Source organism: Ricinus communis, chromosome 2 (assembly GCF_019578655.1).
Source record: "Ricinus communis isolate WT05 ecotype wild-type chromosome 2, ASM1957865v1, whole genome shotgun sequence".
NCBI lineage: Eukaryota > Viridiplantae > Streptophyta > Magnoliopsida > Malpighiales > Euphorbiaceae > Ricinus > Ricinus communis.
Window position 1 is genome coordinate 24,042,023 of NC_063257.1, and position 72,089 is coordinate 24,114,111.

Sequence of the window (72,089 nt, forward strand, 5' to 3'; positions counted from 1 at the left end):
AGACGGTTGCACTGATATGTCACATGCCCGAAAGCTTAGTGATACTCACAATATTGGCTATTATGAGAGTTAGGATAGCTTTTCGGTGATTGGGGCTTGAGTTTCCTACTCCATTTTAGATGTCAAAACACCATGAATAGTGATGCCCCCAACTCGGTGAAGGTTCTTTGTAGGATTTTTAGCTCTAGCTCTAGCTTTGGCTCGGGTTGGGATATGTCTTGAAAAGAGTTCTTAACCTCCTCTTCACTAAAATCAAGAGTGATCATGGACTCTTGGTTTGGGGTGGTGTGTTGTTGTAGTTTGGTAGAGGATTTCTTCTAGTATTGGGCTAGTATGGGTCGGTTAGTTTTCTAGCATCAATGAGGTATTGGTTTTTGTGTTTCGGCCAGATGTAGTTGTTTGTGCGGTGGCCAGGTGCTTGATGGAACTTGTAGTAAGTGTTGAATTTGTAACCGAGTGCATTAGGATTAGGTAGGGTTTTAAGGGTAGTCAGTTGGAGCATATGCCATTTTGTACGAACCTTTCAAAGATCATTGAGAGAGGTTGCTTGAAGTTGGAGAACTTCCTCGATTGCTGGACAACATTCACATATAAAGTGTTGCTCCCTCCAACCTGATAATTCGGTCTTCTACTGGTTCGCAGAGTCTTCCTTTTGACATTTTCGACTTCTTCGACCTAAAGCCCGTCATCATATAGGTTCATGAAAGTCTTCAGATTCATCATTTTAAGCCTTTCAACCCATCCTGGAGGAACATTTCGGACCATCATACGAACTTAATCCTTTTCAGAGGGCTTATTTTTCATCAATCTAGCCTTATTCCTCCATCTTTTCAAGAAATCAGAGAATGATTCATTTGGCTTTTTTGGTGGACTCAAGGTCTCTAATTAACACTTCCAACTGGGTATTATAGTCGTATTACTTAACAAAAGAGTTATATAAATTGCATCATTCAGCTTTGGTGGATTTTTCTAGACTATGATACCAGTTTACAATAGGTCCTTCTAGAGACAATACAAACAGCTTGACAATTTGAATCCTACTTAGCTAAGTAGTTCTCATGATAATTACATATTGCTTTAGATGAACTTTGGATTACCAGTCCCATTAAAATTGTCCATCTCGAGCATCCTAAACTTCGCAGACAGCTTGTCTTTGCCTGTCAGCACCAGTTCTTTAAAATCATAAGTCGAGTCCTAACCCTTTGATTTTCAGCATGTCTTGCATCTTCTCAAGCCTAGTGCTCAAGCCACTTATAACTTCATTAGTAGTAAGGGCGGTCTCCCACTTGGCTTGGTCCAACACAAACTCATCATAATCATGGAGATTCTGGGGCACTCTTCTCCTAATAGAGTCTTCAGCATTGGCATTGGTAGCAGCTGCAGTAGTAATAACAGTTTCATCGGCAGTTGCAGCCGGATCAACTACATGAGCAACTGGGGTAATCAGGACAATAGGTGGGGCTTGATTTGCAGCCATCCCAGCTAGAAGTTGTTGGAGCTCTTTCTGGATCAAACCCCTTAGATCGTCAATGACAATATTTTTTAGGATCTCAACATCTTGCTCATTAGCCCTTTCGTTGGCCATTTCAAATGTAGCTTCATCCTCACTAGTGGAAGCTTGATGTCTTGGCTTTCGACGAGCTTTAGTACAATCCGGATTCTCGGTGAGATAAGTATTCTCTTCAGCCTTCCGTTGTCTTGCCTCTTCCAACCCAAATGAATGTCTATATGGCTAAGAAGCAAAAGGTTAGTATGGTGCATGCAATGCATGAGATGCATAATGCACGTGATATGTACAAAGACAAAGAGAAATGTTAGCATACACAAAGTTATTAATACAAAACATCATTCCAACCTTATTTCTCCCACACACGGTTCATGGTGAGTCTTTCTTTCCTAGGATTTTGGGTCTGGGCTTTCTATCAACAAGGGATAGTAGGCCTAACTCGCATGCTATAAGCTCTCAAAGTAGATTTAAAACAAACAAGACAATGTTTCTCAGTATAAATATAAAGTTTGCATATCTTGGGCCTAGGGCCTAATTCCACATATTCTTAAGCCAAGGCTTTTCGATATGTGGGCTTAAGTACTTATAAAGAGAAATGTCTCAAATAGTAAGCAATAGAATTCCTAAGGAAGATTGCTACTGTCATTACCATGAGTTGAATCTTAGGTAAGGATAAAAGGCTCCCACAAGTAAAAAGTGTTCTTCCTTGGCTATCTCCTACTCAAGGGTCCATGCGACAAAGGAAATTCAGTCATTACATGTGAGTGATGCTTGTCTAGTGTCGCAATTCTCAAGTTCAAGTGGAGTCAAAGAACAACTAATTTACGCCATCTGGGCTATTGGGACTAAGAACATAACCATGCAACTGATGTAAGAATCAATAGTTAAATAATAAAATTAAAGACAGACATATAGGAGAATCAGCTTCTTTTATCCCCAATGGAGTTGCCCTTTTGGACGGCGGTTTTGAGTGCACACCTAAGTGTCTCTAACGATTATGACACTGTAAGGCTTTTCAACCTAATTAGGAACTCGCTAACTAGTCATAGAAACTAATGCAGAGATGGAGTCGCTAACCCAGTAATTCTCCGGAACACTTTTACTAATTTAAGTGGCATATTAGATTCCATAAGGAAGCTTCACCACATCTAGATATGGATCCGGAAGCCAACTTCTTTATTTATGTATCTTAGTCTTTAGTTTTATTATTTAACAAGCTATTCCTTATAAATATAACAGTTTATATTTATAAGCATTCATTACAACATGTGAGGTTCTCTTAAGTCTAGCCCATTTTATTAAGCCCAATCTATGTTTGATTTATTATTCTATTTTACTAATTAAGTATGTACAAGGTTTTACCTATTCTAGCCCACTTACAAGTTATGCTTTTATTCTAGCCTTTAAGCTTAGAGGGACTACTTTTTATGTAGAGGTCCAATTATGTGATCTTAAATCTAATATGACCTAGTTAATTCATTTAAAACATGGCAAAGCCTACTAGGTCTATATTAAATTTAGATTTAGCCCAATTACCATCTGATTAACGTAATTGACTATAATTTTCATGTTGGTCTAATTTTTAGCGCCTAGAGTCTGTTTTAATTAGGCAATCATATCACAACCATTTGGCATATCAAGCATAAAAAGAAAGTGCAGAAAAAATAAAACTAGCTATTACAACCCTTTCTACAACTAGAATACGAAAGAAGAATACCTAAAAACTAAGTGCAATACATAAAATCACTAAAAGTACATCAAAAACTTGAAAATCATGCCAAAATTGTGCACAGCTAATCGGCTCTAAGGGCTTCGGATGGTCAGTCTGCAATTTTCCTTCGGCTTTTCACGTCCAAAAGCTGATTTTACATGCAGAGAGGATAAAAAATAATTAAAATATGTAAAATATAATAAGAAATAAGAAAGACATATCTAACAAAGGAAACCTAAACAAACCTGTAAACCCTAAAAATGAAATTGACATTATACAAAATTTTTTAAGACATATTCACTAAACTAATCAGATTCAAAATCCAATAAAATCAACATGTTAAATAGGGAAAAATCATAATCTAATCATGTAAATCATGTTATACTTTCAAAAAGTAAGTCTAATCATGTTTCTAGATTCATAAATCAACATAAAGAAAATAGTAGTGAAAAGGATGTTGATGATGTGGATGTAGGGGAAGCCTTAGGTTGTCACTATAAGAAGCTGAATCAAAGATCGGCTAAGAACCTAGTTCTGCTTGAGATCTAAGAAGAGGGTTTCCTAATCTTGGGTTATTTCTTAGTGACTTGCCAAAATAACTCTCTATGTTTGAACCTAGGGTTTTTTCTCAGAAGTCTTTATCTATTGAAAAAGTGTTACTAATGCCTAATGATTGTAGCTCTCAATTAATGAATGTTGCTAACCCTAGGCATAGGACATAATGATGCTTATATAGAGCTAGGGTTTAGAAACCCTAGAGAACAAAATAATAAACTTCAGTTTTTAATCTTTAAAGAAAAAGATTTTCGTTTATCAATCAATATTATCCAATAAAAATCTTTTAAGAATCTTAATAATTATCATAAAAAACTTTATAGAAACCTATTTTCTTATTTTTGGGCATTTTAGAGTCAAAATACGCGTAAAACGGTATCGAATCATGAAAAATAGCCAATCGGCATTGTGAAGAGTCGACCAGCTCTACATAGAGTCAATTCGGCTCTATGCTCAGTTGATTCGACTATACATAAATCCGATGGGCTTTGTGGGTAAAAGGTTTGGGAAATTGTGACAATTTGGTCCCTAAACACTGAAACGACACTTTCAACCCTCAAAGTTAATTTTTCTGACAATTAAATCCAAATTGATATTAAAAAATGTGATTTTTATTTAATCATTCTCAACCATAACTTAGATCCATAACTTAGATTTGCCCATCCTCAGTATTCTAAAACTTGAGAAAGGCAGTAACTTTCATCATAGGATTTTCCGTAATTCGCTCGATATTTAGATCTGGAAAATAAGTACTGACACGTAACTAAAAGAATTAGATGACTTAATCAACTGATTAGATGACTAAGCATCTGGAAGGCTACTGAGGAATATAAAGAAAACATCAGAAGCCTACATTCTTAGAGCTCAACGTAATCATAAGACTGAAAAGTTAAATGTCCTAGGATAGTCCAAAGAGTGCGTCAATTAGTCATATTGTCAAATAGATCAGCTTTGACCTCTTGCATCAAATTATTTCTCATATGCAAAATCTGTAAAAACACATCCATTAATATTTCATGTGCAATCTTGATTTTAATGCATACCATAATATATCTTAACTTTAAAATCATCTTCATGCACACCGCAATATCTTAATTTTAACTTTAGTGCACAACATAAAATATTATATTTTGTATTTCTCAAAAGTGGATTTTATGCACAAAAGTTTATTCTTTACAACTCCTTGTATTTTGAGAAATTTGTCTTTCATCAGACTTCTACTCGATACCTGTTAGTCATCTAATCATTTTATGCCATGTCACACCCTTTTCTCATGCACTTACATATTTTCACATGGGTATAATAGCTAGTTCTTTTAAGAAAAAAAAAGTAACTCCGCACAGTCATCTTAAGACATTATATTATTATTTCAAATTGAGTAGAGATCTAGCAATATAGCTGTTGGAAAATTTCAAATTGATACTTTTTATTATTCTTTCTAAGAACTAGTTTTTCTATCTTATGAATACTTTTTCATCATGTCTATAACTAAGGAGAGTGGTGCTTTAACTCTAAATCTATCATGAAATTTATATATTATTTATCAAAAGAGTTCATTTATCAAAATTTATATATTATTTTTACTCCATTGATTTTTCAAAGAGTCTTTCCTAAATTAGATTTTAAGGAAAGAAGAGCTTACAACTCTAGATCTTCCAAGAAATTCAAAGAGGTTATTCATTAAGTATTTATTCTTCATCTTTAATACTTTTGAATTTTCCTTGAGTCTTTCCAAAAATTTATTTTAAATTAAAAGAAAGAATTGCTCTATCGCTCATACTTTTCAAGAGAGTTTCTGTTCCAAAATTTGATTTTTTATTTAAACCTTCTTGAGATAACATTTCATTCTTTCCGATCAAATTCCTTTTGTGTTCACTGTTGATCTATGTAGGAATTTTTATTTTATCTTTGCTTATTAAAATGAAAATCTTATAAAGGTTTCAAGTACTTAGACGAAAAGCTTGTGGTTGATTTAGGTGTCGCAACCGCCTAGTTAGAAGTGTGTGAAAGGTCGTCAGACACCTACTGATGTCTATTAGGGGTGTCACAGGCACCCAGTTAAAAGTCTGTGAGAGGTCGTCAGATACCTACTAAATTTTGATATTAGGGGTGACACAACCACCCAATTGGAAGTCTGTGAGAGGTTCACTTGCACCTATTGAAGCTTGTGAAACGTAGTCAAAAGCCTGTAATTTCTGAGGATCAACAAAAGAGTGGGATATCTCATATGTGTTAGGTGTCTATTTCCAGATGCTTTATAAGGCTTAATTCTATCCATTTAAAGAGAGTCATATAGTGGAAATAAGCTTAAGATGTGATCCTTAAGGACTGGATGTAGGTCTCTGTATCGATCCAGTATAAGTCCCTTATGCACTTCCTTTACTTGTCTTGCACTTCATTCTCATCTGAAAATATGATTTCTATTTCACAGTCATCTATTTTTCTATTGAATTTACAAAGTGATTTCAATATAATCAAAGCGTCAAAAAGTCTTTAAATTTTGATTTCAAACAACTCCTCTTAACAAATCTTAGTGAATCTTCTTCAACAGTTGTGTTTTTAGTTTGATATAGATTCATAAATAAAGAGACATCTAATTGATCAGCTCGCTTACTGCTTTAGATATCTACAGAGTACTTTCATGTGCAGTTAGATGTATCTGCAGTTTACTTCAGGCATCTAAGAACTCTTGTAAAATCTAATATCTGACATTCTTACAATAGTGGTATAGTTGATTCACAGTTGAAGAGAAATATAATTGATTAACTGGCTTACTACTCTAGATATATGTCAAGTGCATTTGTGCATGATGTGTGCTACTCGTGTTAGCTACAATCTAAGGCAGTGTACCTATCGATGCAGTCTAGCACTAATGGCGAGTATCAAGGTCGTATTCCTCGGGAAAGCGAAAGCCCAGAGTTACTTCTTTGTTCTTTGTTATATTAACCTAAAATGGATGATGAATAAATTCTAAACTAACTATTAACTACGAGCTAAGTTCTAAGGGAGATGCAGGAGTAATTGATAAGTGAAATAATCAAGACAAGAAGACAAACCCAAAGGGAATCTAAACTAGTTGGCATCCGAACAAAAGATAAAGGATCAGTGAGTCTAATTATGCTACCCGTGGACGAATTCTTAGAATTCGGTTTCTCTCTCGAGATAACCGAATTCCTAAACCTAATAACCTAAAGTTGGAATCTCTTCCTAACAATTGATTCTTAAATTAGCATTAAGCTTTAATCCGCCTCTATTAAGCTTTGTTAATTCTTAATCCGGCTAGTTAATTATCCTTATCTCTAAGCGATTATTAACCAGTTCTTGTTATTCAAAGTTCCAATTGCCAAACGGATTTCTCAATCTCATAAAGCAATCTAAACATCACAATTCACAACGTCTCATGAATAATGCATAATCTTATTCATCACCGAAAACAAGAAGAATACAAAACCAACTCAAACAATCTAACAATATAATATCAAGCCAACATAGTAAAGAAATCCCAAATGGATTAAATCAGTCTAGCTAAACATGTTCATGTTTAAAACAATCTAGGAAATCAATTACAATGAAAGAATAATGAAAATAAAACATGTACACCCTTTTCTCTCGAATTGGATGAGCGAGCTCCAAATCCGGATCTACACTTTGATTAATCTCCCAAACGCCTCTTGAATTGCTCCACTCTGTTTTGCACTCGGAATCTTACGATTCGGGATTCTTACTCACCTATGACTCTCTCGCACTCGATTGTGCGAAACCGAACCAGCCACTAGGGCTCAATGTCACTCTTTCTCTTTCCCCCTTTCTCTTAAGAAAAACTCATTTTTTCTTATTTATTTAACTCAGCACGACCGTGTTCAAGGCTATGGATCTCACCAAGTAGGGTTTCACCACGGTCGTGTTTCTCCCCGTGTTGGCTACCACGGGCCGTGTTGCTCCCCGTGTTATCCACCACAGGCCGTGTTGCTCCCCGTGTTATCCACCACGGGCCGTGCTGAAGGCCGTGGTGGCTACAGAAACCGTGCCCAAACTATTGATTTGAAGATCAAGTTTTGATGGTTGGTCACGGCCAGTCTAGTGATGGTCGACGGCCTTGACTCAGCCGTGCTCAATGTGCAACGGTGCTCTTGTCCGATCTTGATGAATTCTCGTCCGTTTCCGCACGTATTGATCTATAATTGCTTAAACACCGATGATAGTCCTATAAATGTTCCTGAAATGCAAAAGAACATAAAACATGGGTGATCTGGGAATAAAAGCATAATAATTGCTAAGAACATACGCAAAAATATGCAAGCAAATATGTGTAAAACTATGCTCATCAGTGCACAACTAGATATACATGCAGTTTGCTTCAAGCATTTAAGATCTCCTATGATATCTAACTTTGTGTGTTTCATTCTTAAGTTGAGCTTATGAATCCAATACTCTTTGTACTCTTTCTTAATTCATCATACCATTTCTTGCTTACATTCAAGAGTTGAGCATAACAGAAAAATACATACTTCATATTCTAAATAGCAATAGAAATCTGCTAGAATATTTAAAAGTTTAACTCTCAGAGTGCATATGACATCGTTCTACCTTTATAACCATTAAGGAACTTTCCTCGTGTTAATGGACCAAATACTCGCGTGGGCTCAACCTTACTTCTTCAAACAAAGGTTAGACAATCCCTCCAAAATAGGATGGACTCTTTTAGACTAAGTCATTTTTATTTAATTTGTATTAAGGCCCTTAAGGTCATTGTTTGTTAAGCCCCCCTCTGGTTTTTCCCCTGGTTCTCCTTAATCCTTTTCTGGTTTCTGTTCTCTCTACTTTCTTCTATGCATGTTTATTTTATGTTTTAGGAACTCACATCATATGTAATAAAGGATAAAATTGAACTTAATATTTATTGTGATAATCCCGTATGTTAAGATAATAGGATGAACTAAGCTTACTAAAGTAACTCTCGCACCTCACTATAGGTCACCTTAAATGTTAATAATAAAATGAATCTATCATTTATAATAGGGTTAATAGAAATTGCAAATGTTATGAACACCAAAGTATGCAAAGATAAAACTTAAGGAACCAAAGTGACTCCCGATTAGGACTAGTAAAGGTGCCGATGTGTTTCCCTTTTAGGAATAGTCAAGGTACTTGAATACCTCCACCTTAGGCTAGTCTCTTATTTTCTCACTTCACACGCTAAGCAAAATAAAAAAAGTGTTGATGATTAAAAAAAAAGTAAGGCACAACCGATTAAGATAATATTATTAGGATAGGCAAAGGCTTATAATCGAGTGGAGGCTATGCGTCATTGCTTAGGCGGATATAGATTCTTTTATAAAACTTTCTCTATTCGTACCTAATTTTTCAAACCTAGAATCTCTAATTTTAAGGAGGGGAAAATTAAGCTTTCTATGAGGGATACAAAGTTGTTATTCTCGCTTCTGAACATGTCCCGATCTCATCGGGTGGAAACCCTTTTTTTGAATGGTCTTAAAGCTTTTCATAATCCCTTAGGGCCCTCAACTGAACGACTCATTGTAAAATGGGCCTAGTATGAAGAATGGTTCCTTAACACAGTAACGAGATCACACAGAACTTGGGTCGGGCCCTGAAAAAGCCGTGGTCATAGCTTATCATTTTTATGAAGATCTCTACAAAGTTGATGTTTCTGTTATGCTAGACTCTCTCAATCCGAGTTGTTTTCCTCCATTAACCTGGATCAGCTAGAGGAATTGAATCGGTCTTTCATGGTTAAAGATGTTGGAGTTGCTTTATTTCAAATGGCTCCTTAGAAATCTCTAAGGCCTGATGGTTTTCATGTAGGCTTTTTCCAAAAAGCATGGGGAGTTGTTAGTTCTTCTTTGAGCAAATTTGTGCTCTCTTTCCTTCTTCGTGGTGATTTAGATGCTTATATTAATGAGATCCTCATCACCTTGATTTTAAAAATTCAACATCCGAATAGTTTGAGTCAAATGTGGGCAATTAGTCTTTGTAATGTTACTTATTGTTAAGACTCTTTCTCAACAGTTCATTTCATCTCAACCAAGTTAATTTGCTGTTTCAAATAAAATCTCTGGTTTGTAGGGATGTAGTTAGCCTTTCAATCATTCTTGTTTAGGATTACCACTAACTAGTTCATGCTAAATAGTGGGCTACTATTTTTCAACTTTCTGTTATGTAAAAGCCTACTAAAAGGCTGTTTCCTTTCAATGAAGAAAAGAGTTTTCACTCATCTATTGAGGTGTGTTCTAGTATATTTCATTTAGCCTTTCATTGTGGTATCAGAGCCACCACCTGGCGCCTGATCAAGAGGGCTTGAGTGCAAACACAAGAGAACAGTGAGGAAATAGACGTGAGTGAGTGTGTGAGAAATGGTAGAAAAGGGTAGTTTGCTAACTATTCCTTATTTTGATGGAGATTATGAGCATTGGGCGATGCTCATAGAGAATCTACTGCGGTCTAAGAAGTGGTGGCACTTGGTGGATCCAGGTTTTAACAAACCGGCAAGTGGTGTTGTCATGAATGAATTCCAAAGAGAAGTGCTAGCAGATTTAAAGCTGAAAGATTTGAAGGTAAAGAACTACCTCTTTGCAGCCATCGACAAGACAACGTTAAAGATCATTACGCAGAAGGATGCATCCAAACAGCTCTGGGATTCAATGAAAACCAGATTTCAAGGAGATGAGAAGGTGAAGGATGCATAGTTGCATACACTTAGGAGGGAATTTGAGGTGCTTGAGATGAAAATGGGTGAGTCTGTTTCTGACTATTTCTCAAGAGTTGTATTAGTCTGCAACAATATGAGTGATCTAGGTGAAGGCATGGAGGATGCCAAGATCGTACAAAAGATTTTGCACACTCTTCCTGAAAGCTGGAATTTCGTTGTATGCTCGATTGAGGAATCGAAGGATCTGAAATCTCTTTCGTTGAATCAACTTCGAAGTTCACTCTTGGTTCACGAACCAAAGTTTTGAAAGTGTAGTATTAATGTCAGCGAAGAACAAGCACTCAAAGCCACAGTGGATGTGAGTAGAGAAAGAAGTGGAGAAAGAGGTCGTGGCAGGGGAACATATAGAGGAAGAGGCAGAGGGAGACAGAGTTACAACCGTGCCACAATTGAATGCTTCAAGTGTCACAAACTCGGTCACTACAAGTTTGAATGTCCCTTTTGGGACAAGGATGCAAATTATGCTGAATTTGATGAAGAAGAAGAGATGTTGCTGATGACATATGTGGAGTTGTATCAAGCTAAGAGGGAAGACACATGGTTTCTGGATTCTGGTTGCTCTAACCATATGTGTGGAGATAAAAGCAAGTTTTCTGAATTGAATGAGGAGTTTAGTCGTATGGTGAAGCTCGGCAACAACAATAGAATGAGTGTACTTGGGAAAGGAAAAGTGAAGTTGTGTATTGAAGGAGTAACTCATATCGTACAGGAGGTATACTATGTCCCAAAACTCAAAAACAATCTTTTGAGTGTTGGACAACTACAAGAGAGAGGCTTGGCAGTCCTTATGCATGAAGGAATGTGCCGCATATACCACCCAGACAGAGGCCTAATCATCCAAACCAACAAGACAGCAAACATAATGTTTTTGTTGGTTTCAAAAGATCATGAGGAGAACCAGGAAAAGGTAGAGAAGAAAGAGATGTGTTTTCAAACAACTACTACTCAAAATCTCACTCATTTGTGGCATTGCCGTTTCGCACATCTTAGTCACAAAGGTCTTAGGACTCTCCATTACAAGAACATGGTTCGCGGGCTACCACAACTACATGCATCAAGTAAGGTGTGTGATGACTGTATGAAAGGGAAGCAACATCGAGATCCAATTCCAAAGAAAAGCACATGGACAGCATCCCAAAAGTTGCAACTAGTTCACGCTGACATTTGCGGTCCTATTTCCCCTGCTTCAGACAATGACAAAAGGTACATACTATGTTTTATAGGTGATTTCTCAAGAAAAGCATGGACCTATTTTCTATTAGAAAAATCAGAAGCATATATGTACTTTAGATGTTTTAAGATGCTTGTAGAAAAAGAAAGTGGCATGTCTATAAAGTGTTTAAGAACAGATAGAGGTGGAGAGTTCTGCTCAACAGAATTTTCAGAGTTTTGCAAGCTGAATGGAATCAAGAGGCAGCTTACTACGGCTTACACTCCTCAACAAAATGGAGTTGTCGAGCGTAAAAACAGGACCGTGCTCAACCTTGTGAGATCAACACTTTTTGAGAAAAAAGTGCCAACACCTTTCTGGCATGAAGCAGTTAAATGGGCAATCTATGTTCTCAACTGATCACCTATAGCCGCATTGTCAGACATGACACCTGAGGAAGCATGGAGCGAAAAAAAGCCATCAGTTGAGCACTTTCGGGTCTTCGGATGTGTGGGACATGTACACATTCCTGATGCAACAAGAAAAAAACTGGAAGACAAAAGTGTCAAATGTGTGCTTCTGGGATTCAGTGACGAGTCCAAAGGATATAAGATGTACAATCCCACAACAAAGAAGATCAGAGTTAGTAGAGATGTAGTGTTTGAAGAAGAAGAACAATGGGATTGGGAGATGAGTCACAAAGAAGAAGTAAAAATGCAGCTGAAATGGGATGATGAAGATGATGAGGAGGATATCATATATGAGGATTTTAGCAGTGAAAGAGAAGCAGTCATCAGGGAACTTCAACTAACAAATGTAAGTCCTTCAAATGTCAACACAAACAGTGCCAGGATGAGAGCAAGGGAGGGTCGGGAAAGGACAACACCAGCCTGGATGAATGACTATGTCTCTGGAGAGGGACTTTCAGAGGAAGAAGATGCTAGTGATGTTGTTAACATGACAATTATTGATTCCACTGATCCCACAACCTATGAAGAAGTAGTCAGGTTTGAAAAATGGAGGAAAGCTATGGAGGTTGAGATTGAAGCAATTGAGAAGAACCAGACTTGGGAGCTGACTGAACTACCTAAAGGTACAAAGAAGATTGGTGTCAAGTGGATCTATAAGACAAAGCTGAATGAGGTTGGAGAAGTCAACAAGTTCAAAGCTCGACTCGTGGCTAAAGGTTACTCATAAGAGCATGGAATAGATTATTCTGAAGTGTTTGCTCCAGTAGCAAGGATGGACACAATAAGAATGGTGTTAGCTCAAGCTGCTCAACGTGGTTGGAAAGTATTCCAACTTGATATGAAATCAGCTTTCCTACTTGGAAAATTAGAGGAGGATGTATACGTGGAGCAACCGAAAGGATTTGAGAAAAGAGACAGAGAGAATATGGTGTACAAGCTTCACAAAGCTCTGTACGGACTAAAGCAAGCACCACGTGCCTGGTTCAGTCGAGTCAAAAACTACTTTCTCAAAGAAGGTTTCCTAAAGAGTCAGAATGAGCAGATACTCTTTGTAAAGAAGAATGAAGGAGGTAAGATACTTATTGTTAGTATCTATGTTGATGATCTTATTTATACTGGTGATGATGTTGATATGATGAGGGAGTTCAAAGTGTCGATGCAAAAAGAATTTGATATGACAGATTTGGGGAGTATGAGATTCTTTTTGGGGATAGAAGTGACTCAATGTGATGAAGGAATATATATTTGCCAGAGAAAGTATGCAACTGAAGTTTTGAGAAGGTTTGGGATGGAGGACTGTAACTCAGTCAACAACCCATTAGTTCCTGGACAAAAGCTGTATAAAGATGACAAAGGGAGGAAAGTAGATGAAACACAGTTCAAACAAATTGTGGGGAGTTTGATGTATATCACTGCAACCCGTCCGGACTTAATGTTTGTGGTAAGTCTGATTTCTCGTTTCATGTCAAATTCAACTGAAATGCATATGTTAGCTATAAAGAGATGCTTGCGATACTTAAAAGGAGCAGTTGATTACGAATTGCATATAAAGAGGTGGAACAGAGGAGCTAGTTGGATTCAGCGGTGATTCTGTTGGAGATTTAGAAGGAAGAAAGAGTACATTTGGCTATGTATTTTTCATGAATAAATCAGCAGTTGCTTGGTCATCTAAAAAGCAACCTATTGTCACTCTCTCTACAACAGAAGCCGAATTCATTGCTGCAGCTAGTTGTGCATGTCAAGCAGTATGGATGAGAAGAATACTGAAGGAGATAAGCTATTCACAGTAAGGAGGTACAATGATTATGTGTGATAATTCTTCTACTATCAAACTGTCTAAGGATCCAGTAATGTATAGCAGGAGCAAACACATTGATGTAAGGTATTTCTTTTTAAGAGATCTTAATGAAGATGGAGTTATTAAGTTGGTATACTATGGAACGAAGGATCAAATTGCATATGTGCTGACTAAACCATTGAAGTTGGGAGCTTTTCAGTCATTTTGAGAACAACTTGGAGTTTGCAGGATACCTCTGTTAAACTAAATGCAGTATCAGTTTTAGTTTAAGGGAGGGTTTGTTAAGACTCTTTCTCAACAGTTCGTTTCGTGTCAATCAAGTTAGTTTGCTGTTTCAAATAAAATCCCTAATTTGTAGGGATGTAGTTAGCCTTTCAATCATTCTTGTTTAGGATTACCACTAACTAGTTCATGCTAAGTAGTGGGCTGCTATTTTTCAACTTTATGTTATGTAAATGCCTACTAAAAGGTTGTTTCCTTTCAATGAAGAAAATAGAGTTTTCACTCATCTATTGAGGTGTGTTTTAGTATATTTCATTTAGCCTTTCACTTATAAAGTCATTACAAAGACCATGGTTAACATATTAAAGCTAGTGCTTTCAAATCTAATCTCTCCCTCTCAAAGTAATTTTATGCTAGGAAGACACGTTTCAAGTAATGTTATTATGTTTCGGGAAGCTTTCTATAGTACGCAAACTAGAAAGGTTGGTAACGGTTTTATGGTTATGAAGATTGATTTAGAAAAAGCTTATGCTTGTATTTCATGAGAGTTTATTAGGAATACCATTATAGATATTAGCTTGGGTAGTACTTGGTGCGAGAATATTATGGATTGCATTCAAGCTAGTAGTCTTTCTGTTTTATGGAATGGTGAGCCTCTTCCTGCTTTCAAACCTTCGTGAAGAATTAGGCAAGGTGATTCAATTTTGCCGTACTTATTTGTGTTGTGTGCTGAGAAGCTATCCCACTTAATTAATTATGTATGAGTTCAGGTTATGGAAGCCTTTAACTTTCTCTAGTCATGGTCCAGGCCTTTTCCATCTGCTGTTCGCAGATGATACAGTTTTGTTTGAAGAGGCTACGGAGGAGCATATGGGTATTATAATAGCCTGCCTTAATGAGTTTTTTCATGCCTCAAGACAGCTTGTGAACTTTCAAAAGTCAAGCTTGTTTGTTTCTCCTAATGTTGATAGTGGTGTTGTAAAAAAGGTCTCTTTAATGTCTAGTATTTCGTTAACAATGTATTTGGGAATGTATCTCGGCGCCTTGTCGATTCATGGGAGAGTATCGAATAATGCTCTTCAGTTCCTTATTGATCGGGTGAATCATAAATTACCAGGTTGGAAGTCTAAGAATTTGTCCCTAACTGGTTGTGTGACGCTTGTCCATTCAGTGCTCTCGACCATGCTTATGCTCTGCAGACCTGCCAAATTCCTTATGGAGTCATTAATGGGATGAGAAGTTATGTAGAAATTTTATTTAGAGAGCAAATCATGAACAAAAGGGGGTTAGTCTTATTCGATGGGAGGAAGTGGTTAAGCCCAAACAGCTGGTGGGTTAGGGATTCAGGATTTGAGAAAGGTGAATATAGCTTTTTTAGCAAAGTTGGGGTGGCAAGTGCTAAGAGATCATGATCAACTTTTTGCTACAGTAATTCGTAATAAGTATATGAAGGGTGGGAGAGATATAAATTGTCCAAGGAAGAATCAGATTACCTCCTCAATCTGGAGGGGTATTCAGGCAGGGGCTCCTTTAGTATCTAAGGGTATTATAAAGAAGGTTAGAAAATGGTAGAAGTACTAATTTCTAGATGGAATCTTAGCTCTTAGATGTCCCTCTAATTTTAATAACAGTTTCTAGTGTGCCATTGCAGGATCAAAACTATTTGGGTAGTGATTATTAAATAGCAGGTAGAGGATGGGACTGGGGTAAGCTTAATGGTATTCTTCCTATAGATATTGGACAAAGGTTAGCGGCTTTCCTACTGTCTGAGGATAGTGGAGCTCAAGATGGGGAAATATGGAAATTTTCAAAGAATAGTGACTTCTTTATTAAAACAGCTTATGTAGCTCTTCATCATGTTGGTCTAAGGAAGAATGCAAGGGTCTGGAAACTAGTTTGGAGGGTTGTTGTGCCTCAAGGAATTTGCATGTATTTATGGCTTATTGTGCAGGATAAGATTTTAAGTAACACAGAGAGAGTGAAGAAAGGTTTAACTCTTACTCCTTATTGTGATGTTTGTTAGACTTCTGTGGAATCCTCACTCTTATCCTTAGGGATCACCAGCAGGCTCTCTTCGGTTCAGCTAGGACCCTAGTTCCTGAATTTCATTTCTATGCAAATCAAGATCGAGAAAAGGAAGTTTCGAGCTTGGGAGCATTTACTGTTGACTCGTTATCATGTTGTTGAGAAAGAAACGAGTATGGTTCAATGGTTATTGCATAATTTTTCCATCTTTTATAAAGAGGGTTATAAAGGTAACTGCGTTATGCTTTTTGCCTTAACCTTATGGTAGTTATGGCATTGAAGGAATGATAGAATTTTTTGAAAGAAACTGTTGCCTTTAGATCAAAAGGCTTGGTTCATTAAAGCTTATGCAATTGAGGTTGAGAGAGCTTGGAATAATTGTTCGTCTGTTGTTCCAGGGAGTAAAGTTGTTATGAGACTGATTGGTTGGATTGCTCCTCCTTTAAATTGCATTAGAAATATGAGTGGGTGCTCCGAAAGGAATCCTGGGAGAGCTGCTGGAGGAGGTCGTTTCATGATTATAGTGGTAATTGGTTGAATGTTTCGTTATCAATATTGGAAAGTGTTAAGCTATTGAGGCTGAACCATATGCTATTCTTAAATGGCTATCTTTTGGCTTATAATAAGGCCTATAGGAGACTTGTGGTTAAGGTTGACTCCCAGGTTGTTGTGTAGTGGCTTCTGGATTTGGTGCCTTAGGAGGGTCATTGTTCTAATTTGGTTCATGCTTGTTGCAATTTGATGAGTGATTTAGGGTGAGTTTGACATTGAGTTTGCAAAAGAGATTTTCTAACTTCAATTTTTATTTTGAATGATATTTTAAGTTTTGAAAATTACTTTTTCAAATATTAGGTGAATAGATGCTTTTCCTAAAAGCAGATTTAAGAAAACCAATTTATAAATAAATTAAAAATTTAATATATTAAATTAAAAAATTTCCAAGTCTGTTTTTTGAACACCCAATAACAGTTCCAATCATACCCTTAAAAGATGTTAGAGTTCAACATATGTGCAGAGAGGGCAATCGAGCTGCTGACTGACTTGCTTATCTAGCTTTGTCATACTAAAGGGGCTCTTTTGACTTGATTTTTCCTTCTGAGAGCCTGATTCAAATCCTTCATGAAGATACCTGAGGGTTTCTTTTTCCAGAATAGTGGTTGTTTAGTTTTGTTGGTGTCCCTATCTTCTTTTGTATCCAGAAAATAATTCACTTTAATGCATTAAATCCTAACTCTTAAAAAAATAAATGTTTAATTATCAAATAATAAATTCAGTATTTCTACAATTATCTCTAAATACATTAATAAAACAATTCTTAAACAATTACATGAAAACAATAATTCCTTATTTTATAAGAGGTTGTACTGTTTTTAAATAAAATAAAAAAGTCCATGGAAGATGATAAAGCGCTAAATTTTAAAGTTTTATGTATTATGTTACGGAGTAATGCATTGATTTTATTTCAAGGCATTGATAATTCTGATACACTTCGAATTATAATCATATCTAATTTAGGCTATATATTATTTATTAATTAGTTTTGTTGGTCTAAATAAAATGGTTAGAGAATTAGGTTATGGACTGCATCATTGATTTTATTTCAAGTTATGCTACTTGAGGCCTCACTTATAATTTAAGAAGTACAAATGATTTTGAAAGGTATAAGTATTCGTGTTAGACATCTTTTAATATAAAAATATGTTTGACAATTGGCCAACACATATTTACATATGTCAAAATATTTTGTTTTATTTTTATCGACACAGTATGCTGTAGTTAGAATATTTTTAGAATATATTTGAACACTTTTAAAATACAACGAAGCAATTTTAAAATTTAAAAAACCAGATTAAATAGCAGTTTAATTCTCAAAATTTACAAGCAATTTCACAATTAGCCCTAAAGTTTATTTTTTTATTTAATTAGCCCATAATATCTGTAAATATAATTAATTTTTGGTAAAATTAAAAGGAAATAAAAAAAACACACACATTATATATATAACTCAAAACGATCCCAGAAATCAAGCGTGTTGAACTTTTAGTTTCTAACCTTGCCAGAACACTTATGTAATACCCGAAATTTTTCTTCAATAAAGATAATATTAATAATGATTAATAAATAAATTTTTATTTAAATTTTATTTTTTGGTTTAAATTGGAATAAATTAAGTAGAATTTTAATGCTAGATAAATAAAGGAGTTATTTTCTATATCCTATTAGTTTGAAATTTTAAGAAATTAATTAAGTAAATTATTTGAGAAATAGATTATATTTTTGGTTATTCAAAATTTTCCCTCAAATGAACATATTTAATTAAATTCTATATTTGAGAGTCATGAAAAAAATTATAAAGGATATTTTTATAAAAGAATTATTGGAAAAAAAAGGGTATTTTAATTAGTTAATGGAGTAAATTTTTAATCGGAAAATATTTAGCAATTTAATTAATTAAATTAATTGTGTGTTAGGACTAAATTGGAAATTTATTTTGGGATGAGGACTAAAAGTATAATTTTATTATTATGGGGGTTTAATGAAAATTTGTATGTTTGGTATTTTTGTAAATAAATATGTCGGCTAGGGGTATATATGTAATTGTGTATTTTCAATAATTCTAATTTGGCCCAAATTAAATAGTTAGGGGCTTAATTGAAAGGCTAAATAAAAATTGAGCGTGGCGGCGGAAAGCGCGAGGAAGAGGCAACGACTTCCGGGCGCTTTTCCGGCGGCCTTGTCGGCTGATCTCAGTGGCGATCGGCTCCCCTCGGCGAGGGCTCTCTTTTGGCAGCAGCGGTGACGCCAATGGTGGCCGAAGACGGAAGATCCGGTGTTTTTCGGATTTTCTGGCGAGCTCCGACGGGGGATGGATGATCGAAGGACATATCCGGACTCCCCTCAGCTCAAGCTTCACAATGGCACCGGTTTCATGGCGATAAGACTCCGTTTGCAAATCGACGGTCGAGATCGTTTGTAAATCTCTCCGGATGATCGGGGGTCGGATCGGAAAATCGAAAGTAGGGATTGTCATCAACGCGTCATTTTGAGTCTGATGGTGTGTTCGGATCGTCGATCGGACTCCTGCGGCTAGAGGCGAGTCGATCGAGTGATCAAGCGTCTCGGTAATTCTTTGACCCGTTGATTTTAGAATTTCTTGATAAAGTTATATGTTTATTGAATTGTGTTGAATATTAGAAAATATTGTGTGTTAGAATATTTGTTGTCGGACTGCCTGCCTTAGGTTGTGTTTTGTGATGTGTGGCAGAGTCAGGAAATTAGTGAAGTCTTGGGACCCGACTTCCGTTAAAATGAATTATTGATTATTCAAAGTGTTTTCTGGCAGGTCCTGGACCCGTTTTACGGGGGATAAACGTCCGTGTTTTAGGGGAGATTCTGTGAATTTTGGTAGAATTGCAGTCATGATTAAATGAGCGGGCGGTACTAGGAATCTAGACCTAGGGTTAATGGTCATTTGTTTCAGCATTATTGATTAATTATTTTCTGTGATTAGATGATCTGTTAGTTCGGCTCGCTCCACCCGAGGCATCGGAGCAGAGCTAGAAAATCGCCAAAGCTGTGAGTTAAAGTCATATATCGGTTATGCACGTGTCATGCATAAATTTTTTATTTGCTATCGTGATTATTTTATTGCAAGTCTAATTATTAATTTAATTATTATTGATATGTATTATGCTTTTTAATTACTATTCATGTATGTTCTTTCTTTATAATTGATTTTATCATTGTATGATGACTCGGGATGGGACGGCAGTAGAACATAAGAGTTTGATGAGTGTTCTGGTATAAATCCGAGAGTGATGGAAAAGGATAAATAGGTAAATTTAAAAAGAAAAGATTAGGACTTGTCCTGGTCGAGCATCGCTCTCTAGGCTTAGTAAAGTGTGTTTGTCGGAGTAAAGGTCCCTGGTCGAGTATTGCTCTCTGGGCATCGACTTATTTGGATACCTAAGTGACCAGACTGGAGGTAAGGTCGGGCTGCCAAAGGAGAAGAACTGTAGAAAATCAAACATACACCTAAAAAATAATTAAATTTGAGACTGTCAGTCTGAGTTAAAATCATATAATCCAAGAATAAAGACAACTCTCTCAATAAAATATTTATTTAATCAAAATAAAATATTATATCATATTAAAACATGTGTCATGCTATGATTCAAAAAAATACAATTTAAACGCTATGGGACAAGTACCTCATCATAACCCTAACCCCAATATTAGCAGCCTTTCGGCTCCTTTACTCCACGACTGGGGCCTAGAGAGCGAACCTCAACTAGAATCCTTAAATCAGCCTAGTTACTTGATTCCCAATAAAGTGGAGGCCCAGAGAGCAACGCTTGACTAGGGACCTTTACTGCGGCAATCAAATCCTCATAGCCTAGAGATTTGAACTCGACCAAGACAAGTTTTAAAAATATTCTTTACTACTTGTCTCTAATTAATACTGGTGTGCACACAGTCCTGATGCAACCGATTAGGTGGCATGTTCTGCTGCAGCCTCATCCCGAGTCAATATGCAATCATAGTATCGATATTGCAAAAAAAGGATATATAAATAGCAAGCAACTTAACTATTATTCAATAGCTTATTAAATAACATTGAACAACACATAATTTGCAGTTATAAATATAATTATTTAAATAAATAGTAAATAAATAATTAAATCCATAAACAATTATTTAGATGAACAATAAATAACTCATCTAAAAGTTATAAATCAATTAATTGGATAAATAATAAATAAATTATTTAAATCGATAAATTATTTTATTAAATATAGAATAAAAATTTTCAGCAATATATATATATATGATAATACTATATGAAATAATTATTAATTGAACTGCTAATATAAGAATTTAGCATAGTGCATGTATAGAGGATATATGATTTTACTCACAGTCTGCACCTACACCTCGGATGAAGCTGGCTGGACGGACGAATTATCTATCCACGAAAATAACTCAATTAATAAGATATCTTTAATTTTTCCTAGGCCTAGACTCCTAGATTAGACTGCTTAAGAAATTCAAAAATTCTATCGAAAATTCGGCAGAACCTCCTAAAATATGGATATTTACCCTCGTATAATAGGTCCAGAACCTGCTAGAAATATTTTAAATATTCGGCAATTATTTATCAGGAGTCGGGCCACCAAAACTGCATTTTTGTTCCAACTCCGCAATGAAGCTCAACCTACAAAATTATTTATCTGTCCGACATAAATATTTAATTCTCAACCAACCCACAAACAATTTCTTAGTATTTAAACTAATTATACAGAACCACATTGATCACAAATCAGAAAAATAATTAATCATACTAATTAATTTATAATATTTATAACTACGTTATAAATTAATTAAATCTAATTAAGTTAAATTATTCATAATTGACAGATTAATAGTAATAATATTTTCTAAAATTTTAAAATAATTTTAAAGTCCAAATAAAATTATATTAAACCGAAAATCTGAAATTCTGTGTGTCTAGAAAACAGTAGAGTCCGAAAGTCAGTACCCTCAACGACATCAGGATTCAAATCCGAAAGTATCTATTCAAAACTTGAGACGTGCTAAAACCAAAAACACCATATTTACAGTCTAGCTCTTGCCAGAAAATGCCTGATTGCGGAGGAAGGATTTCTGCTTCGGCGAGAGATACAGCGGGGGAGAGCTGTCCAGGGGGTTTTTGATGGTGGAGAGTTAGAATCTGGTGTCAGATTGGCAAGGAAACAACGATGTGGGGCTGATTTGGTGGTGGCAGTGAGGAAGGAAGCTTCCTCCTCTCAAGCACCTCTCCTTCGTCGGCTCCAGGCGGTGAGGATGGCGGAAACAGGCTAGCGACATCGAGGATGGTTCACGGTAGGCAAGGGACGGAAGGGCGGCGAGGTTAATGACCAGAAACAGAGAGTGCGGGGGAAAGGAGGCGATGGCGTCAGTGGTGAGAAGGAGAGGATGGGACTTTTTTCTTTTTGGGTCTCTTGCTAGAGACTAAAAATAAATTTTGCAATTTTTCAAAAAGTGCTTATAATATTTTCTCTTCTTTCTTCCTCGTCTATTCTTATTATAAAACAACCATGCTACAATACCCTTACAACAGTTATCCTATTTATATTAACAAACACACACAAACACACCCACATATATATATACTTAACAGTTAGTTATAGCCAAATAAGTTAGCATAAATATAAAGCTTTTAAATAATATTGATGCTAAATAAACAATATTCAACATAATTTAAGTCCTCTCTTCAATTTTAGTAATATACACGTATATTCAAGTTAATTTAATTAGAACTTGACTTATTTAATCAAAATCACAAAACTATACCTTAATTTCACTGGAAATCGATATAATTAAATTTTTTATGATAATACGAAATTAAAAATATTACTTATAGTAATCAATTATTATTATTTTAAAATATATATATATATATATAATATAATATATAATAAAAAAATTAAATAACAGGTACAAATATTAAATCGAGGTGCCCATTCTATGACAATTCTCAACAGCTTACCCTCCATTTTTGTGCCTTTAGTAGGCTTAGTATTTCCGGCAATTGCGATGGCTTCCTTATCTCTTCATGTTCAAAAAAATAAGATTTTTTAGATCCAATTAGGTCTAACGGGGGTAGATTTCATTTCTTTTTTTTTTCAAGACTTAGACTTGGATCATAATATAATACATATATAATACGGATATCTCTTTAGTTTAGTATAATATGATATAACATAGGAGCAGCTCCCTTCAAACGTAAATAAAAATGAAAGGGTTCTTATGCAGAGGTAAATATGATATATGATATATAAGTAAATGGACTATTTGAAAATAAATCAAAACTGTGGCGGATGCCTGAAAGAAATGCAAAGCAAAGTTGATATTTTTATATATGTGCAGATAGGGGATCCTATGGGGGGGCTGAGCTCTCTTTTTTCTAATCTAACGAATTTGATGAATTCCTCCTAAAGATTCACACTAGAATAATCTGAGTTGATGAAAGTTACTTCGGAAACAAAAAAAAAAAAAAAAAGTCAAACTCATTTGGGCTAGTCTCCCACTTCAAATAAAAAACAACTGGATCTAGTATGAGTTGGCGATCATAACGTATATGGATAGAACTTATAGCGGGGTCTCGCAAAACAAGTAATTTATGCTGGGCCTTTATACTTTTTTTAAGTTCATTGGGATTTTTATTGGTTGGAATTTCCAGTTATCTTGGCAGAAATTTGATATCTTTATTTCCGTCTCAGCAAATAATTTTTTTTCCACAAGGGATCGTGATGTCTTTCTATGGGATCGCCGGTCTATTTATTAGTTCTTATTTGTGGTGCACAATTTTGTGGAATGTAGGTAGTGGTTATGATCGATTCGATAGAAAAGAAGGAATAATGTGTATTTTTCATTTGGGGATTCCCTAGAAAAATCGTCGCATCTTCCTCCCGATTCCTTATGAAGGATATTGATCTATTAGAATAGAAGTGAAAGAGGGTATTTTTGCTCGGCGTGTCCCGTATATGAAAACCGGAGGCCGAGGGTCCATTCCTTTGACTCATCTTGATGAGAATTTGACTCCACGAGAGATTGAGCAAAAGGTAGCGGAATTGACCTATTTTTGCGTGTACCAATTAAAGTATTTTGAAATGAAATTTGAAGAATGAACATTTTCTTAACAGAACGAAAAAATCCAAGAGTCTTCATTTTTTTATAGTTATAGCATAACTTAACTGAAATTTCACAATAACTTGTGAAGTACAACAATTATTAGGAAATAATCGAGTTCGGAGTTTGTAGCTATGAGTGCTACAGACGGTCTAATAAGAGGAATGGAAGTGATTGACACAGGAGGTCCTCTCGGTGTTCCGGTCGGTGAGCGACTCTAGGGACGACTTTCAACGTGCTTGAAGAACTGTTGATGATTTAGGTCCTGTAGATACTCGCGCAACATCCCTATTCATAGATCTGCACTGCCTTTATACGATTAGATACAAAATTATCTCTGTTGGGGCGGGAATTAAAGTAGTAGATCTGTTAGCCCCACATATATATATATATATATATATATATATATATATATATATAGCCAAATAAGTTAGCAAAAATATAAAGCTTATTTAAATAATCTCGATGCTAAATAGACAATATTCAACATATTTTAAGTCCTCCCTTTAATTTTAATAATATACACGCATATTCAAGTTAATTTAATTAGAACTTGACTTATTTAATCAAAATCATAAAACTATACCTTAATTTCACTGAAAACCGATATATTTATTATAATATGAAATTTAAAAATTACTTGTAGTAATCAATAATTATTATTTTAAAAATATTTTATTAGATGCTGAATTAAACATCAAAGTATTTATTTACTAAAATGCCCCCGAAAAGTAATGAAATTAAAATTTAAAAATTACGGGTATTACATTCTACCACCTTTAAGAAAAATTCATCCTCAAGTTTTGAAAGAAGCAAGGCTTACCTCAAGATTGAAATAAATGAGGGTAAAGGTTCCTCATCTCCTGCTCGGTTTCCAAGGTACACGCTGTTAACAAATGTTTCCGCCACAACACCTTAATTATCGATATAACCTTAGAGCACAGTTGGCAAACTTGAGTATCTACAATCATAACCGGCTGCTCCTCGTAAGTCAAGTCTTCACTTACTTCCATATATTAAGACTGCAATACGTGCGAAGGATCCGAAATGAACTTTGTCAATATGGATATATGAAATCCCGGATGTACATGCGAGAAGTTCGGTGGCAAGTCCAACTTGTATGCTACATCTCTAATCCTATCAATAATCTCAAAGGATCCCACATAACGAGGGGCCAACTTGCCTTCCTTGCCAGACTGCATCACACCATGCATAGGGACACCTTTAAGAACACATACTCCTTAATACTTAACTGCACGTGCTTTTGCTTCGGGTCCGCGTAACTCTTCTGCGTATTGAAAGTTGTCTTCGGCTGCTCGTGGATAATAGAAATCTTTTTTGACGTGATCTGAACTAACTCCAGTCCTGCTAACTTTCATTCGCCAACTTCTTCCTAACACACAGGAGATCTGCACTTTCGACTGTACAATGTCTCATAAGGGGCCATCTCGATGCTTGCATGGTAATTGTTGTTATATCGGGAACACACAGCCTAGTGCCCACCCTGAGAGTATCATCATCGTCTATAACAAAATTATTAGCTCGACCCTACTGCACTCCTTCTAAGATTTTCCTTAACTATGGGTCCCGACTCTGAGTTAACTTGATTCTGTCAATAAGCACATACCTAACCCTGAAATGTGCCAACAATACTCCCGACTCTAATACCTCCATCTACAACCCTTGGTTGCTCAATTCGTGCAACTCTTTGGTCAGAGGTCTCTTCTTTGTATTAATATGAGCAAGACTACCTGCTGACTTCCTGCTCAAGGCATCTACCACGACATTCAGCTTACCTGGATGGTAGAGAATATTACAATCGTAATCTTTCAAAAGTTTCAACCATCTTCTCTGCCTCAGATTCAATTCTTTCCGCTATACAATATACTTCAAACTCTTATGGTCTGTATATATCTCGCATGTCTTCCTATAGAGATAGTGCCTCTAGATTTTTAGGGCAAAAATTACTGCTGCCATCTCCAAATCATAAGTAGGGTTATTATGTTCATACCTCTTCAATTGCCTGGATGCATAAGCCACTATCTTACCATGCTGCATCAAAACACAACCCAAACCCACTCTGGAAGCATCACAATACACCATAAATCCACTAGTCCCAAAGGGTAAGGTCAACATGGGACCTAAAGTCAACAGTCTTTTAGCCTTTGAAAACTTCTTTCACACGCGTTAGTCCACTGGAATTTGACGTTCTTCTGAGTCAGCTTAGTTAAAGGCACTGCGATCCTTAAGAAGTCTTACACAAATCGATAGTAGTATCCTGCCAAACCCAGAAAGCTATGAACCTCTATCACCCTGGTCAGTCTGTGCAGTCAGTCACTGCCTCCACTTTCTTGGGGTCCACTTGAATACCCTCTTTAGACACAACGTGACCTAGAAAAGCAATGCTTTCTAACCAAAACTCGTACTTGGAGAACTTAGCGTACAACTGATGCTCTCCGAAAGTCGGCAAAATTGAACTCAAATCTCGAGCATGCTTATCTTCACTTCTGAAATGCATTAACATAACATCAATAAACACAATTATAAAGCAGTCCAGGAATGGCTTAAACACCTTGCTCTATAAAGGCTGGAGGCCCATTAGTGAGTCCAAATGGCATCATGAAGGACTCATAACGACTATAGTGAATCTGAACATTGCCTTGGGGCACGTCCCCATCATGCATCTTTAACTGTTGATACCCAGATCTAAAATCAATCTTAGAGGAAACATGTTGCACCTTGAAGCTAATCGTACAAATCATTTGTAAGGGGAAACAAACACTTGTTGCCAATAGTCATTTTATTCAACTGCATAAAATCAATAGAAAGGAGTAAGCAATCATCATTCTTCTTCATACACATCACTTGAGTGCCCCAATGAGATTTACTAGGTCTGATGAGACACTTATCCAAAAGAATCTAGTAATTGCTCCTTAAGCTCCTTTAACATCCTATAAGGTGGCAGGGAAAAGGGGTTATACTAAGTATAGTATCAACGCAGAACTTAATCTCCCGGTCGGTGATAATATTGAAAGTTCCTTTAGGAAGACAATAAGATACCATGACAACATGAACATTCTCCACTACACTCTTCCCTAATGACGTGTCCATTACACATATTGGATATCCCTAACATCTACATCTTATCATCCATCTGGTTGTGATAGCTGATACAAGATCATATGGATATTGAAATCATGTCATCCCGAAATAGAACTCCACCTCGACTGGAATCTAGGAAGTCTCCTATGTTTCTCTACAATCCAAAGTGGCGTATGTTGAGCCATAGATCCATTCTCATAGCAACTAAGCTCGTCATCCAGAGAACCTCAAGCTAACACAATTTACTTTGAAAGAATTACTTATTTATTTACTTATAATCATTATTAATAAAAATTATTATTATCTGAAAACACCTTTATAAAATTGTAAAATCTCTAGTCATTTTCTTTTTATAAAATTCTACAATATCGCGCACCAGGGTGATGATACCCCTTATCACCAAAGGGTTGTAATGCATGATTCTGAGGAACAATGCGCTAACACAAAAGGTATGATAAATGATGCATGTCCTGAAAATGAGTTATGGTACTTACGGTATACTAGACTCGGCATTTAATGTGCATGTCTAATAATGAAATGCCATAATAAGTTTCTTTACGGTACTGGACGCAATAATGTATTTTAAAACACTTCTATTCTACTTATAAAAATAAGTAGGACTCGCTTAAGCTTCTCTAGATTCTAAATGCCTGAAAGATACACACTAACTACTATGCTTATTCTTCTTACAACCATAAAACTCAACCTTAAATGCTCTGACCTCTGCTCGACATTCTAAGTACTAAGTTCAGCTTTACTTACTTAGACGATACCTGATGTAATGACAAGAAAATTTATGGCATGACCGCAACTACACTCTACACCAACCCTAAACTGTATTGCCTACTACCGAAACAATAATTAAAGCATCTAAGGCTAGTCTGTGCTAATCACTTGTAGAAATGGCAATGGGTCTACTGTGATTTCTAACATCACGCAAAAAAAAAAAATGCACCACCACTGAATATAGAACTCACCATAAATATCTATCCTTGTTGTCGCAACTGTGCTTATCCTCAATACAATATCAAAGATAAGCTCATAAGTCAATAAAGAAACAACAAACTCTCTAACAGCAAACGCTGAGACTAGAATCAATAAAAATAAACAAAGATAAACTTGATCCTAGCTCCGCAGTACTAAAATGCTAACCTAGGTAAAAGGAAATCTAAACCTAGTCTCTGATACCAACTTTGTCACGACCCGATCTGTGGGCTCGAGACCGACGCTAGGGAAAGGGTAGGCATAAGGCTACCGAAACCCGTAGCCAACCTGACCAATCACTAATTCAATCAAAGTATAATTTTATCTATTATAACACTATTTCATAACTAATTTTCAACCACCCAAATACTACATATTTAAATCAGTCTGTTAGCATAATTAGGCATTACCTCCTTAGTTGGTTTAACATGCCAAAACAAAATAATAAGTTTTAGAATCACTACTATGGAGAATCTAGAATTCTAATGATCAAACTTACAAATAAAATTAGTTATATTAAACCTGAAGATGAAGGAAGTCGGGCTGCCAAAGGAGAAGAACTGCGAGAAACCTAACATACACCTAAAAAATAATTAAATTTGAGACTTTCAGTCTCGACAGTGAGTTAAAATCATATAATCCAAAAATAAATACAACCATCTCAATAAAATAATTATTTAATTAGAATAAATTATTATATCATATTCATACGCGTGTCATGCCATGATTCAGAAAAATATAATTTAAACGCTATGGGACGAGTACCTCAGCATAATCCTAACCCTAATACTAGCGGCCTTCCGACTTTCTTACTCCAACAGGACTGGCGCCTAGAGAGCGAAGCTCAATCAGGGTCCTTCAATCTAGTCTGGTCACTTGATTTCCAATAAACTCGGGGCCCAGAGAGCGATGCTCGACCAGGGACCTTTACTCCGTCAATCAAATCCTCATAGCCTACAGAGTTGACTCGACTAGGGCAAATCTCAAAAATATTCTTTTACTACCTGTCTCTGATTAATACCGGTGTGTACACGGTCTTGATGTAACCCATCAGGTGGCATGTTTTGTCGCAGCCTCATTCCGAGTCAATATGCAATCACAGTATCGATATTGCGAATAAATGGTATATAAATAGCAAGCAACTTAACTATTATTCAATAGCTTATTAAATAACATTGAACAACACATAATTTGCAGTCGTAAATATAATTATTTAAATAAATAGTAAAAAAATAATTAATTCCATAAACGATTATTTAGATGAACAATAAATAACTAATCTAAAAGTTACAAATCAATCAATTAGATAAAATAATAAATAAATCATTTAAATCTATAAATCATATATATATATATATATATATATATATATATAATGATAAATACTATACGAAATAATTATTAATCGAAGCTGCTATATAAAAATTTGACATGGCACGGGATAAAGGAAATATGACTTTAGCTCATAGTTATGTCGTGCTCCGCAGTCTATTCCTACGTCTCAGGTGGAGCTGGTTAGACGGGCAGATTATTTATCCATGAAATAATTCAATTAATAAGATATTTTTAATTTTTCCTAGGCCTAGACTCCTAGATTAGACTGCCTAGAAATTTTGACTCAAAAATTCTATCGAAAATTCGGCAAAACCTCTCCTAAAATATGGACGTTTACCCCTCATATAACGGGTCTAGAACCTGCTAGAAACACTTTAAATATTCTGCAATTATTTAACGGGAGTCGGGCCACTAGAACTGCATTATTTTTTCCCGACTTCGCAACGCAATTCAAACCATAAAATTATTTATTTGTCCGGCATAAACATTTAATTCTCAACCAACCCACAAGCAATTTGCTTTAAACTAATTATACACAACCACATTTATCATAAATCAGAACAATAATTAATCATACTAATTAATTTATAATATTTATAACTAAGTTATAAATTAATTAAATCTAATTAAATTAAACTATTTATAATTGACAATTAATAGTAAGAATATTTTCTAAGATTCTAAAATAGTTTTTGAGGTCCAAAGAAAATTAGACCGAGCCGAAAATCAAAAATTCTGTGAGTCCGGAAAACACCAAAGTCCAAAAGTCGGTACAATCAACAGCATCAGAATTCAAATCCGGAAGTGTTTATTTGAAGCTTGAGACATGCTAAAACCAAAAATACTAAATCTACAGTCTAGCTCTTACCGGAAAATGCCAGATCGTGGAGGAAGGATTTTTGCTCCGACAAGAGAAATGGCAGGGGAAGGCTGTCCAAGGAGTTTTGATGGTAGGGAGTTAGAATCCGGTGTCGGATTGGCAAGGAAACAACAACATAGGGCTGATTTAGTGGTGGCAACAAGGAAGGAAGCTTCCTCCTCTCAAGCACCTCTCCTTCATCGGCTACAGGCGGTGAGGACAGTGAAAACAGGCTGGCGATGTCGAGGGTGGTTCATAGTAGGCAAGGGATGGAGGGGCAGCAAGTGTAGTGAGTAGAAATGGAGGGTGCAGGGGAGAGGGAGGTGGTGGCGTTAATGGTGAGAAGGAGAGGATGGGATTATTTTTTAGGTCTCTTGCTAGTAGACCTGTTCATGAGCCGGGCCTGACTTTTTTTTTAACAAACCCGAGCCTGCCCAAGCCCGAAGATTTTTTAATATCTCTCTACCCAAGCCCGAGCCTGAAATTTTTTAAAAAGCCCAGCCAACTATTAAACCTCTATTCATTGGCCGGGTTTGGTCGGGCTCGGGCAGGGTCTGGGCGGGCTCGGCCGACAATTGAACACAAATATTTAAAATTTAAACCCAATTTCAACATAAATATTCAAAATTTAAACCCAATTTCAACACAAATATTCAAAATTTAAACCCAATAATCATGATAATGAAGATACAAACATCAATTAATTTTTTTAACCATCTAAATAAAACTCCAAAAACTGAAATAAAAGAACAACAATATAGATGTCCCAAATTTTAGTTACATTTAGGGTTTTTTTTTTGTTTATATATTATTAATAACAACAAAACTATAAATAGAAATAATAACTAGCTAAGTGGTGTAAGGCACTTAATTATAAGCAAAAGGTCATAGGTTCGAGTGTTGAATATGACATATTTTTTTCTAACTAAACTAGACATCGGGTCGGGCCGGGCTTGGATTTCTATATAAATCCCAAACCCGGCCCGAGGAGTATGGGTTTTTCGTGAGTTCGGGCCGGACCGGGCTTGTACATAAAATTTTTTTCCAAGCCGTCTTGGCTGGCGGGTGGTGCAGGGCCCATGAACAGGTCTACTTGCTGGGGACTAAAAATAAATTTACCAATTTTTTAAAAAATTGCTCATATTACCTTTCCATATAAAACAACTATGCTATAGTACCCTTACAACAATTATCCTATTTATTTTAAAACACACACACACAACATAATATATATATGCATACACATAATACTTAGTTACAGCCAAATAAGTTAGCATAAATATAAAGCTTATTTAAATAATCTCGATGCTAAATAGATAATATTCAACATAATTTAAGTCCTCCCTTTAATTTTAGTAATATACAAATTTAATTAGAACTTGACTTATTTAATCAAAATTACAATACTATACCTTAATTTTACTGAAAATTGATATAATTAAATTATTTATGATAATAAAAAATTTAAATATTACTTATAGTAATCAATTATTTTGAAAATATTTTACTAGATGCTGAATTAAACACCGAAGTATTTATTTACTAAAATGCCCCCGAAAAGTAATGAAATTAAATTTTAAAAATTACGGGTATAACAAGAGATCTCTAGAGTTTGCAAATAAGTTCTCCGATAAGATTCTTAATGAAAAACAATTGCAAAGATTTTTAGGAAGTTTAAATTATGTCATAAAATTTTGTCATAACATAAACCTCCTAGCCAAACCCTTGCATGATAGGCTCAAGAAAACTCCAACATCATGGACAAATGAGCACACTAAAACAGTTCAAAAAATTAAAACCTTAGTCCTAGAAATCTATTGCCTTCACTTAGCAGACCCTGCTCGACCAAAAATAGTAGAGACGGATGTTTCAGATATAGAGTATGGAGGAATCTTAAAAAAAATACATAATGGGCATGAGTGCATCATATAATTCACTTTTGTGCATTAGAATGATTGTCAAAGAAATTATTCCACAATTAGAAAAGAAATTTTGAGTATAGTCATGTGCATCCATAAATTTCAAAGTGATTTACTCAATAAAATTTAATTACTCTGTATTAATTGTAAATGTATAAAAGAAATTTTACAAAAAGATGTCCAAAACATTGCATCGAAACATATTTTTGCTAGGTGGCAAACTATTCTTTCAGTCTTTCATTTTGAAATAGAATTTATCAAAGGAGAAAAGAATTCAGTTCTAGATTTTGTTAACTCGAGAATTTCTACAAAATAGATAAATGGTTTGAAAAAATAAAGAAAAAATGGTTCAAGTTGAACTAGACACACCTAAAACCCTAGTTAAAACCCCATACAAAAAATCCATTTCATCCGCTCAACCAATAACTTCATAGATTGAAGCGCCGATAAAAGAAAAAGGCGCACAAACTAGTGCCTCCTCCTCCTCCCCAAAATAACAACATATTCAAACATGGCTCGAGTACTTTACAAAACAACCAAAGCTCATGCAAGTGTTGCAACAGGCATCAGGTATAACTTTTGAACACAATATTATTCTAAAATTAGAGAAAAGAATTTTCCAAAACCTTCTTTCTCATGAAGATTCTAAAAACTTAGTTAAAACGATTTCTCCAAATAGCCAGATTGTTCTTTCTCAATCAAAAAAGAAAAATTCAGAGTATTTTTATAAATGAAATTTCAAAAATATGTTACGATGGAAGAAGGATTTTTCAATAAAAATCTATCAATAGCAATATCAAAAATTCTCCCAAAACCTTGGAATCTTTCAAAATTCCAACCTTATTATGAGGCAATTTTGTAACATACCGCTTCGACGAAATTTAAACACTTCATCAATGAAGACACAAAGCCTGATCCTATATATTCCACTTGTCATATTCTAAAGGTTCTCCACTCTTTAGAATAGGGACAAGATTTGTCAAACCCCAAAGCCTTCCCTATCTCCTTCCAAAATAAAATCAACCACTGCCTAACCTATAACTACTAGGATTACCAGTAGGCATGGTTAGCACCTTTCTCATCCAAAATATTAAAAAAAAAAATAATACCATTCTTGGCTTTTCTACTAGACACTGAACTAAAAAATCCAAATTCTCCTTATGGTTCACCTCCCAATGGTGGAATTACTTTAGTTCAATCCCTAACCTTCTTCTACCATAAGTAAAAGAGTCATATGACCTTTTCAGAACCTATTATAAACGTCCTGAAGATTAACCCCTTTATTCATGTTCAGTTCAAAATTCTTCTTACCCTGAGTGATGCAGTGAGATTATGACTATACCAAAAATTATGGTATAATCACCTTTGTTTGAAAATTCAGCGTAAAATGATGAGACTCTTTTAATGTCTCAAAAAAAAATCCTAAAACTAGTGGTAAAGCAATGGCTGATCAGCCAGGGGTGCATGACTTGTATAAGACTGAAAACCTAGCAGGTCTTTAAAAAAAAGAAAAGAAAAAAAAGAAAAGAGAAAAAAGAAAAAAAGAAGAAGAAAAGAACAGTAAAACCATTGTAGAAAATCTTTGCAGGCTTTATTAAAACAATGTCTCTTGCCAACGCTAGAAAATAAGCATTGCTCCACTCATGGACTGACATCCACTATCCATAGTACCAAAGGATAGGCTCTTCTCCATATAACCCTGAGATAGCATTCACTTCTTTCCTAAGGACAAACACCCCAGGATGTCTATAAAAGGAGGAAAACGAAGCAAGAGGAGGTAGAAGTTCCACTATCCACAGTATCTTTTCCTTTCCTATTACCAAAAGAACTAGAAACTAAAACCTATGTAAGTCTGTTTTATCGATAAAACTTTCAGTTTTGGAAATCTTCTTGTTTACCTTTTGCTCTATGTATGCTTCGCACTTATCTCTGAAATAGAGAATCCTGTGCATCAAAAAATACTTTTGTTTTCATTTTGTAGTCATACACAAACTTAAACATGGTTTAAGTTTTAAGTTTTCATTTTTTATACTTATCCCTCTATAGTTTTGAGTAGTTATCTCCTCTTTGGTATCAAAGCCCGGGAGAGGGGTAGGTTATAGAGTATTGGTTTATAATTTAAACAGTAACTATTCAAAGATTAGGATGTAGACGATTTGAGTTGGTGTGTTCTCTGTTGTAAATCTTGAGATAGGCTGTAAATCGGATAATATTACCTTCATAACCTGCACCTTTTTAATCTTAAAATAACCATTGTTTAAAATATGGATCAATTTTTTTATAGATTTACTTCTTTTTCGAGTTCCTCTACTGGATCAGAAAATAGGATTGTAAACTCTAAAGAGTATATAATTGAAAACTTTGAAAAGCAAATCGATGATTGAAAAATTTCAAAAGTCGGCAAAGAACAAATCTATAAAACCTCAAGCTTCAATCTTTTTAAAATCGATTTCACTATCAAAACAAAAAAAAAGGATATTCAATTATCCAAACCTTTTGAAAAAAAAAAAAAAAACTTCTCTCTACAAAATCTTTACAGGATCACAGAGATAAAAACTTTAAATACATTCACATAGGATTAATCCAAGTTGGAATTAAACCTTTAACAAAAGAAGGTTTTAAATACATCCATCTTAGCAGTCCTTAGGGATAATAGGTTCATTAACTTCCAGAAATTCCTTACTTAGTTTAGTAGAATCCAATCTGTATAGTAGACCAATAGCTTTTGAATGTTATCCAAACATAATAATTTCTGTAAATGATAAAAGTATTTTGCAATCTTTAATTCTGCAGATTAAAACTCACAATTATAAAATGCTGAAAGGATCAATTCAATAGCCTTAATATACAAAATCTATTACAAGACCATGGTTTCAGCCTTTGCAACTAAACACAAAGTCCAATCTAAAAAGATAGAAACTCTTTTATTACAGACAGATTTTACAAAATCTAACATTGTAGTTCCTAGATCTATAAAATGGAGAGATATAACCCTTCCAGACTAATGGATCTTAGAATGAGTAGTAGATCCTAAAGAAGAAGAACCTTCTGAACCCTCTAAAACAAACAGCCAGGTCAGAAACATTATACAACTTCTGGATGGCAGTGTGAGACTTTCTTTTGATAGAAAGTCCACCAGTTCGAGGTTTTCTGATGAAGCCTCAACTTCTGAAACCATTAATGTAGGGATACCATTAAACCTTCCTTCAGTCATAAACTTGTCTTATGGAAAGCGAGATTCAAATATAAAACCAGATCTACCACCAGTATACATCTACCATTTAGGGATCAATTGAGGTATTCCACCTCAGACATACCTAGCACTGATCTCCACAAAGTAGGTTATGGATCCACAGACCTGTATATGCCAGTAGAGACGAAAAATCTCCTGCTTCACTTATAACTTCTGCTATAACTGAAAATCTAAATGAAAACATGTAGAATGAAATCTATGTTTTATTATAAATAAAACATATCTACACAGAGACTTCTATTCTAAAAAAAAACATAGAAAAAAGGTTGTGGTTCTTTAAACATTTTATAAACACAAGATCTGAAATTCAGAACGAATTTTTCAATTTTGTTGTTCAAAACAAAGCACATATCCTATTTTTTAATTGGTTTGAGATATATACATAAAAAAATAATATCTTATACCCCTTTAAAACCTTAAATCCTCTTATAAAATCTAAAATTATAGATTGAAAAATAAATTATGAAAAAATAGAGTCAGTTCACCCTCCAGTGAGACATGTAAAGATACCTCGTTTAAACCAAAATATAGAAGCCTCACCATATAAAATCGTAAATCAAGACACAACCGGTAGAGCATGAAAGCAGGAGTCCAAGAATTCTTCTAGACAGTGATACTGAGGAATTGTTCTTGAATCTGGTTTGATACTCAGGAAACCTTTTGCTTTGAGATGGTAAACTCGGGAAGGCCTCCATGTAATATGATGAAGTTAGGGAGTTACCAAACATGTCAAACTCAGGCTCGGGCATCGTTTTATCTTCTCCACAACCACGAGTCTTCAGTCTCATCGTTTCACAGTTTCATCTCTCTAAAAACAGGTTTGTCATATTCATTCAACAAGTCTGGAGTTTTTTGTATTGTATTGGATTCAACTTGTCAATCATCCATTCTACAGCCAATCCCACAGATATCATATTGGATGAAGCTCATCGAAAAGCTTTTGCTTTGACATTTTAATATTCATATGTTTTAGATAATTCCACGAGTTGACGGGATTTATTCAAAAATAATAAAAAAGATAGAAAAGTAAATGAAATAATTAACGATGTCGGGCAACGAGTTTGTAGCAGCTGATATTTTTTATTATATTGGTCATTGCTAACATTTATTAATATTATTTTTTTAAATTAATATACACACGCTGTATTTAAATATTAATTATTTAATTCTTTATTATTTAAAAAATAAAATAATCTAAATATTTTTTAATTTAGCATTATAATTATACAAATTATATTTTTTAAAATTATTATTATTGTTATTTTAGTCTGTTAATTTAATTCTTTACTTGTTACATTGATATTAAATTAGATATATAATTAATATTTGATAGTTTTTGAGCTTAAAAATTATTGTACAGTCAATAAATTTATTTATTAGTCAATATAATATTAAAAGTATAATTAAAATACTACTTTCATTATAAAAAACTAACAGTTTACCAATAGAAAATTACATCGTTAATGGAAAGCAAATCATTGGTAAACACAAATACCGATAGATTAGTATTAAAAATAATTCATCGGTAATTCTATTGTTGGTAATAATTTACCGATGAAAAACCTAACCATCAGTAAATTACCGACAGCAACGACCATTTCTAATTTGCCAAAAAGGCTATCGATAAAGTGTATTCCTTTTTGTTAAGTGGAGACAATTTACCGACAGAAATATTGTTGGAAATCCGTCGGTAAATTGGACATTTGGCGACAGTTTCTTTACTTAATAAAAAATGTTCAAAATCCGTCGGTAATCCATTAGTAAATTATTGGTACCTATAACAATAATTTCATCGGTAATCTGTCGGTAAGTTGCTGGATTAAAATATAATGATTTTATTTTAATTTTAAGTACACCTGAATAATTAATTGTATATTAAAAAAATTTACAAAAGTAAACAAGTGTGAGACATAAATATTACAATGATATAAAAAAATGGCAAGTGTCAAAAATTATAATACAATCTAAATGTCAAAAATAAACTAATAAGCTAGTGACTCGTCATCACTAGGAGACTAGGGAAGGGGCTTAGTTTGAGCAGAGCGTATCTCATGGATCTGGCGGGTAAGATCCTGCAAATGCTGCTGCAAGTTTCGAATTTGTACATTCTGCTCCTACAATTGCACATTCTACTCAAACACCCTCGTCTACAAGTACTGAATCTTGGTGAAATCTGTACTACCATTAGGAGAGTATATAGTTGAAGAAGAGGCAGAACCGCATCGATAAAACTCAGAAGCTTGCGAGTTGAGGCTGTAGACTGAACTCTGCTTTTTACCTCCGACAATGTTAAAGAATAAAGAGTTGTCATCCATGGCCTCAGAAGTTTGTGTAAGCTGCTCTCTCCTTGTCTCATATGTATCCTAAAAATTGAGTGAAACAATTCAAGACATGTCAATAAATCAAAAAATAGAATGAAAGAGATTTTACATTAAGTCACCGTACATGAATAACTTTAGACTTCGAGTCTACAAAAGTTTGGCCTCCACCTTTTTGGTGTGGGTGTGTAGAAACAACTCTGAAACAGTAAGTGGGCATCTTAGTAATTGCGCCTGATTAATAGAAAGTGAATATAAGTTATTAAAATATATATTGTATTAAAAAGAATTGAAATAATAAAACTTACAAGTCATCCCCCATGCTCTTGTTGGATAGTCGTGCCTCATGTATGCGAAGATGGTCTAGAACCATCAGAAGCATGTGACAACTGATTCCAGGAATACTGCTCTGATATCCGTTTGGACTCGGGCGTGTTCCATTTATGCTGCCATCTTTCCCAAGCTTCTGAATCCATTAACTCTAGCTTCTTGCCTGCCTTGTTTAGCTTGCATATCATATCATATGATATGGAGTTGCAGCTTTCTTCTTCCACGCCTCTCGAATTAGGGCATCTACTGCTTCCTCCCACAAGCACTACTTCTGGAAAAATAGATGTCTTGTTTTTTATGATATGGAGTTACACTTGTTTGAACAATATTTATAAAAAAAATACCTTAAATTCATCAAAGTAGAAGTCTTTAGTTTCCTTAGAAACTGACTTCCACCTAATCCCTTCTACGTCTATCTTCTCCTAAAAAATCTTCTGAATCTTGTGTGAGCAAGACCTAGATACCTCTAACAAAATATATAAAACATAATACATGTTAGTACATATAATTTAATAAATAAATATTTACAAAATGCATATATAATAAAATAAATTATATATTGCTTACATATTATTGTGCAAGTGCAATCGAAGGCAACTATGTATCGATCTAGAATCAGCATGGGATGCAAACTCAACTATAGATGGTGTACTATATAGTATAGCCATCAATGGAGGTCAAGCTGGTATATCCACCAATGTAGGTGGTGATGGAGAGTATGTACTAGGAGGACGAGGTAGATGTGATGATGAAGACTGTGGAGGTGGGAGAGTATATGATGATGAAGGCTGTAAAGCTGAAGGTGGAGGATGTGGTGGTGGTGATGGTGCAGTATGTGTAGTAGGAGGTAGAGGATGTGTGGTGATAGGTGGAGATGGTTAGGTGTAGTAGATTGACGCCTACTAGCGTCTCTCTTCTTACCTACCATGTGTAAAACCTATACATATTTATAGCATATATATTACATAAGTAAATTACATCAAAATTAATTGTTTAAAATTACAGTGTTACAAGCATGAATTCTCACAAAATTACAGTCTTAATAAATAAATTGAACTAAATATAAGAAATATCTATTCAAACTAATCACTATCATCCTCATCTTCATCTATATCTTTTGAATCCGACTCAAGTATTAGTTCATCTTAATCTTCATGTTCATCATCAACTAAATCACCTTTAGCATAATTCAAGATTACAAATTCATCAATGACTGCAGATGTTTCATTGGTATGCAGATTCACTAGCTCATCTTCTTGATAGGTTGTATTGCCGATTATTAGTGCCTCAATTTTAGTAGAAAAATAAAAAATCGGCCTCGCCTTGATTTTGCATATAGCCAACCAGTCCAACTTATCCATTCTCAAGCTGGGATAAGAGACATGATAGATTTGTGCAATTTGCGTAGTGAGAATAAATGGTTCATACTTGTTGAGTCTGTGCCTTTAGTTAACATCTATTAAAAGATATAATCTATACACCTTCATCCCAACATTACTCGTAGGATCAAACCATTCACATTTGAATAGTACAATTTGTTTAATTGGGAGTCTTGAATATTCTAACTGTAGAATCTTTATTAATTGTCCATAATAGTCACTCTCGATTTCACTATAATTTGAGCCTTTTATACAAAATATTTGTTAATCGTTCCATCAGTATTAAGCCTACTGTGAAACCAATCTCAATCTAAATTTATTTATAACTCGTGAGGACACATATAACTTACATATTTAGTTCTCAGTCATAAGATATGATTTAGTAAAATAATTTGTTAACTCCTAGAAGCATTCTAGTTTTTTCTCAAAACAAGCTACTGAAAATCTGCAACATCTCCCGTATAAAAAGAACATCTACCACTTGTAAAATGAGTCCATTTTCTATAATAATATATTACACACTTCTAATATATTTAAATAAAATAAAAAGGTTGCGCCTTCAATACTCCTTGAGCCACCAAATGCCCGACATTACACAATAAATTTCTCTGCCAATTAAATAAATAAAATATAATCAAATATCAAATAAAAGATTTTGCACTTCTTAAATATTGTTAAAAAAATTAAAAGCATGCACCTCCAATACTTCTCAAGCCATCAAATGCCCAACATTATACAATAAATTTCTTCGCTAAACAAATATATAAAATATAAGTAGACATCAATTTAAATAAAATTATGCACTTCTTGAATATTTTAAAAAATAAAAAGCTTACGCCTCCAATACTTCTCGGGCTATCAAACATTTGGCATTACATAATAAATTTTTCCGCAAATAAATAAATTAAATATAATCGAACATCAAATAAAAAATTACACACTTTTTAAATATTGTTTAAAGAATTAAAAGCCTGCGTATTTATTATGTAAATTTTTCTAACTAATTATTGTGTAATGGATTAGTTAATTTACACAATAAATATTCTCCTAACTATTTAATTTACTTACTTTTAATTTAAACATACTAAAATAATAAAATATTAAGTTAACTAACTATTTAGATAAATATTTTTCCAACTATTTAATAATTATAATTCACTATATATTTGTAAAAATATTTAATTTACTACCTAATATATTTACAAAAATAAAATTATAGTTTACTAATTTTTCTAACTACTTCATTATTTAATTTACTATCTACTTAATTTAATTTTTAATTTAACTCGAACTAATCTAAAATTAACTTTTAAATTAATTTTACTATCTAAATTAATTATTAGAATAAAAAAATTATAATTTACTAGCTTTTCTAACTACTTCATTGTTTAATTTATTATCTACTTAATTTAATTATTAATTTAACTCAAACTAATTTAAAATTAACTCTTAAATTAATCTTACTATTTAAATTAACAGATAATCTAAATCAAATATAAAACAAAAAATATAAAAAAATCAGAAAATATAAAAAATACAAAAGAATATAAAAAAATAGAAAATTAACATTTAATATAAATCAAATTTTAAAAGTAGAAAATACAAAAATAAAAGTACTTACCTCTTCAACAAGGATGACGGCAGTGGCGGCACATGAGGGTGGTGGCACAAGGGAGGGGTGAGAGTGAAGAAGGAGAGAGGGGAGGGGCAACTACTGTTGCTTGAGGAGTTAGGTTAACTCCTCAAATGTAAGGGACCATGGAAATGTTGCGTTTCAATTAATTTATTTACTGATGGATTACCAATAAAATAATCCATCAATAAATTGCTTAAACAAAACGCAGTGTTATAGTGTCTTTACAGTTACCGACATAATAATCTGCCGGTAAATTGCTTGCCTGTAACGCTACATTTCGTGTAAGCAATTTACGGACAGATTATTCTACTGATAAATTAGCGACTCCCCTCAGCCGTTGCTGAATAATTCAAAGTTGTCTCTATTTTTTGTGACAAATTCGCGCCATAATTTACCGACAAGTTAAGAAAACCGTCGGTAATAGTAGTCGATGAACCGTCCTTAATCCGTCGGTGTACCTGCCGCCAATTTTTGCTGCGAAATTTATCAATGAATTCTTGCTGATGGTAAACTTCTGTCAGTTGTCCGTTGCAAATCTGTCGATAAGTCTTGACATGAACGTGTCTATTGCACAACTCCACTTGAACTCTATTCGTCTTCTCGTTTCTTTTAAGCAATTATATAAAAACTCTAAGGCCTGCTTTAGGATTCTCCTCATATAATACTATATGCTTGGACTCGAAAACATTATTACCTAAGAAATCCTTAAGCACCTCTTTTAAAGTATAAGAGGTCACGATTTTATACCGAGCTTGAACATTATTACCTAAGAAATCCTTAGGCACCTCTTTTAAAGTATAAGAGGTCACGATTTTATACCGAGCTTGGACGTATCTAAGTTGGGTCAGGGTCATTTTTGAGGGATAGAGATGGTGGTCATTCTCACCATCTTCGAAAGAGGAATCAGGGTCCTCAACCTCTTCCAACTGAGAGGAGGGCCTCTCCTTATTGACAAAGTCAGTAGAAGGATTCTAGAAATGAGTTTGGACAAACTCGTCCCGTCAATACACATAGAAATTAGATTTTGAGAAGAAGGATAAGACAACTCCATGGAAATAAAAGAAAAAGGAACGCAAAAGGAGAAGAATAAAATGAGTGAAGCACTTACTAGTGACAGATGCAGACAACCTTACGAAGAAACGGAGTTACAGGCAGGAAAAAAAGGCAAGTACTCGCACAAATCGAGAGGCAGAAAAGACTTGATTAACTAGAGAAGATGAAATGCAGAAAAATGGTAGAAAGCATGGGAGAGGAAGAAAAAGATATGTTTTATAAGCTCTTATGAATTGATAAAAATACATTTCGAGTTTGTGAATTCTGGAATGAAGGGGCATAACCAACAATCGATAAGTCATAAATGGAAACGGCTCCCATAATGATGGACATGACATATGAAACGTCAGTGGGCATGTCAGGCGTCTCGGATGTTTGAAATTCAAACGATACTACCGATCTTATCTCTTACTAAAGACCTAATCAAGCACGGAACATTCTTTGATCCAGTCCATTAGAAAGTATTAAGATGGCAGAGTTAACCGAGTACGAGTAAAAAGATAAATATTGAGTATAAATACTCTCAAGAAAGGGGGGACTAATAATAACCAAGCATCATAAATCAATTAGTCATACTCAAGAAAGACGGGATTGAACAAGTTCACATTTTCACTACAACTAGGAGTCTTAGAGAACGTATCATGATTGGACTCTAGTTAAGGAGTCCGATTCGACCTAGGACTCTGGTAACAGTCAAGAGAACATGTCCTATAAAATTAGGACGACCTACTGAATGGGTTGTCGAAGCCCTTCAAAATAAATTACTGATTTTCTTAAACTAATTTATAGAAATAGTGAAACCAGGTCGAATCCCAAGGGAACCAATGTGGATAGCTTCTCAAAGTAAAATAAAAATGGAGGGATTTTGAATTTTTGAATCAAAATTATAAATAAGCAGAAAATAATAAAGGCTGAATATTAAAGTAAATAAAAGATCAATCTTAACAAATTTCCAATTCAAGAGTACTAATTCCATCCATTGTCTACTTATTCGAAAAAGCCGCAACAAGTGTAATTCTCCTAATATAATTGACTCAAACCCAACATCCAAATCAAAACTCATCATTAGTCAACTGGCCACGATAGCATTTCATATCAACTTAATTATAGCATTAAAAATAATGAGAATGACTAAACCAACATTAATTAATTGAGATAACTGCAATTGAATTAACCTTGTTCCTTTATTTTCCTAGAGCCTATCATGCAAGCTATGTAATTCGAATAAGCCGCAATCACACACACATAAGTCAGCTCCTTGCTACTTGTGTCAATCGTTCATGATAATTACGGATCACAAACTCAAAGTTTAGCAATAGAAAAATCAATATCAAAGTTGAGTCGTCAGTTCAATCAATATCAATAATTCATAAATAATAAAAATAAGAAATAAAGAATACTTGAATTAAAAAAGAATTCTATTAAGCACAAAGCCTCACAAAATCACAATTGGAATTTATTCATTCTTGAATTAGAAACTAAAAACTTAGCCACTCAGGGTGGGGTAAGAATTCACAAGAATTGTAGAGAATAGAAGAATAATAAGAATATCAAGTATCCAGCTGTCCTTTTACTTGGTAGAACTAGCCTCCTTATATAAGAAGTTAAACCTAAACCCTAATAAGAGAATCCTTATAAAAAATAAATAAACTTCCTATATGATCTTATCCCTATAAGGAAGGATAAGATAAAGAGTAATCTAAACAAATTAGAATCCTAAATATATGGAAGAAAGTTTTTTTTTTCCAGCACTTCCAAAAAGAGAGAAAATTATATAGAAGTAGGTCGACCACAAATTTATCTTGAAAAATTCGAAGCTTTCTTCTGCAGTTTTTGGATTTTTCATTTTTCGTATCATCATCTTCAAAGAAAATTGTTGAATCATAGGATTAAGAAGTTTCTATTCTATTACCCATATCTGTTTCAACTAGTATAGACCAGCTACTGATCATCGCCTTGGTAAGCTATTGCCTCACCAACTAGCTAATCAAACGTGAGCCCCTGCGGTAGAAGCGAGTCGCCAGAAGCTGCTACCTGGTGGTCGGCGTAACAATAATGACATTTGTCGAGGTTCCAGTAGCTTACGGATTGTAAGGCGTGGTCACGCCTTATTGAAAATGATCTTCTGCCCAAATTTTTGCTCTTCCTCCAAAAGACTTGGTTTTTGACAAGTGATGCTTTAAAACATGTCTTTAGGCTGAATTCTACTCAATCCTTGATATTTCACCATCTAGATAAGAATAAACACAATTTCTATAATTAAGCACATTATCCAATCAAAATGTAAGGAAATTAAACACAATAAGTATAACTATTTATGATCTATCAAATTCACCCACACCTAATTTATGTTTGTCGTCAAGCATACCTCAATTCAACATACCAATTCTTCTTTCTACTTCCTTTTTATCTCTTTTAATCTCCACAAATACCAAATAAGTTAAACATACATCAATGAGTTGAATAATAATGACAATTAAGAGAGTAGCACTCATAGGATAAATTTTGTAAAAAGAACAAATATCTCACTAATTCATCAAAATCAAAGCAATAAGACTTAACACTCTAACATGGTTTCACTCAATACTCTCAAAGTGTTTAGGGTGCATTTACTCTCAGAATCAAAACATAGCATGTTATTACCATAAGCTTGCTAATAAATCAAGTCCCCACCACTATATATGAATTAGATGCAAAAATCAAAGGGACTTTACAAGGGTTGTAATAGGGCTTAGGAAAGGGTATGATAAAAGGAAAAATTAAAGTGTTTCACAATCAAGACAAAAAGGTTAGTTACCTGCATGATAACTATGCCACATCACCATAAAACACACTACAAAAACTTTGAGATTTATTCCCATATCTTATATTAGCACTAAAAACTTTGTAGAAATAACATGTAATAATTCAATTCAATATATTTAATGAATACTTCTCCAATTATTCTCTTTCATGAAATGAATAAATATCAGCTTTCTTTCTCTACCTTTCTTCCTTTTCTTTCCCTCTTCTTTTTTTTTGTTTTTCTTTTTTTTTCTCTTTTTTTTCCTATTTCATTTGTACTATGCAACACTTCCCTTCTTGTTTTGACAAGGGTAGAAAAATAGAGGTAGCAAATGAAAGGTCTTGGGTTAAACAACATGTGTTAAAAACAAGAAAAAAGAAAATAGAAAATAGGTTCAAAGTGGCTAACTAAAAGGGAAATCAACAGGGTAGGTATTTTAAGAGTTTAAGAATAGGTTAATCCTAATTGCCCTTTTCATATTAAAGCATCAATCTAAAGATGTGGTCTCAATGTGCATTTACAAGCAAGTTCTAGAATAATCATACTAAGTTTGATAACACTCAAAAAAAAAATTAGAGCAAAATATAATGAATTACTCTTTGGCTCAAAAGCTCACTTGAATGTTCAAATTTGTATCAAGTCTTGCGTATTTTTCAATCAATAAACTAATGAGATACCATCAGATAATTTTTTAAAAATACTAATCATGCTTATCTCTTTCATGCATTAAAACTCAAACCAAAAATGTATATCTAACTTACATGGTATTCTAGATTATCAAAACAAAACTCAAGGTTGTAAAAGAAGAATTAGCACATATGAATTAAAGCATACCTAATTATAAGCATAAAAAAAATATTTTCAAAAAGAAAAGGAAATCATGTAATTATCATATTCCTCCCCCACACCTAAACTATACATTGTCCTCAATGTATCAAAAAGAAAATGGCTCACAAAAGAAATGAAAAGAAATATGAAACTCCCCTGATTTGCGAGCAACTCGGACTGAATAGTCAATGGTGATGGTGGGAAAGGAGGTAGAACCGCCTAGTGAAAATAGAAAGTTTTGGTGATGGCTGTTGCAAAATAAAATAAAACGTTGGTGGCTGCTGTAAAATAAAACTTTCTTTCTTCTTCTTCTTCCTTTTTTTTTTGTTCCATAATGAATAAATAAGAAAAATAAATAAAATAAATAAAATAAATAAATAAATAAAATGAAGTAGAGAAGTCAAAATGAATCAGAAGATGTTTTGAAACAAGGCGTGGTCACGCCTTATAAGAAACGAGCTTCTATAAAAAAAATGAAATTCAAAACAAAACAGAAGGTATTTTGAAATAAGGCGTTGTCACGCCTTATAAAAAACGAGCTTCTATAATTTTAAGTGCAGTTTTCAAAACAGAAGATGTTTTGAAACAAGGCGTGGTCACGTCTTATAAGAAACGAGCTTCTGTAACTTGAAGTGCAGGTTTTTTTTAAAAAAAAAAACAAAAACAGAAGATGTTTGGAAACAAGGCGTGGTCACGCCTTATAAGAAACGAGCTTCTGTAAGATTAACAGCAGTTTTTAAAACAAAACAGAAGATGTTTGGAAACAAGGCGCGGTCATGTCTTATAAGAAATGAGCTTTTATAAAAAAAATTCAGTTAATGCTTCTAGAAGAGCTGTAAAAGACGTGGTCACGCCTTATCAAAATTAGTCTCCTGCCAGAAAATAATTGAACTTCTTCAAAAAAAAATATTAGAAAATAAAATAAATTAAGTGAAAGAAAATAAAAAGTATAAATAACAATAAAGAAAGCATTTGGGTTGCCTCCTAATAGCGCAATTGTTTAACATCGTTATGCTCGACGGAATGATGAAACATTTGAGTCATCCAAATAAGTGAGGTGATCCAAAGGAAAACTAATGAGACATGAAAAAATTTCATCCTCATAGAAGATCTTCAATCTATGACCATTCACTTTGAAAATTTTATCCGAATCCAAGCTTTTAATTTCCACTGCATCATAGGAAAATACATTAGTAACAACAAATGGGCTGATCCATTGAGAACAAAACTTATCAGGTATAAGCTTCAATCGAGAATTATATAATAATACTTTTTAACTAATCTCATAATCGATTCCTTTTAAATTAGATTGTGCATCTAATTCTTGCTCATCACTAACACTTTCTTTTGCAAATACTTCCTACACAATTGGATCAATTACATCAATATGGCAAAGAGAATGTACATTATTAGGATATTTCATTGCATCAAAAATATTAAATTTAACAATCTCTCCATCAAACTCTACGGAGAGAGTACCCTCATCTACATTAATCTTTGTCTTAGGAGTTTTCATGAATGGTCGTCCTAATAAAATCAAAGCTGATTTTGATGAAGAATTACCATCCATTTCCAAAATGTAAAAGTCGACAGGAAATATGAGCTCATTAACCTGCACCAAAACATCTTTAACAACTCCAAGGGGATGAATATAAGAATGATCAGCTAATTGAATCACTAAACCAGTCTTTTGCAAGTCATTTAGTTTCAAATCTTGATAAATAGAAAATGGCATGACATTAATAGAAGCTCCCAAATCTAACATGGCACGCTCAATTTTCGTATTACCAATAACACAAGGTAATGAAAACATACCTAGATCCTTGCATTTTTCTGGTATATTCTTTTGCAAGATAGCCGATACATTTTTACTTACCACCACTTTTTCCTTTTCCTTCATCCTTCTTTTGTTTGTGCACAATTTCTTCAAGAACTTTGCATATTTAGGAATTTGCTTGATAGCATCCAATAATGGGATATTTATCTCCACATTCCTAAATGTATCCAAGATCTCCTTTTCTTGCTCATGTTCTTTTGGCTTAGCTAATCTGCTAGGAAAATGAGGTAATGGAGTGTGAGATGAAAGAGATAGAGGAGGATCGAATTTTACCCCACGTGATGCTTTAGAGGAAGCTTCTTCTTCCTTTTCCTTGCTCGGTTCACTTCCTTTAAGTGGAATCGATCCTGAAGGTATCTCCTTTCCACTTCTTAGAAAAATTACACTAACATTCTCCTTTGGATTCATCTCTGGTTGTGAAGGTAGTTTTCCAGAATTTTGAGCCTCCAATTTACTAACCGACGTAGCCAATTGAGTAATTTGATTGCCTAAATTCTGAATGCTTGACCTTGTTTCCTATTGAAATTGAAGAGCATTGTTAGCAAGATTTTTAACAATATCTTCCAAAGACATACCTGAATTTGAAGCTTGAGGTTTTTGGAGAACTTGAGGTGGTCTAATAAAATTCTAGGAAGGATAATTCTGTTATCCTCCTTAGTTTCTATAGCTCAAATTCGGGTGATCTCTCCATCCAGGGTTATAATGATTGAAAAAAGGGTCATATTTCCTTTGAGGTTGACCAGTAAATCCGCCTAGAGCATTAGCCTCTTGCATCGAGTCTTATTGCAATGTTGGGCACATATCGGTGGGATGTCCTTGAACTAAGCATATTCTACAAACTTTTGTCATTTGCAATTGCCTTACAGCCATTTGACGAACCAAAGCAGTTAAATCAGAAACTTGATTTTCAAGATTTTTAGTGATTACCTCATTAACTCGCCTTGTAGCTCCATCAGCTCTTGTACCAAATTGCTGGAGAATTTTCAGCCATGTTTGAAATCAATTGCTTGGCTTCTTCAGGTGTCTTGTCTACCAAAGCTCCACCACTTGCTGCATCAATCATACTCCTATCCATTGGCAATAATCCTTCATAAAAGTATTGGATTAAGAGTTGCTAAGAAATTTGATGATGGGGGCAGCTATGCTTGAACCTTTCCCAATACTCATACAATGTTTCTTCAGTGAACTGTGTTATGCCATAAATTTCTTTTCTGATGTTGGCAGCTCTTGTTGCAGGGAAGAACTTATCTAAGAACAATCTTTTTATCTCATTCCATGTTGTTATTGAACCGGAGGGTAGATAATAAAGCCAATCTTTTGCTTTATCCTTCAAAGAAAAGGGAAAAGCTCTAAGATTCATTTGCTCTTCAGTCACACCATGTGGCTTCATTCCGGAGCATACAATATGGAATTCTTTCAAGTGTTTATGAGGATCTTCACCTGCACATCCATAAAAAGAAGGGAGTAAGTGAATTAAACCAGATTTTAATTCAAAATCAACTGTAATATTGGGAGATGTAACGCATAAAGGTTGTTGATTTAAATCCGAAGCAGCTAGCTCTTTGAGAGTTCTGTTCGCCATATTTTCTGTAACTTCTTGAAAAATAGATGTGTCACCAATAGCCAAATCTATTTCCAACTCCTCTATGAGACAACTTTTTCTTTTGTTTAGTCTTCTTTCTTAATCGACGCGATGTCTTCTCAATTTCAGGATTAAACTGCAAATCAATATCTTGAGAAAAATGAGTCATAAACAAATAAATTAAATAATGACAAACTAAAATAGGCTCCCCGGCAACGGCGCCAAATTTGAACGGGTTGTTGAAGCCCTTCAAAATAAATTACTGATTTTCCTAAACTAACTTGTAGAAATAGTGAAACCAGGTCGAATCCCAAGGGAACCAATGTGGATAGCTTCTCAAAGTAAAATAAAAATGGGGGGATTTTGAATGTTTGAATCAAAATTATAAATAAGCAGAAAATAATGAAGGCTGGATATTAAAGTAAATAAAAAATCAATCTTAACAAATTTTCAATTCAAGAGTGCTAATCCCATCCAATTGTAATCATGATCATAAGCTATAATATCAATTCTTCTATTCAAGTACTTAGTCTACTTATTCGAAAAAGCGGCAACAAGTGTAATTCTCCTAATATAATTGACTCAAACCCAAATCTAAATCAAAACTCACCATTAGTCAACTGGGCACGATAGCGTTTCATATCAACTTAATGATAGCATTAAGAATAATGAGAATGACTAAACCAACATTAATTAATTAAGATAACTGCAATTGAATTAACCTTGTTCCTTTATTTTCCTAGAGCCTATCATGCAAGCTATGTAATTCAAATAAGCCGCAATCACACACACATGAGCCTACTTGTGTCAATCGTTCATGTCAATCGTTCATGACAATTACATATCACAAACTCAAAGTTTAGCAATAGAAAAATCAATATCAAAGTTGAGTCGTCAGTTCAATCAATATCAATAATTCATAAATAATAAAAATAAGAAATAAAGAATACTTGAATTAAAGAAGAATTCTGTTAAGTACAAAGCCTCACAAAATCACAATTGGAATTTATTCACTCTTGAATTAGAAACTAAAAACTTAGCCACTCATGGTGGGGTAAGAATTCACAAGAATTGTAAAGAATAGAAGAAGAATAAGAATATCAAGTATCTAGCCGTCCTTTTACTTGGTAGAACTAGCCTCCTTTTATAAGAAGTTAAACCTAAATACTAATAAGAGTATCCTTATCAAAAAGAAATAAACTTCCTATATGATCTTATCCCTATAAGGAATGATAAGATAAAGAGTAATCTAAACAAATTAAAATCCTAAATATATGGGAGAAAGTTCTCTTTATCCAACACTTCCAAAAAGAGAGGAAATTATATAGAAGTGAGTCCACCACGAATTTATCTTGAAAAATTTGAAGCTCTCTTCTGCAAGTTCCAGCAGCTTACGGATTGTAAGGCGTGGTCACTCCTTATTGAAAATGATCTTCTGCCCAAATTTTTGCTCTTTGTCCAAAAGACTTGGTTTTTTATAAGTGATGCTTTAGAACATGTCTTTAGACTGAATTCTACTCAATCCTTGATATTTCACTATATAGATCAGAATAAACACAATTTTCACAATTAAGCACATTATCCAATCAAAATGTAAGGAAATTAAACACAATAAGTATAACTATTTATGACCTATCACCTACATCTACAGAGTTCTTCTCTTAATAGGATGAAGAGATCTTCAATGTCTATAGAAGGAACTATAATATATTATTTATAGGTACATACTATTTGAGACACTCATTCTACTTTAAGCCACCATTTCACATATTACTGACTTAATCATCGGAGTAAATGGTCGGATGATCGGTCCAAATTATATATACATATTTAAGGGTATTTAGAGCTTTAATGATATATTTCTATATATAATATGGTGAAAATAATTGCTTTTACATCACTTAAGCTTAATTGTCAATTTTCAGGTAATATTGGCGAAGAGAGAAAAATATGGAGCTAAATGCTAAAAATGAGCCTAATTGGACATATTCGTGTCAAAGCCCATGATTAAGACGCATAGACTGTTATTTGCAAGCCCTAGCCAAAGATTATAAGGCCCAATGGACAATTTAGTTATTGTATACAATTGTTATAATTTATATTAAGGGTTATTTATGGGATAGTATTTGATGGAGATAAAAATACTTAAATTCATATCTATTAGATAGACTTATATTAGGTATACATCTCTAGGGAGACTTATTTAGAGGAGAACTGTTCTCTATATATACCTCTGCAAAACTTAATTTAAAAGGAGGAGAAGAGCTCTCTCTTATCTATTCTCTGCATCTGTTCACCATTATTAGTTTGAGCGACTAAAGGAAAAAGCACATCACCATCTCATTCATTAGATCTAGGCTTAAAGTAAAACAAGGAGATTACTAAGTAAATGGCTAGACTAAATACCGTATTTAGCATATAGTTTTAAAACATAAGTATTTGCATTTGCATTGCATATTTATTTATTGTTTAGTTATTTTATTTTATAATATTATTCTCTCAAAATACTGATTTAAAGTATTCAGATTTACTTTCATTGTTTTATGTTGATAATTAGTCTTTATAATAAATGGCCTCATAGTTCCTTGAGAGATCGACCTCGTGGTGAACTTACCTTTACTATAAGAACGGTTAGTGCACTTGCGAGTACTAAATTAGACACATCACTGGACAACCCCGTCCAATACTTTCTAACCATTTTTACATGTACTCCAGAAATTGGGTCAGCTTTTGAATATCTTATTGATAGCTCATCTTATTAACCGAGTTATCAAGAAGTAACCTTAAAACTTATTTTTCTTTATATCTTACTCATTTAAAATTTATCCTTGAAATTTCAAATTAATAAAAATTAGATTGCTTAGTGTATTTCAGTAAAAAAAAAATTATATACACACTAAAACTTTATATTCATAATGTGTTAAAAATCAGATTGGCTCGTTAATAGCAACAATCCAATACATATATTCATAAAGTAATATATTGTATTAAAACTTTCAAATATTCATAATCACATTTGAGTTGTAAAAATTATAAAAAGAGAAACACATTTTGTAATCAAATTTGAGCTCTCAATTTCGAAGCATGCAAAAAATTTCTCAATAAGTTAGTAGTTTGCTTTGATTTCTCATTTTATAAAATTATATTTTAAATTTTGAAAATACATAAATGTGGATTGTTGTCTATTGATGATTATATTATTGGTTTTTACACTTTTTTTCCAATTTTTACAATTTACAAGTGTTCAAGATTTTCTATTCTTACAGTTAATTATCTGTCCAGATGAAATATTGATATGAAAAATGTTACTCTCTTCTTTTTATTAATATTGTGTCATGTAGTGCTTGTTGGACCAGAGATTTGTACTCTTTGCTGCTCTTTTCTTTCTTTTCTCTCAACAAGGAAGGAAGCTGTGCGTCGTCCATGAGGAGCGGGCACTCGACACACCAACGTGAGGTGCATCAACTTTCGCGGGCTAAATAGGTGTGGGCCAGTCGCGTGGCGCGAAGTACACACAGCATAAAGCAGAACGGACGCGGACGGCAATGAGCAATGCGGCGATTCTTTGCCTCGCGAGCCACGGCTCACGGAGGAGCCATCGATGTGGGAGATGCTGATGCAGGACACAAATTCAAATTTTTTATTTTTATTTGTTTATTTGATTAATTTTTAGGTATATTTACATATTAAAAAAAAACATATTTCTAATACACATTAAATGATTAAATAAATCATTTATTCAAACTAAAATACTAAACCCCTAAAACCTAACCTTATCTTATAAATACATCTTTTTGTCTTTCTCACATCACTTTCCTCCATTAACACAAAGCTCAAGCTTCCTCTCTTATCTTTTTACTTTCTCTCTCTTCAAAAATATCAACTTTTCTCTCAAGCTCTCTGCATTTGCAAAATCATCAAAACCATGTTGAACCACAATTTATTACAACAATTGTGGAATCTGACTGAAAATTTATAGATCTCAATACACGATTAACATTTCATGCAAGTGTGAGAAAGTCCACCTAGCTATTACACACATGGCCACAGCTCTTTAATATTTTTAATAATTTTTTTCAGGTAAATTGTCCAGCTGGTACCAATTCTTTGGACCATATTTCAAATTGATACAAATACTTTAATTTGAATCTAATTGGTACTAGAACTACACGAAAGTATATCAATTTAGGGCAACTCTTCAATTTTCGATCAATTGATGCTGATTTGGTAATATAAGGAGGTATATTATGTTTGCTTCTTCGCCTCAACATGTGTCATGTCATAAAAGTCAGTCCAATCAGCCAGCGGTTCCCACTCCCTAACTTCCCCTAATGATATGGCACATGCTGAGGCGGAGAATCAAACGGAATATACCTATTCAGATTGCCAAATCAGCACCACTTGGCCAAAAACTAGAGAGCTGCTCTAAATTGATATACTTTCATGTAGTTTGAATACCAATTAAATTCAAATTAAAGTATCGTTATCAATTTGAAATATGGTCCGAAAGGTTGGTACCAGCTGGGCAATTTACCCAACTTATTTCACACATAATAACAAACACTCAATAGACACTAGACTTAATCAACCAATATTCTAGAACAAATATGTAACAACTCAACTAAATAATAGGAAACAACTAAAAATTGCAAGGAATAAGCAAAGAACATATGAAGTAAACTATACTAACTTGAATTTTAATTTTAATATTATTCTAGGTCCATTTAGTTCTATATTTTCAAATAATTATAATATATTGATTGTGTATAGTTTTGTAATTTTAAATAGATAAGTCAAAACTTTATCAAGTTAATTTTAATATATAAATTTATTCTTAAAATATAAAATGGATCTAAATTATATTATTATTGTTGATTTGGATGGTAATTATAATATTAACATGTTTAAAAGTAATGTTGATTTGTTTTAACTAAGTACTATGTATAAGTATATCTATATATTTATAAAGGGAGAAAACAAGCAAATAATTAGAGTCATGGTGTTCTCTATAGCTAGGCCTTATTGGAGGGACTAAAAGATAAATTTTTCCAAAGAAAAAAATGCCAAACCAGTCCCTCCCCCTTTCTTCTTCTTCCTTTCCCGTGTATAGTCCCTACCTCCACCATTTCTTCAATTTCCACTTCTCCCCACCAAATAGCCGCTCAGCCTTCTCCTTTCCCTCTTTTCTCACCGGCGAACCATTTTCCTCCACTTTTCTTGCCGGAAAAACGTTAGAGCTTGAGAGGAGGAGGACGCCACCAGCTGCCCCGGTTGTTAAAGTCTATTGCCTGCATTTTTTGGCGAAACTGACACCGGATTTGGACTCCTCACCCCTCAAAACCTCAAGACTAGCCCTTCTCCGCCAGTTATCTTTGCCGGCAGCTATAGTTTCATCTTACGGGAGCAGAAACATTCCTTGCCGCAATCTGGTACTTTCTAGCAAGTTTTGGGTGGTGATTTTAGCATTTTCAGACTGAGCGCATCTCAAGCTTCACATAGGCATCACTGGATTCGAATTTTAACACCGTTGGCGGTACTCGCTTTCGAACTCCGATGTTTTCTAGACATGTAAAACTTTAGATTTTTGACTCGATAAAATTTATTTGGACTCAAAAAATTATTTAAATTTTAGAAAATATTAACACTATTAATTATTAATTATAAATAATTAATAAATATAATTTAGTTAAATGTTAGATTAATTATAAATATTATGCATTAATTAATGTCATTAATAATTATTAGATTTTATAATAATTGTGGCTATGAATAATTAAATTAAAATTCCGAGGAATTATTTGTAAGTTGAATTGTGAAATAAATATTAATGTTGGACTGTTATTTATTAATAGTGAACTGTATTGTGTTGCGAAATCAGAAAAATAATACAGCTATGGGTGACCCAATACCTGTTAAATATTTGATGAATATTATAAGTATTTTTAGCAGGTTCTGCATCTGTTATACGGGGGGTAAATATCCGTATTTTGAGGGAGGTTCTGTCAAATTTTCGGTAGAATTTCCAAGTCTTGATCAGTCGAGATTTTTAGGCAATTTAATTCTAGGAGTCTATGCCTAGGATTAATTATGAAATATTTTATTAATTTAATTATTTTGGTGAAGATAATCCGATGATTCAGCCAGCTCCGCCAGAGACGCAGGAGTAGCTAGAGGAAATTCGGCAGAACTGTGAGATAAAGTCATATAATCAACTGTACATGTCATTATTTAAATTTAATTGCAACTTTATTTGATTAATAATTATTATGATTATTATTAGTTGTATTATTACTATTGGATTTTATTTTTATTATTATCGATATTATTATTATTATTATTATTTGTGCCATTATATTTATTATTATTATTATTATTATTATTATTATTATTATTATTATTATCATGATAAATATTGCATTTTAAATTTTATGCACTTCACAACTGATGTTATTTAATTTTAGTATTTAATGTTAAATCGAATAATATTATGATTGTTTGTGTATCATGTTACTTTTAATATTATTGATGCTAAATATGTAATGTGGTTCGGAATGAGACAGCAGTGGAACATGCCACCTGATGGGTTGCATCAGGACCACATACGCATCAGTATAAATCAGAGACAGGTAATAGGAAGATATTCATGTGATGTGCCCTGGTCGAGCATAGCTCTCTGGGCTAATAGAAATTTTAATTTACTGAAGGAAAGGTCTCTAGTCAAGCATTGCTCTGTAGGCGTCAACTGTATTAGTAATTAAGCAACCAGACTGGATTTAAGGACTCTAGTCGAGCTTTGCTCTCTCGGCACCAATTTTATTGGAATAAGAGAGCCTTTAAAGACTTATAGAATTGGAGTTTAGGTTTCTACTGAGGTACTCATTCCATAAATGTTAAAATTGTATTTTTTCGAATTATGACATTATATGACATCCATTTTATTATCATATAATATTTTATACTATTTTAATAATTATTTAATTTAGATAGTTATATTTATTTTTAGATTATATGAATTTAACTCACTCTCGAGACTGACAGTCTCAAACTTAATTTTTCAAGTGACAGCTAGGTCTTTTGCATTTTCTTTATTTTGGCAGCCCGAATTCCTCCTTTCTCGGGCCTAAATATATAAATAACCTTATGAACTTATGAACTTGTTCTGTTTTTGTAATTGGATCTCCGAATTCAATTTCAATTCAATTTGACTTTTCAACTTTACGGATTGTTATTTTTAATCATTTCATTAATGGTAGTAATAAAAAATTATTATTCTCACTAACAAAGTTATTTATAATAGACAACATACCTAATTGAGCTCTTGAACTTGTCATGTTTTTGTAATTGACCCCTAAACTTAATTTTGAATTGTTATATTGAAACTCTTTAAAAATGAAATTTAAGTATATTGGATTAATTGCCTGTGAATAGTGTATTTTATTAGTTTCAATGTATTATTTATTATATTTTAGAATTGTTTTATCAATATATTAAATAAAATAAAATTTATCTCCAAATGATTAAAGTTTTTTACTATCAAGGACTTCATTTTACGCTCCCAAGCAATGCCTACATTAGTAACCATAGCGAGAAAATATATAACAGACGATTAAAAAAATTATAAATTTTGTTTAAGAACTAAAACTCACTATTTTATTCTTTTTTTTTGTTTACTTATTTTATATTTTAAATATATTAAAATTTTATTTGAACTTACGCATTTTTTAAATAACATAAAATATACGTGCATAATGTCTATAATTTGAGAAGTCCAATTGAATTAGAATTGAGTTCGAGGGGAGGGAGGCAATTGCAAAAACGAGACAATTCTAGGGCCCATTTATGTATTTAGCTAGAATTTTATATTTTAATATATCAATATTTTGTTTGAACTTATATATTTTTAGATAACATAAAACACATTGCATAACATTTGTTATAATAACGACCTTTAAAGTTGAAAAATCTGACTGAATCAAAGTTGAGTTTGAAAGACCAATCGCAAAAGTCTGACAAATACAGAAAGCCATTAATATATTTAGCCTTTCAAGAAATGGTGAGCTTGACGAGGAAGAAATGGTATAGTTATAACATTTCTAAAATATTTTTATTTAACTTGATGAGGTTGGACTCCATGTAGGTAAAAACAAAAGCCATGTTTGTATATTACTAGAGCTATAAATGAACCAAATGTCTTATGAGCTACTCAGAGCTCTGATCGATAAAAAGTTGATTCGAGGTCATTCATTAATTTAAACGAGCCGAGCTCGACCTTGACAAGGTTTGGTTTGTTAGCTTGCGAATCTGCTTGTTTATTGGCTTGCGAACAGGTTCACAAACAGGCTCATGAGGTCGAACTCGATTCATTTATAAAGCTCGCAAACAGGCTCACAATCTAGCTTGTTTATAAAGTTCATGAACATGCTCGTTATAAGTTCGATAATCAGGCTTATGAGCAAGTTCATTTATAGGCTTGAGCTCGAGTTCAAAATAATAATAATAATAATAATAATAATAATAATAATAATAATAATATAACTACAACATTTAAATGAAGTATTATCATTAGTAAGAACTACTACAAAAATAATAAATAATAAATAGATACATTCTATAACAATTTAATAAAGATATTTTTCAAATTAAATAAAATAAAATTGACCTATTATTACAGTTTTCATTTTAGTTATAAACCATTTTATATCATAAAATTTAATTAAATTCTTACAATGGTAAAAATATTTTAAATGTATTCTCTAATTATACTAATTCAATAAAAAAAAATTTAATATCAAAACCTTAATTAGTATATAGTAGGTCATAACTAACCAGACACTAGCATGAGAAGAAAATATTAAACATTGTGTAAATGAATATAGTCAATGGTATTGTCATTATTGTGAAACCTTAAATATATCTTAACCTTAACACCAAATATTTTCTTTTTGATCTCATGCTCTCTAGTATTTAAATATCACATATTTGTCCAACTTAAATCGTTGAGTCAATAGAGTAGAGCGTCGTTGTTGGACTATATAGTTTCTTTGAAAAAAAATAATTTCATAAAAATCTGGATTGAATTTATGTTTATATTTATAAATAGTAATCAATTTAAAAATTAAGCTAAAATTAAACAAGACTGTAATTTATATAAGTTAATATATTAGTATTATGAAAAGCTTTTAGTTACTTTATTATATCATATTTCGACTATTTTATAATTTAAATTTATTTTGAGTTTTATAAATATTATTCATTTAAATGTAAATGCCATTAAAAAAAATAATTGTGGGATTGGTTTATATGCTCTTTTAAGTTAACACAGACTTGTGATATATTTAGTATGGTATTCTTACAATTTTTATGGATTGTTGGTCTTTACTTTCATCATTCATATTGTTTTAGTAATACTTTTCTTTTTTGCATGTTTTGCTGCTGATGTTGATTATTTTTTTGCAAATTTATATTTTTTGTTTTATTTTACTATATTTGATACGTTCACTATTTAGTCCTATATTTTTAGATATTGATATTGATTAATATAATCATTAAAAAATGCTTAACGAGCCCGAGCTCAAATTATACTTAACGAGCTCGAACTCGAGCTTTTCTCATTATGCAACCACTTAATAAATCAAATTCGAACCGAGCTTGAGCTATTCATCGAATCAAACTAGTTGTGAACTAAGCTCGAGCTATTCGTGAGCCTAGTTATTTTCAAATAAGCCGAGTTTGAGCTCCATTATAAAAGCTCGAATCAAGCTCAAGCTGAACTCGAGCCTCTACTAAAATTAAATGAAACAAGCCTGAACTTATTGATGTTGGACTCAATTCGATTCAATTACAGCCCTATACACCACGTCATTAGTGGTGCACCCTAACTCAATTTGGATAAATTTGAAAACAATGCAAAGATAACGAGTCAGAATGGTAATTTTATAAAATATAGATATATTTATAAAAATGGTCAGAATTAATGATAGATGAGATTGTTTTTCCATGAAAAAAATATAAAATATCTTTTATATAATTATTACTTTTCGTAATCACAGTTCAAAACAAAAGATACATATTGTATGAAACTTAAGTGTATTGCTCTTAAGACGCATAACAATAGCAATCTAAAATCCATTTATCTTGGCTCTAATAATGTGATGGTGGCAGTATTAGGTGAACAAGGATTGTGATTGTCGGCTGATGAAGATTTATCCTCTATAATATCCCTCTCAGTGAAAAATCCCAGTTGCTTAGGTTGAGTCAATGCACTTCTACCACCCATCATTAGGACCACAGATGACATGCTTGGCCTATCTTCACTCCTTCTTTGTACGCATAATAGACCAATGTGTATTAATCCTAATGCTTCTGACATATCGCATGAATCTTTTATGGATGTTGCGATCAGCTCTGAAGACCTGTTTTCTTTATGCATTTTTCAAGCCTGAGAGAACATTTTCAGAATTAGCATATTCATCAACAGTGTGTGCGTCAAATATATATGTTGTCTGTGACACCTACATATCCAAGAAGGTTAAGGTTGTGATCTGGATGATGAAATCCTCTGTTTCTTTTTCCACTTACTATCTCTAGTACCACAATACCGAAGCTGAAAACATCAGATTTGACTGAATAGTAGCCTTTTATAACGTACTCTAGCGACATATAACTACTGCACGAAATAATCTAGTATAAATTATATTTACTATCATGATAAACATATATATAGCTAAAAGAACTTTGGAAGATACTTACTACGTTCCCACCACTTTTGGATTAAGTATGTTAGGCTAAGTCCCATAAATGTTTAGTTTGGCTTTTTACTTATATATGAACCTTATATATTTTGATTTAATGAATGATTTCTTTGCCTTCATATGTTCATTAGTTTCATTTATTATTATTGGTTGACCATCATATCAATTTAGTAGTAATATGTGTTATGAAAATCTTTAGGTTAAAAGTATTAGAAACATCATCTTTACTTTAATCTATGTTGGTATAAGAAACCTAAGTTACATCATTAGTTTGAGTGACTTAGGAAAAAATTCACATCACCATCTCATTTGTTAAATTAGGGCTTAAGGGAATTAAGGCGATTACTAAGTAAAAGCTAGACCAAATGCTATTTTATCATATAGTTCATATTAATCATTCTAGTTACATATTTATTTTCTGGTTATTTAATTTCTTTTATTGAACTAAAGATCATTCTCAAAACATCGGCTTAGAGTGTTTATATTTATTTTCAGTATTTTGTGTGATAGTTGGTCTTTATAATATATGCTCTAAAATCCCTTGTGAGATCGACCTCGTGGTGAGCTTACCCGAACTACCATTCGGTTCGTACATTTGTGAGTACTAATTTAGACACATCAAGTTTTTGGCGCCGTTGCTAGGAAATTGTATCAATATTATATTGATTAATTGTCAAATATCATTTTTTATGTTTTTTGTGTGTTGCATATTATTTATTTTTGTTTTATTTTTTAAATTATATTTTTAAGTTTTTTTTTGAAATTTTTCCTTTGATTTTGTATGCCTAGCAGGAAAACGAGATCAGGTGATTCATCAACTCAAAATCCCTACAACTTGAGATTAACTGTTAAAAAAATAGAAGGAGACCAAGAGGTAGAGAGTGAGTTTGTACCTCAAAGAAGAATTGAATTTAAAGAAAAGCTGGAACAAGAGTTGGAAGAAGACGTTGAGATAATGGCTAATGACCAAAGGAAAGTTGCAGCGCAAAGGCAAATGGCCATGAAGGATTATACTCGTCCGATAATTGGTAACACTACTTCATGCATAGTCTTAGGTGGTGCATCTAGGAATTATGAGCTAAAGAACATCCATTTTAATATGCTTCTGTCATTCTATAGTATGCCTAGTGAGGATGCATTGACATTCACTAGAGAGTTTTATGCTATAGTTTACACATTCCAATTATCTAGACTCAATAAAGATCAATTAAAGATGAGATGTTTTTCTTACTCATTAAAAGATAAAGCAAAGGCTTGGTTAATGACATTGCCTCTTAATTCTTTGAGAACTTGGGATGAAGTTTATAAAAAATTTATGAGTAAATTTTACTCACATCAAAAGACCAAAGAATTAAATGCTAAGGTTTCCAACTTTTATCAAAAGGATACTGAATCCTTTCACGAAACATGGGATCGCTTCAAATCACTTTTATTACAATGTCCACACTATGGATACCCACTTCCTATGACTAACCAATCATTTTATAATGGCTTAACACAACAATACCAGTGTATAGTTGATAATGCAGCTGGGGGTGCTATGCTAGAAAGAACTGCTAATGAGGTTTATGACATCTTTGAGATGTTAGGAGCCAGTTCACAACAAAAGAGTGAGAACAAAAAGAGTAGGAATGAATGAAGTTATGTCTAATAATGAGATGGCTATACAAATAGTCGAATTAACTAAACAAGTTAAGATTCTTGCTTCAACTAAGAATGTACAAAGCAATGAGGTATGCGATATATGTGGTGTTTATGATCATAGTGCTAACGTTTGTTCATCTTATAATACTTATGCATGAGATGATTATGAACAGGTTAACTTGATGAAATCTTATCAACCTAGACAACCTAGGAATAATCCATACTCCAACACTTATAATCCAGGATGAAGAAATCATCCAAATTTCTCCTGGATAAATAATAATCATAACCCACCACAAATACCGAGGAACCAAAACCAGCCCCAGTATCAGAATCAAGAGCCTCAATACCCAAGGAATCAAAACCCTCCATTCCCTAATCAAGGAGAAGTCCCTCAAAGAAAACCAAGTTTGGAGGAAACACTCCAATATTTTATGATAGCTACCCATGACAGAATGGAGAGGAATAAGAAGAAAACTGATTTCATAGAAGCTTCAGTAAAGTGATTGAAAATTCAAATTGGGCAAATTGCTGAAACGGTACAAGAAAATAAGAAAGAAAAATTGCCAAGTCAACCTGAGCAAGCTAAAGCAATCACCGTTCTTAAGGATGGTGAGTTATTGGATAATAATGTTGAAAATTTAATTGAAAAAGATTCTTCTTACGCAGGTACATCAAAAGAAGATGGACTAGTTGATGTAAAGATAACTGAAGGAGGTTTACAAAAAGAAGGAAGAATAGAGCCCAATCTTTGGCAGAGAGAGAAAGACAAGGAGACATTTTCAGGACCTAAGTTTCATAAGGAAGCTGAGCCTTATAAGCCTCCTATTCTGTTCCCGAATAGATTGAAAGAAAGCAAACGGGATAAGCAATTTTCTAAAATTTTTTATATGCTTTCTAAAGTTAACATTAATTTGCCCTTATTGGATGTGATCAGGAATATGCCAGCTTATGCTAAGTTCTTTAAGGAACTTAATTCCAACAAGAGGAGATATGGGAACAATGAGAAAGTTATGGTGTCTGAAACAGCAAGTGCAGTTCTTCAACAACAGTTACCTCAAAAGATGAAAGACCTTGGAAGCTTTACCGTTGATATTACAATGGGGGACAAAAAAAGTTGCTAAACCCATGTTGGATTTGAGAGCAAGCATCAATTTGATGCCATATTCAATATATGCACAACTTGGCTTAGGAGAATTGAAGCCAACTACCATGTCTTTGCAACTGGCTGATAGGTCAATTAAGTATCCAAGAGGCATAGTGGAAGACTTGCTGATTCAGGTAGGAAAACTGATAATCCCTGTTGACTTTGTGGTTCTAGACATGGAAGGTACATCAGCAAGGGATAAGGAGTAAACAATACTCCTTGGTAGACCTTTCATGAAAACTACCAAGACAGTTATTGACGTGCATAATGGGAAGCTGACTATGATAGTCTTGGAAGAGACTATAGAATTTAACGTATTTGATTTTCTAACTATATCTCCTAGCACTTCAATTGATGAATGTTCATATGTTGATTGCATGAATTATTTTGTTTATGAAACATATTTATAGGATAAGGATGAGAAGTTAGAAGTTGCATTAACATTGGAAAAGCATGAAGAAGGTTTAGATGAAGAAGTCTTAGACTTACAGCTAAAGATATTAACTTTGTTCTTTATGATGCATGCTTATCTGCTTTTAACATCTTGAAAAAAAGATTGACTAGTGCACTGGTTATTGTGGCACCTGATTGGCCTCTTCCCTTTGAAATCATATGTGATGCATCTGATTATGCTATAGGAGCGGTCTTGGGTCAAAGAGTTGATAAAGCATTACATATAATATATTATACTAGCAAAACTATTGATGATGCTCAAGTAAACTATTCGACAACTGAAAAAGAATTTCTAGCTGTTGTATATTCACTAGACAAATTTAGATCTTACTTGGTGGGATCTAAAGTCATTGTTCATTCAGATCATGCAGCTTTGAGATATCTTTTAACTAAGCCTAATGCTAAACCACGGCTTATTAGGTGGGTGCTCTTATTGAAAGAATTTGATATAGAGATAAAAGAAAAAATGGGAGTGAAAATGTAGTAGCGGATCACTTTCGAGGTTGATTTCTGATTTTGATAACCTTGGTTCTAAAAAAATAATTAATGAGACTTTCCCTGATGAACAATTGTTTGTAGTAAATCATGAGCCATGGTATGCTGACATTGCAATGTGGTGTAATGAGAACTGACTTAACTTGGCAGGAAAAAAAACAATTTCTATCAGGGTGTAGGCATTATTATTGGAATGACCCGTATTTGTTTAAACTTTTTTCTGATCAAATGATTAGAAGATGTGTTCCTGAAGATGAGCAACAAAGCATTTTGGCCTTTTGCCATGAAATGCATTGTGGGGGTCACTTTAGTAGTAAGAAAACAGCCTACAACGTTTTGCAATCAGGTTTCTTCTAGCCTTCGTTATTTAAAGATGCTCATATTTTTTGTACTAAATGTGATAGGTGCCAAGGTAGTGGAAATATTAGCAAACGAACTGAAATGCCTCAGACTTTTAAATCTTGTGGTTGAACTATTTGATGTGTGGGGTATTAATTTTATGGGACCATTTCCACCTTCTCATGGTTATGAATATATACTTGTTGTTGTTGATTATGTGTCTAAATGGATAGAAGCAATAGATACACGAACTAATGACGCTGAGATAGTATGCAAATTCGTACAAGATAATATTTTTAGCAGGTTTGGAACACCTATAGCAATCATTAGTGATGAGGGAACACATTTTTATAACAAGACATTTAGCGCATTACTAAAGAAATATGGAGTAACTCATAGAGTTGTAACACCTTATCACCCATAAACATCAGGACAGGTGGAAGTTAGTAATAGACAAATTAAGTCAATACTTGAGAAATCAGTGCCTCCATCTAGAAAAGATTGGGCTATGCACTTGAATAATGCCCTTTGGGCATATCGAACGGCTTATAAAACACCGATTAGAATGAGATCTTATAGATTAGTATACAGCAAAGCTTGCCATTTACCGGTCGAATTAGAACATAAAGTATATTAGGCTATTAAGAAGCTTAATATGGACTTAATTAAAGCAGGTGAAGAGCGTTTGTTGCATCTAAACGAGCTAGAAGAAATGCGTAGTGAGGCATATGAGAATGCCAAGCTATACAAAGAAAGGACCAAGAAGCAACGTGATAAGAGTTTACTTCATAAATCTTTTGTCCCTAGAATGAAAGTATTATTATTTAACTCACGCTTTAAACTTTTTCCAGGAAAGCTTAGATCTAGATGGAACAGACCCTTTGAAGTAATAATGGTTTTCAATCATGGTGCGGTGGAATTACGTAACATTAAGACCCAAGACAAAGTTAATGGCCATCGCTTAAATCCATATTATGAAGGGATGACCTATGGACATGAAGTGGTGTGCATGGAAGCACTTCAAATTTGAAATAACCTTTGTCAATGTCTAGCTATAGACAATAAATTTAGCACTTGTATATTACATATTTTCTATTTTTACTATTTTAGTTTTCAATTTAAAGTATTTTCTCGCTTTCTTTTTAGGAACCTGCAAGAGATTCAACCATCCGAGCACATACACGATCATTAAGTACAACAAAGGAGCTTTATGTGGTAACACTTAATTTACTAGTCAATATTATGCTTCAAGTATTTATAAGATTATGTGTATTATATAAAGGTCATTTAGTTAGGATTTGAGTATCCCTTGCAATGCTTGTCTTTAGTTAGGAATTTAGTCTTAACTCTAGTCAAGTCCCCCTTGGTAGCTTAGTTTGTCTATTATTATTAGATACAATTTTATTTTAAAAAAAGAATTTAAGTCGAGCGAGCCACGTTGCGGCAGCGAAATTTCACACGGGCCCGTAGCAGAGTCATGGCAGGAACGCACGGGCCCCAAGCAGCAGTAGCCAGCAGCCAGGAAGGAGATAGTAGGTCGCGACCTAGCGGGGCTACCGCGAGCCGAGGATGCTCCCACGAGGTGCATAGTAGCGGCACCCCGCGAGCCGCGGATGCTCCCATGTGCAGTAATGGCGCCCGCAGTGTGCACCGCGAGGTGTGTGCAGAGGCGCCTGGCGCATGCGATCAACAGCATCCGCCAGGGGGGCGACCACCCTAAAAAAACAAAAAGAGTTGAGCAACTTTAATTTGAAATACATTAGGACTCCAAAGTTGTTCATCTCCCACCAAAACACCAAAAAGAATTTTATTTGAATTCAAAAACACCCCTCCCCAAAACCCTAACCCTCACATAGAACTCTATTATTTTCTCTCCTTTCCTCCATTAACACCATATCCTATTTTCTCTCTCATCATTTTTCTTTCTTTCTCTATAAAAAAACCTCAATTTTTCTTCCAAAACATCAAAATCTTTTCCCACCAATCTCTATTCTACCTATTCTATAAGTAAATAATGGCCCCAAAGAAGAGAACAAGAAAGGAAAAAGGAAAAGAGATAGTCTCAAGCTCTCATGAAGAAGAACAAAGCTTAAAGGCAACTTATGGAGCTCTTTTTTATCTTTATTCTCATGAAGAGGGCAATCGATTCCTTAGCCTTGCTTCAAAAGAGCAAGTTTCATATAAGTTCTTGGATGCTCCCTCTCTAGTTAAGTTGAATATTTTTGAGAGAATGATGATTCTCTTGGATAGATTAGGATGGAAGGATTTTGCCTTTAATTCATTGCCATCATATAATGAATTAACTTTAGATTTTTTCACAACTCTACATTATGATCCTTCCAATGATAAAGAGTTTATGGTAAGATTGTTTGGGCATAATTATACTGTTACTATTGATGCAATTGTCCAAGCTTTCGGTTTAAAGAAAGGAGGTATTTGTTAGCAACATCATAAGTTTGATTTGGGTAAGTTTTGGAAAAAACTAACGGGTTAAGACAAATATGATATTAATAACATGCCAAATAATGTCTTCAATGATTATTGTTATTTGCTTATTTCAAAATTCATGTATGAAGGCATCTTTGGTAGGAAAGAGACAAATAAAGGGATGAAGCAAAAACTAAATATTTTGTGGTTTTTGGATACCCATAAATCTGTTTCTTCGGCAATACTTTATTATGCAAAGTTTACTAAGGGCACCGGCTAGACCTAAGAATTGTATCGAGTTAGGATATATTGTTACAGGTTTGGCAATGTATCTTTCTAGTTTTGATCCGGAGTCTTCTCCATATGAGGCATTACCCTCCGTGGGCAATTTAGATACTAATGCATTGATTAGAGCTAATTTGATAAATTGTCATGGTGATCCTCTTACTTTTAAGCACGGATCTAGTAAAGGTAGTAGTAGTGTGGCTAGAGATGAGCCACCAAGACATGATACGAAGAAAGAATCGGATAGTAAAGAAAGTAGAGGGCAAGAATGGGGTAGTCAAGGTTGGCACCAAGTTCTAACTCAACTTCAAGCGATGAAAACCAACCTTAACCAACGGCTCGATGCCTTTGATTCTTGATTGACTAATGTGGAGAAGAGTCAACATCGACAAGCATACAAACTCGATTGCTACTTCGAATCCGTCGATTTTGATGCTCCTTCACCACCATCATCCCCGCCTCATCATTGATTCTAGTTTTGTACTAAGTTTTTCTTTTTTAGTTTGTTTTAGGATTTAGCTATCTAGTTACCATAGGGCATTTGCTTTTATATTTTTAGCTATCTTAGGATTTCATGCTTTATAGCTATTTAGGATTTTTGTTATGTATTTATTTTGTAATAATAACTTTTAGATTTTGTTTTATTTATAATGTTTTATTTTAAGCTAATCAGTTCTTATCAATGATGGTTCTCTAAAGCTTGTTTAAGGTTTATAAGACATGATGAATACTTATGGCCAATGGTGATTAAATGACACTCCAATTTCCAAAGGAAGTACTCTATCTTTTTCTCTTTTATATATTTCTTTTATGATTAAGACATTGAGGGCAATGTCTAAAATAAGTGTGGGGGAAAAGATTTAGAGTAATTCTGTTATATATGCCAAGTATTTAATAGCTTTTGATTAATTTTTGTAAGAAAATTTTAAAAACTATTCTATACTCAGCTTTTTGTTATTATTCTATACTAAAGAATCAATGAAAGTATGCTATTATGATAAATCTTTGAGTTCTTGAATTGATTTTTAAGTACATATGAATGTGAACTCATGAGTTGATTGCACTTAAATGATCAAGTGTTCATCGTTTGCATAAGAACATGATTAGTAGTTTAGCAACATTTGACATGGGTATGATTAAAAGTGTATGATTTAGGTAATTATTCCCTTGTTATTATTATGGTTTACCTATATTTTTTAGAAATGATATGGGTAAGTTAAAAGCTCTAAGTTAATAATTCTACTCCGCTAGTTTTAGTTGCTGAGTAGACCTGTTCATAGGCCGGGCCTAGGCGGACTCGGGCCGGGCCTGACTTTTTTTTAACAAGCCCGAGCCTTAAATTTTTTAAAAAGTCCATCCCGGCCCGGCCGACTATTAAATCTGTAAATAGACCTGTTCATGGGCCGGACCGGGATTATAGTTTTAATAATAACAAAACTATAAGTAGAAATAATAGCTAGCTAAGTGGTATAAGGCACTTAATTATAAGAAGAAGGTCACAGGTTTGAGTGCTGACTATGACATATTTATTTTAAACCTATTTTTTAGCAACTATACTAGACATCGGGCCGGGCTTGGGTTTCAATATAAAACCCAGGCCCGCCCATAATAACTCAGGCTTCTGGTCGGGCTCGGGCCGGGCCGGGCTTGTACTAAAAATAATGTGTCCAAGCCCGGTTAAAAGAGTGCGGGCCGGGCAGGTACCCAGGCCCATGAACAGCTATATTGCTGAGTAACCGGGGGGTCTTCATGACCAATGTTGATTTCGCGTAAAAAGGTAATTGAAATTATGAGTATGCAAAGCATCTTGATTTTTGTTTTATTGAATAACCAGGTGCATTCATTACCCATGTTTGTATTTGTGTAAAAAGGCATAACATATCAAGAAAGAAAGAAACCCCAAGTATCAAGTAAATCTAAGAGGTGAAAAGAAAAGAAAATTCAAGAAAAAGAGCTTGCAAAGCAAGTGAAAAATATAAATGCCTATTGATCTCTTATTTGAACATTAAGGTTTTCCTTCTTGAATAAGGTTATCATAATTTGGGTTATGCATTATAATTATATTCATTGATAATGAGTTAAGCTATTTGTTGTGAACATGTGTAAATGATGAATACTTGAATGTTTTTACTAACCGTGATTGAGTTTACAATCTTTTAAGAAAAATTCTTATGATTCAAGTTTTCTTTGATTTGCATAATTTCTGCATTAGTGAGATTCTTTTGAATAGTACTTTTGAGCTGAGTACGAATTGCTCTATTGATTTTTTGGCAACAATTGATTCTTAAGTTACTATTTACTTGAGGATAAGTAAGAGTTCAAGTGTGGGGATATTTGATCGATCTAAATTGTATATAGATATTTAGAGGTATTTTAGAGCTTTAATGATATATTTCTATATATAATATGGTATAAAGATGTGTTTTACCTCACTTTAGTTTTTCTTGTCTAAATTCAGGAAATAATGCCAAAGAGGAGAATTTGAGTTATAAACACATTAATGGGCGTTAATTGGATTGTGGCTATTAAAGGCTCGAGAATCAGACATGTGGGCTATTAATAGTTTGGGCCTAGCTTAATTCATTAAGGCCCAAAAAGGGGGGTTTAACTAATTATTATGTAATCAGTGGATAATTATCTTTTGAATTGTTTAGTTTGTTTAGGACAATAAGGGATAAACTATAGGAGTTGTGTATTAAGAAAAGAACTCTAAAAAAGGAATCTCTATAAGGAGTAGAGGTTAATTAGAACAAGGAGTTCTTCGGCTACTGAATCTCTCTAAAGGAGGGTTCTATTATTCTCTGTAGAAAATTCTGGATTGACATCTAGCTAGCTTGTGTTGCATCATTCTTTGAAGAATTAGAGAAGATTTTCGAAGACGTGGAGAAAGAGGACCAATCTTCTTCATTCCTTGAAGAACCTTTGAACTTTGAGGGAGTTTTAGTTTTCTTTTTATGAATCTTAAGTCTTTCTATTTAATTACAATGATCGTTGGATTAAATATGTTAGGCTAAATCCCATAAGTGTTTAGTTTGGCTTTTTACTTATGTATGAACCTTATATATTTTGAGTTTAATGAATGATTTTTTTGCCTTCATATGTTCATTAGTTTCATTTATTATTATTGGTTGACCATCATATTAATTTAATAGTAATATGTGTTATGAAAATCTTTAGGTTAAAAGTATTAGAAACATCATCTTTACTTTAATCTATGTTGGTATAAGAAACCTAAGTTGCACCATTAATTTGAGTGACTTGGGAAAAAAGGCACATCACCATCTCATTTGTTAAATTAGGGCTTAAGGGAATTAAGGGGATTACTAAGTAAAAGCTAGACTAAAGGCTATTTTATCATATAGTTCATATTAATCATTCTAGTTGCATATTTATTTTCTGGTTATTTAATTTTTTTTATTAAACTAAAGATCATTCTCAAAACATCAGCTTAGAGTGTTTATATTTATTTTCAGTATTTTGTGTGATAGTTGGTCTTTATAATATATGCTCTAAAATTCCTTGTGAAATCGACCTCGTGGTGAGTTTACCCGAACTATCATTCGGTTCGTACACTTACAAGTACTAATTTAGACATATCAGAAGCTTTACTAGATTCCGCTGTTGGAGTTTAGCAATATACATGACTTCATTCTTGAATTCACCAAGCCCTTGTTTTGAGCTCTTTGAGAGCCTCTTCACAGCTGTTTCAAGTCCATCTCTGAGCTTTCCCTGCAAGATAATTGACATTTTTGTTTTGATCCTTTTGATAATAACATGCCTATGGCTGAATTGTTTTTATAAAACTAATCCAAGAAAGCTGAAGGCGAATGCCTAGACAATGGGGATAAGATCAATTCTGAAGCAAATGCAAAAAGGCAAATCTTATTAGCTTATGTGCTACCATCAGGCATATTGCTACTTGGTCTAACTCTCCTCTTGTATGTCCGAAGAAAGAAGCAAAAGAAAGGTAGAATATTATTTACTCGTGAGACTTAAAAGGAACTCTGATATATTATCTTCCCATATTGTTCCATAAGAAGATGACATTGGCTTATTTTGCAGGAAAAAGTTCAAAAATTACATACCAGCAAGACAATATAGAGTTACCATTGTTTGATTTAGGCACCGGTGTTTCTGCTACCAATGATTTCTCTGATATCAATAAACTCGGACAAGGGGGTTTTGTACCTGTTTATAAGGTAACTATTCTCAAAGCAAAAACGGTTGGATTTAGGAATTAATAATAAGAATAAGGGATAATTATACCAGAGGTCATCTAACTATTCATTTAATTTCAATTTATTTTATGAGTCATTTAAATTTAGTTTAGGTTGCATAATGATCACTTAATTTCAATTTGTTTCTTGAAAGTCACTTAATTTTAATTTAGATTGTATATTGGTTACTTTAGTTTGGGTTTCAATTTATTTTATATCCCATCAATATCAAATCTAAGAGATCTGATCTTTACCTTTATACTCACGTCATTTTCTTCATTTTTATTATGTTCCTTACTTTGGTCAACACTCTCATTTAAAATTATTTTAATTTTATGGATGCTACTTAGAATATCTCTGTCAATACATATGTTAACAGATTTCTCAAAAAGTAAATCACCCCCGTATGTTATATCATAGTCAGTAGCAACTAGTTTCTCATGGAAATGATTCACTTTTTGAGAAGTATTGATATAGATATTGAGAGAGATATTCTAGGTAGTTGTAGCAAAGGAAAAACATCTTTAAATGAAGATGCCTAATAAAGTGAATAATATTAATAAAGATGAAGAAAATAGTGTTAGTATTAGATTTCGTGAATTTGATGCCGATGGAAACATAAAACAGATTGAAACTCAAACTAAAGTGAAATGCAACTCAAATTAAACTTAAATGATTTTTATAAAATAAATTAGAATTAATTGACCATTATGCAACCCAAATTAAAATTAAGTGACTTTTATGAAGCAAACTAAAATTAGAGAGATTCTTACCTAAGCCTAATTAAGTGACCAAATAGAAACTAAGTGCATAGCTTAACACTGGTATAATTAACAATTCTAGGAAATTGTTCCCGTAGCATTTACTATTATCTCAGAATTACAAACCAAGTTCTCAGATTTAGGAGGTAGTTGATTCCTATTTCTGATGCAGCCATTGTTATATAAATGTCTTGTCCATATTCATTAAATTGTCTAATATCAATGAGATCACCAAACCAGAGCAAACATCCACTTCCTCCTTCCCTGATGTCCAAAGTTGAATAAGCTATGCAGGAGCAATTCTTCTTGCACGTAACCTCACATTCCTGAAGATTCATACTCTTGTTAAACCAGGAATTTTTTGTTTCTGGCAATTTCAGCCCAGAGTACTTTTTGGAAACTATCTGTAGAGCAATTTAGCGGAGTCCTTATGATGCATCCGTCCGACCAGCCCATCATATCCCACTCTGTTGTGGTATTTGGCGCAAATCCTTTCAAGAAACTACATAATTT

The 72,089-nt window shown here is 33.6% G+C and overlaps 3 long non-coding RNA genes, 1 other non-coding gene and 2 pseudogenes across 5 annotated transcripts; all 6 read right to left on the bottom strand.

Moving 5' to 3' along the window:
- Positions 1 to 7,935: 7,935 nt before the first annotated feature.
- On the bottom strand, positions 7,936 to 22,259 carry LOC125369132. Of its 2 annotated transcripts, XR_007214638.1 has the most exons (4): positions 21,705 to 22,259; positions 21,266 to 21,380; positions 21,085 to 21,131; positions 7,936 to 7,989 (listed from the first exon to the last, which is right to left on the bottom strand). It is a non-coding gene; the product is annotated as an uncharacterized LOC125369132 (long non-coding RNA). The 2 variants fall into 2 exon arrangements; XR_007214637.1 differs by lacking the exon at positions 7,936 to 7,989 and having other exon boundaries at positions 20,253 to 21,131; positions 21,705 to 22,258.
- Positions 22,260 to 34,863: 12,604 nt separating this feature from the next.
- Positions 34,864 to 36,281, bottom strand: LOC112534887. The gene is made up of 2 exons (XR_003079117.2): positions 35,850 to 36,281; positions 34,864 to 35,479 (listed from the first exon to the last, which is right to left on the bottom strand). It is a non-coding gene; the product is annotated as an uncharacterized LOC112534887 (long non-coding RNA).
- Positions 36,282 to 39,798: 3,517 nt separating this feature from the next.
- On the bottom strand, positions 39,799 to 42,299 carry LOC125369206. The gene is made up of 2 exons (XR_007214846.1): positions 40,958 to 42,299; positions 39,799 to 39,944 (listed from the first exon to the last, which is right to left on the bottom strand). It is a non-coding gene; the product is annotated as an uncharacterized LOC125369206 (long non-coding RNA).
- A 16,887-nt stretch (positions 42,300 to 59,186) lies between these two features.
- Positions 59,187 to 59,716, bottom strand: LOC112534888 (annotated as a pseudogene).
- Positions 59,717 to 61,156: 1,440 nt separating this feature from the next.
- LOC112534894 lies at positions 61,157 to 61,264 on the bottom strand. Its single transcript, XR_003079122.2, has one exon. It is a non-coding gene; the product is annotated as a small nucleolar RNA R71 (small nucleolar RNA).
- A 10,419-nt stretch (positions 61,265 to 71,683) lies between these two features.
- LOC107261268 overlaps positions 71,684 to 72,089 on the bottom strand; it is a 6,525-nt pseudogene continuing 6,119 nt past the window's right edge.